Genomic DNA, 72,089 nt, shown 5'->3' with positions numbered 1-72,089 from the left:
CAATGACAGCGTTGCTAGGCAACAGAGTTGAGTTCAAGTGGACCCAGAAGTGCCAAGAGGCCTTTGAAGCGCTGAAAGAGAAGTTGACTACAGCGCCTGTCCTAGTCTTGCCTGATGTGCACAAGCCCTTCTCGGTGTATTGCGATGCTTGTTACACAGGTTTGGGATGTGTGTTGATGCAAGAGGGAAGAGTTGTGGCTTACTCGTCCCGACAGTTAAAGGTTCATGAGAAGAACTACCCAATCCATGATCTAGAGTTGGCAGCAGTGGTTCACGCACTGAAGACATGGAGGCACTATCTGTATGGACAGAAATGCGATGTTTACACAGACCACAAGAGTCTGAAGTACATATTCACTCAGTCAGAGTTGAACATGAGGCAACGAAGATGGTTAGAGTTGATCAAAGATTATGAGTTGGAGATCCATTACCATCCAGGCAAAGCAAATGTAGTGGCAGATGCTTTGAGCAGAAAGAGTCAAGTCAATCTGATGGTCGCTCGTCCGATGCCTTATGAGTTGGCCAAAGAGTTCGACAGGTTGAGTCTCGGATTTCTGAACAATTCGCGAGGAGTCACAGTTGAGTTGGAACCTACCTTAGAGCGCGAAATCAAAGAAGCGCAGAAGAATGATGAGAAAATCAGTGAGATCCGGCGACTGATTCTAGATGGCAGAGGCAAAGATTTTCGAGAAGATGCAGAAGGCATGATATGGTTCAAAGACCGTTTGTGTGTTCCCAATGTCCAGTCCATTCGGGAGTTGATTCTCAAGGAAGCTCATGAGACGGCCTATTCGATTCACCCTGGCAGTGAGAAGATGTATCAGGATCTGAAGAAGAAATTCTGGTGGTACGGAATGAAGAGGGAAATCGCAGAGCATGTGGCTATGTGCGATAGTTGCCGAAGAATTAAGGCAGAGCACTAGAGACCTGCTGGATTGTTGCAACCGTTGCAGATCCCTCAGTGGAAATGGGATGAGATTGGTATGGATTTCATAGTCGGATTGCCTCGCACTCGAGCCGGCTACGATTCCATTTGGGTAGTGGTGGACCGCTTGACCAAGTCAGCCCACTTCATACCTGTCAAGACCAACTACAGCAGTGCAGTATTGGCAGAATTGTATATGTCTCGGATCGTTTGTCTTCATGGTGTGCCAAAGAAGATAGTGTCAGACAGAGGAACGCAGTTCACCTCTCATTTCTGGCAGCAGTTGCATGAAGCCTTGGGCACGCATCTGAATTTCAGTTCAGCTTATCATCCGCAGACAGATGGCCAGACCGAAAGGACCAACCAAATTCTTGAAGACATGTTGAGAGCCTGTGCGTTGCAGGATCAGTCCGGATGGGACAAGCGATTGCCTTATGCAGAGTTTTCCTATAACAACAGTTATCAGGCCAGTTTGAAGATGTCACCATTTCAAGCGCTCTATGGAAGGAGTTGCAGAACTCCGTTGCAATGGGATCAGCCTGGAGAAAAGCAAGTGTTTGGGCCAGACATTTTGCTTGAAGCCGAAGAGAACATCAAGATGGTCCGAGAGAATCTGAAGATAGCGCAATCGAGGCAGCGAAGCTATGCAGACACAAGAAGAGAGCTGAGTTTCGAAGTCGGAGACTTTGTCTATCTGAAAGTGTCACCGATCAGAGGAGTCAAGAGGTTCGGAGTCAAAGGCAAGCTAGCACCCCGCTACATTGGTCCGTATCAGATTCTTGCAAGACGTGGAGAAGTGGCCTATCAGCTCAGTTTGCCCGAGAATTTGTCTGCTGTGCATGATGTCTTTCATGTGTCTCAGTTGAAGAAGTGCTTGCGTGTGCCAGAAGAGCAGTTGCCAGTGGAAGGTCTTGAGGTCCAGGAGGACTTGACCTACGTTGAGAAGCCAGTGCAGATCCTTGAGGTTGCAGACAGAGTCACCCGAAGGAAGACCATCAGAATGTGCAAGGTCAAATGGAATCATCACTCTGAGGAAGAAGCAACCTGGGAGCGTGAAGATGATCTGATGGCTAAATACCCTGAGCTCTTTGCTAGCCAACCCTGAATCTCGAGGGCGAGATTCTTTTAAGGGGGATAGGTTTGTAACGCCCTGAATTTGGGGGTAGAATTTTTTTCTTCTTTTCTCTCACCAAATTCAGGCGTTACCCTTTTCTTTTCTCGTTCCCTCGCTAAACCTTGATCTTTTCCAAAGTTATAGCGGGTTTTGGCTTTAGACCCCGTGTAAAGCAAAACCTTAAAATACTTTATTTTGGGTGATGCACCATGCCGAACCATGCATACTTTTGATTGTTTAAAAATGTGAAAGCATTCATCCAAAGAAAATTAGATTTTAGAAAAAGAAAACCCTTTTCTTTTTCTCTCCCTCTCTCCCTTTCCCATTTCGGCCCAGCCGCCCCCCCCCCCCTTGCGCGCCGGCCCAGCTGGCGGCCCAGCCGCCCCCCCCCCCCCCCTTCTCCCCCCCCCCCCCCCCGCGTGGGCCTCCCGGCCGGCCCAGTCGCGCCTTCCCCCCTCCCCTCCCGCGTGGGCCTCCCGGTCGGCCCAGCCGCGCGCCCCCCTTCCCCCCTTTCGGCCCAGCCAGCCCAACCGCCCCCCCTCCCTTTTCCTTTTCCAAAAATCCCTCCCGCGGGCCCCGCCCGTCATTCTCTCACCCTCTCTCTCCCCAAACCCTAGCGCCGCCGCCCCTGCGCGCCGCCGCCGCCGTTCCCGCCCACGGTGAGGCCCCTCCCCTCCCCTCTCTCCACCTTCCTCGGCCGCCCCCTCCCCGGCCGCCCCCGGCCGCGCCCGGCGAGCCCGCCCCCCGCCTCGCCGCCCCTAGCCGCGTCCGACGAGCCCCGCCCCCGTCCCGCGTCCGGCCGCCCTCGCCCGGCCTCGCTCCGGCGAGCCCGCCCCGCCTAGGCCGTCCCCTCCCCGGCCGGCCCGGCTGCGCCCCGCCCCGGCCGCCCCCGGCTGCACCCGGCGAGCCCGCCCTCGCCCCTCCCCGCGCTCGCGCCCGCGCCCGCGCACGCGCCGGCGAGCCGCCCGGCCGCGCCGTGCCCCGGTGGCCCTCCCCGCGCCGTCTCGCTCTGGCTCGCCCAGCCCCGCCCTAGTCCGGCGAGCCCGCTCCGCCCCGCCCCCGTCGCTCGGCTCGGCCACCCGGCTCGGCCGGCCCTCGCCGCGCCAAGCCCCGGCTCGGCCGCCCCGCCCGGCTCCCTAGCCGCCCCGGCGACTCGCGCCGCCCCGTGCCCGGCCGCCCCCCGGCGAGCCGCGCTCGGCCCTGCCCCGGCCGCCCTCCGGCGAGCCGTCCCGCCTCGTGCTCGACCGCCCCCATGCCCCAGTTCGACCGCCCTCGCCCGCGCCCGGCCTCGCCCGGCCGCGTCCTCGCTCGCTCGTGCTCGTTTGCCCCGGCGTGCTTGCCCGCTCGCCCCGCCGTGCCTTGCTCGCGTCGTGTCGGCCCCTGCGTGGCCTCGAGCTTGGCCCAGCGTGCCTATGGCGCGCAGCTTTGAGCTCGGCCCCGACGTGCGCACGGCTAGTCCGTGGCGTGTGGGTGCGGCCTCGCGCGCGTACCCGCGTAGTGTGCGTGCCTTGGCACGACCCGTCGTGCCCCGTCTACCCCAAGACGCCCCGTCTACCCCCCCCCCCCCCCCCCCCGTGTCCTATGCGCGCTAACCCCATGTTTATATTAATAAGCTAGGAGTCTCAATTTGGAAATTGGTTACGTTAGTTAATTTGTATAACTAATCATCTCGTTCAATGTTAATCTACTAAAAGTGATCGCGATTACATTAGTGCATGTAGCTAATCCTTTTGTTAGAACCAACTGGAACTAGAGCGCGTGACGTCTAGTCATTCGTTTACCCGTAGTGCCCCTCGAGCATAAGCCTTAAACCTTGCGAGACCTTCCCTCGTTTCTTTCTAACCATGGTAAATTCGTTATCGTATGTGGTTTTCTATGCATATTTGCTTTACTTGTTCTCTTGTATGGTGTACTGTTGGTTTCCTAATTTCAATGGATGGATGTATGTATGTTTGCACTCGCTTAGAGAACGATCCGGTTGAAGAGCACGAGGAACTCGCAGGAGAAGCCCCTAAGCAGCAGTCGGTTGGTGGAGGCAAGTGTCCCTTGACCTATCTCTGTCCTATTCATTCTTTAATTCACCTCCCGCATTACACATTTATGCCTAAGGATTGACTAGCTTTTGTTATCCATGTCCTTGTCTACCTATCTGGGTTGGATTATTATTGTTTAGCTTTATGCTATTGCTCAAACTCTAATCAATGAACATGATGAGATTATCTATGATACGCTGTTTTCCCTTCTCTTATTATGATGTTATACTTGTGGTCTTCAAGGGGGCTCGAGCGGTTTCTCGAGTGCCTCTCCGTAAGGACCTATTCTATGGATGACCGCCCGGGAAAACAGTGCAACCATGAGGGTGGAATGGGATGCCCTTAGCTGAATTATTAGAGGATCCGGGGTGTAGTTCGCTTCGCCGTCGTGCCGTCAATGGGGCTCGGTGTATGCGGCTCGCTCTGCCAAGGTTGATTTGTCCCTTGGGGAGGAGTGCGGTACATTTAGGAAACCTAACGGGCGGCTACAGCCCCGGGGAATCTTTGTAAAGGCTACGTAGTGATGCCCTGCTAAGCCACATAGGTAGTGGTCAATGGGGAGTAGCTCTCTCCGGGCAGAAAGGGAATCACGGCTTGTGGGTAAAGTGCACAACCTCTGCAGAGTGTTTGAAAACTGATATATCAGCCGTGCTCGCGGTTATGAGCGGCCAAGGGAGCTCCAGTGATTAGTGGTACTTGATCAGAGACATTATGGTATAGGTGGCTATGAGATCGATGGCTTTGGTTATGACTGGTGCTGGTAAGTGGTACTCTTTCCGTTTGGAAAGAAGTACGTTTGGGTTAATAACGTGGGTTAAATCTAAAACTTGGCTTTCTCTACTAGTAATAATAATCTGACCAACTAAAAGCAACTGCTTGACTTACCCCCACATAAAGCTAGTCCACTACAGCCAAACAGGATACTTGCTGAGTATGTTGATGTGTACTCACCCTTGCTCTACACACCAAACCCCCCCATCCCCAGGTTGTCAGCATTGTAACCACTGCTCAGGCGAAGATGAAGTTGTGGAAGGAGACTTCCAGGAGTTCCAAGACTACGACGAGTTCTAGGCGTGGGTTAGCGGCAACCCCCAGTCGGCTGCCTGTGAAGGCCGCGGTTATCTACGTTTCTTTTCCGCACTTTGATTTATTGTAAGGACTTTATGGACGTCTCAGACGTATGATGTAATCAACTATTATTTCCCTTTTAATACTATTTGAGCACTGTGTGATGATGTCCATGTTATGTAACTGCTGTGTACGTGAATAACTGATCCTGGCACGTACATGGTTCGCATTTGGTTTGCCTTCTAAAACCGGGTGTGACAATCAGGGGAGAGGAGCCAACTCAGACTTACAACAGGCTCAAGACCCCGGTCAACAAGATCTGAAGCTATGGAAGCACAAGATGGACGGATCATGATGTCGTCCGACTCATGCTAAGGTCATTTACTATAATTGACCCCCATCTTGTTAATCTTATTCGTGAGAATCCTAGGTACACCAAGATGACGCCCGAGGAGATTCTTGGAAAATTTGTGAGCGGGTGCATGATGGTGAAGGAGGCTCGATACGTGGACGATGCTCTAAACGGTCCACTACCCATCTACGAGCCTCAACTTGTTGCTCTTAAGGCAACCAGTAGCAGGGAGGCGCTTCCAAGCAAGGTGGCACAAGTGGAGGCTGCTGGCCTCGAAGATGAGATGGCTCTTATCATCAAGCGCTTCAAGACCGCGCTTAAAGGACGCAGGGAGTACTCCAACAAGAACAAAACAAGGGGAAAGCTCTCCTGCTTTAAATGCGGTAATACTGGTCACTTTATTGCAAAAATTCCCGATAATGATAGTGACCAGGAACAAGAAAAGAGCGGGAAGAAGGAGAAAAAGAAGAACTATAGGAAAGACTGCTCCTCTTCCGACTCCGACAATGAAGGACTTGCTGCCTCAGCCTTCAACAAATCCTCACTCTTGCCCAACGAACGCCATACATGTCTTATGGCCAAGGAGAAAAAGGTACGTACTCGGGACACACCCAAGTACACTTCATCTAGTGAAGAAGAATCCTCCGATGATGAAGTAGATTACTCTAGTTTATTTAAAGGTTTAGATAGAGCCAAAGTAGATAAAATTAATGAATTAATTGATGCTCTAAATGAAAAGGATAGGTTGCTAGAGAAGCAAGAACATATTTTGTATGAAGAGCATGACAAATTTATTAGTGTGCAAAAATCCCTTGCTTTAGAAACTAAGAGAAATGAAATGCTTTCTTCTGAGTTATCTGCTTGTCATGAATCTATCTCTAGTTTAAAGAGTTTTAATGATGAATTAAATGCTAAGCTAGAGAAAGCGAATGAAACTAGTTCATGTGTAGAGCATGTTGTTATTTGTAATAGATGCAAGGATTTTGGTGTTGATGTCTGTGATGAACATCTTATTGCTATTACTAAATTGAATGATGAGGTGGCAAGTCTTAATGCCCAACTTAAGACTTGCAAAAGTAATTTTGATAAATTAAAGTTTGCTAGGGATGCCTACACTATTGGTAGACACCCCTCAATTAAGGATGGACTTGGTTTTCAAAAGGAAACCAAGAACTTAACAAGCCAAAAGGCTCCCGTTCTCAACAAGGAGAAAGGGAAGGCCCCTATGGCTAGTAGTCCTCAAAGGAATCATGCTTTTATTTATGATAGGAAAATTGCTAATCATAATAAGAGTTATGTTCATACTGCCTACAATGATGCACATGCTATGTTTGCCTCTAGCTTTACTTTTGTGCATGATAGAAGTAGGCCTAGGAAAAATCATGTTGTGCATCATGTGCCTAGGAAAATGTGTAATATACCTACTAATGTTTTCCATGCTTGCAACACTTCGTTTGTACTTTCATGTAAGAATGAAAAAGTGGTTGCTAGGAACTTGGGATCCAAATGCAAGGGAGACAAGACTTGTATTTGGGTTCCAAAAATTATTGTGACTAACCTTGTAGGACCCAACAAGAGTTGGGTACCTAAAACCTAAGCTTAAATTCCTTGCAGGTTTATGCATCCGGGGGCTCAAGCTGGATTATCGACAACAGATGCACAAACCACATGACGGGGGAGAAGAAGATGTTCACCTCCTACGTCAAGAACAAGGACTCCTAGGATACAATCATCGTTGGAGATGGGAACCAAGGCAAGGTCAAAGGCTTGGGCAAGATAGCCATCTCCAACGAGCACTCCATATCGAATGTATTTCTAGTAGAGTCGCTTGGTTACAACCTTATGTCTGTAAGTCAATTGTGTCACATGTATCTGTCTTTAGAAGGAGTGATGGTTCATTAGCTTTTAAGGGTGTATTAGACGGCAAACTCTACTTAGTTGATTTTTCAAAAGAGGAGGCCGATCTAGATGCATGCTTAATAGCTAAGACTAGTATGGGCTGGCTGTGGCATCGCCGTCTAGCACATGTTGGGATGAAGAGCCTTCATAAACTTCTAAAGGGAGAACTTGTGTTAGGACTAACCAATGTTTGTTTCGAGAAAGATAGGCCTTGTGCAGCATGTCAGGCAGGGAAACAGGTGGGAAGCACTCATCATAGCAAGAATTTGATGACAACATCAAGACCACTGGAGCTTCTTCACATGGACCTCTTTGGACCCATTGCCTACCTTAGCATCGGGGGAAGTAAGTATGGTCTTGTAATTGTTGATGATTTTTCCCGCTTCACTTGGGTGTTCTTTTTGCAGGATAAATCAGAAACCCAAGGGACCCTAAAGCGCTTTCTAAGGAGGGCTCAAAACGAATTTGAGCTGAAGGTGAAAAAGATAAGGAGCGACAACAGGTCCGAGTTCAAGAATCTGCAAGTTGAGGAGTATCTTGAGGAGGAAGGCGTCAAGCACGAGTTCTCCGCTCCCTACACACCACAGCAAAACGGTGTGGTAGAGAGGAAGAACAGGACGCTTATCGACATGGCAAGAACGATGCTAGGAGAGTTCAAGACGCCCGAGCGGTTTTGGTCAGAAGCTGTGAACACAGCTTGCCACGCCATAAACCAGCTCTATCTGCATCGCCTTCTCAAGAAGACCTCCTACGAACTCCTTACCGATAACAAACCCAACGTCTCCTACTTTCGTGTATTTGGGAGCAAATGTTACATTCTGGTAAACAAAGGTAGACATTCTAAATTTGCTCCCAAGGCAGTAGAAGGGTTTTTACTAGGGTATGACTTAAATACAAAGGCATACAGAGTCTTCAACAAATCATCGAGTTTGGTTGAAGTCTCTAGTGACGTTGTATTTGATGAGACTAATGGCTCTCCAAGAGAGCAAGTTCCAACGGCCGCAATGCGCACGATGGCGATTGGAGATGTGCGACCACAGGAACAACAGGAGCAAGATCAGCCATCTTCCTCCACAATGGTGCATCCTCCAACTCAAGACGGTGAACAAGTACCTCAAGAAGAGGGACAGGATCAAGGGGGAGCACAGGAAGAACAAGTGATGGAGGAAGAAGCACCACGTGCCCCTCCAACTCAAGTCCGAGCAACGATCCAACGACATCACCCCGTTGACCAGATTTTGGGTGACATAAGCAAGGGAGTAACTGCTCGCTCAAGATTTGCTAACTTTTGTGAACATTACTCGTTTGTCTCTTCTATTAAGCCTTTCAGGGTAGAAGAGGCCTTGCAGGATCCGGATTGGGTGTTGGCCATGCAGGAAGAGCTCAACAACTTCAAGAGAAATGAAGTTTGGAGCCTGGTGCCACGTCCAAAGCAAAATGTTGTGGGAACCAAGTGGGTGTTCCACAATAAGCAAGACGAGCACGGGGTGGTGACAAGAAACAAGGCTCGACTTGTGGCAAAAGGTTATGCCCAAGTCGCAGGTTTGGATTTTGAGGAGACTTTTGCTCCTGTGGCTAGGCTAGAGTCTATTCGAATTTTATTAGCCTATGTCGCTCACCACTCTTTCAGGTTATTTCAAATGGATGTGAAGAGTGCTTTCCTCAATGGGCCAATAAAGGAGGAGGTATACGTGGAACAACCCCCTGGCTTTGAGGATGATAGGTACCCCGATCATGTGTTCAAGCTCTCTAAGGCGCTATATGGACTTAAGCAAGCCCCAAGAGCATGGTATGAATGCCTTAGAGATTTCTTAATTGCTAATGCCTTCAAGGTTGGGAAAGCCGATCCCACTCTTTTTACAAAGACTTGTGATGGTGATCTTTTTGTGTGCCAAATTTATGTCGATGACATAATATTTGGTTCTACTAATCAAAAGTCTTGTGAGGAGTTTAGCAGGGTGATGACACAAAAGTTTGAGATGTCGATGATGGGCGAGTTGACCTACTTCCTTGGGTTCCGAGTGAAGCAACTCAAGGACGGCACCTTCATCTCCCAAATGAAGTACACACAAGATCTTCTCAAGCAGTTTGGGATGAAGGACGCCAAGCCCACGAAGACACCGATGGGAACCGATGGGCATGTTGACCTCAACAAAGGAGGTAAGTCTGTTGATCAAAAGGCATACCGGTCCATGATAGGTTCATTGCTTTATTTATGTGCTAGTAGACCAGACATTATGCTAAGTGTATGCATGTGTGCTAGATATCAATTCGACCCCAAGGAATGTCACCTTGTGGCCGTTAAGTGAATTCTTAGATATTTAGTTTCTATGCCTTGCTTCGGGATCTGGTATCCAAAGGGGTCTACCTTTGACTTGATTGGATACTCAGACTCTGATTATGCCGGGTGCAAGGTTGATAGGAAGAGCACATCAGGGACATGCCAATTTCTAGGAAGGTCCCTGGTGTCCTGGAGTTCAAAGAAACAAACATTTGTTGCCCTATCCACCACTGAGGCTGAGTATGTTGCTGCAGGACAGTGTTGCGCACAACTACTTTGGATGAGGCAAACCCTCCGGGACTTTGGCTACAATCTGAGCAAAGTACCACTCCTATGTGACAATGAGAGTGTTATCCGCATGGCGGATAATCCTGTTGAATACAACCGCACTAAGCACATAGACATCCGGCATCACTTCCTAAGAGACCACCAGTAAAAGGGAGATATCGAGGTGTACCATATTAGCACCGAGAACCAGCTAGCCGATATCTTTACCAAGCCGTTGGATGAGAAAACTTTTTGCAGGTTGCGTAGTGAGCTAAATGTCTTAGATTCGCGTAACTTGGATTGATCTATAGCATACATGTGTTCCATGCCTTTGATCATGTTACTTTATGCATTTAAATCCATTATTGTTTATTTGTGTTGCTCAAGTTGTACACGTGATCCCCAGACCTCAAAAGTCCATTTGCAAGTGATGCACATATTAAGGGGGAGATGTGCTACAACTTGACCTTTTGAGACTAACCTAGTTGTCTGAGTATACTTGATGTAGTCTAAAAGGTGCATTGAAAGGGAAATGTGGATTTGGACGATGCAAAGACTTCCACTGCACTCTGGTATTAGTGTAATTAATTCCAAGTTCATACTTATGCTCGCATTGCCTTTTTGCTCTTAATTGACATTTTGGTGAGGCAATGGGGTTAGAGGGCCAAAAATGATCCCGTTTTGGTGCTTCATGCCAAAGGGGGAGAAATTAAGGCCAAAGCAAATGGATCAGCTACCACTTGTGAATTTTGAAAACAATAGAGTTAGAATTTTTGATTTGTCCAAAATACTCTTATTGCGAAATTTGGTCTCTTGTGGGGGAGAATTATTGGTTATGGGAAAAGGGGGAGTTTTTGGTACTTAATCAATCCTTATCTTGAAATATCTCTCTATGTGCCGAAACAAGTGTGTTTGACTTAGAGATAGGAAAATGAATTTGATTTGCAAAAACAAACCAAGTGGTGGCAAAGAGCGATCCAAATATGCCAAATTATAGTCAAAAACAATTTGGTCCTCATTTGCATTGATGTTGAACTTATTTTGGTTGCTTTCTAAGGTGTTGGCATAAATCACCAAAAAGAGGGAGATTGAAAGAAAGGGAAATGTGCCCTTGGGCAATTTCCATAATGTTTTGGTGATTAAGTGCCTATCGGAGAGGAAATCTCCGGCCGGGTGGCGGAATGCACCCGCCCTAAATCCTAAGATGAGGAGGGGCCTAAGCGTTTTGCCTGTTAGGTGGAAACGGGAAGAACACAAGAACACACAAGGATTTAGAGTGGTTCGGGCCGCCGGAGCGTAATACCCTACTCCACTGTGTGATGTATTGAGCTTGAGAGCTTGTATGAACTTGTGAGTGTGAGAGTCTAAGTGTGTCTGAGTCTAAGTGAGCTTGCCTTGTAACGCCGTGTGCCCTCCCTTTTATAGCTCAAGGGGGGCACGTACAAGGATACTGAACCCCGTCATGCGGGCCCAGAGACATAACAGATGTAATACTTGGAGCAACTTTGCCAGTGCAATCTCCTTGCACCCTGATATCCGTGGTCTGCGTAGCATTGGCATGTAGCGGAAGCTTCCCTGGCAACGTACGAGTGATGATGAGTACAATGTATGCTGCAGCACGGGCGTACTGCCTGCCACCAGAGTGGATGGGCACGCCGCCTGCAGGATGGCCTGGTCGCCGCCCGTCAGCAGAGTGGACAGGGCTCATTTAATGCTGAGGCGGCACATCGCCTGCCAGCGGAGTGGACAGGGATCATTTAATGCTGAGGCGGCACATCGCTAGCCAGTGGAGTGGACAGGCGGCACGCCTTATCCGCATTAAATGCAGAGGCCACGCGGCTCAGAGGCCTTACGTCTGACTCCACCCGCTGGCTTACGTCACGGGCAGTAGGCCACGTGGCAGCATCGGGTCTCCGCCTGAGCGGGGAGTGGGAGCGCATGTGGTATGGTCCGGACACGTGTCAGCACCGGACCCCCGCCTGGCCTTGATTAAGGCTTGGGTATTCTTTGCCTTGGAATCCTGGGACCATACTATGAGTGGCCCAGACCCCTCCTGAGGGGTCCGGGACCCGTCCCAGGGGTCTGGTTTGTACCTCCAACCTCGCCCGGAGGTCCGGTCTGTGTATCCAGGGGACCGTCACTTTCCCATGGGGGTCTGGACCCACTGTTGACACCTTAGAGTATATTGTCTCCTCTGGCCACATGGCAGCCCCGGAGCCGCCCACATGGTGGGGTCGGGCGTTGATTGCCGCGCGACTAAAGATAGCCACATGGACACCGTGGCTTCATACTGTAGTAAGAGGTACCCCTGATTCAGGGTACCGACAGTGGCCCCCGGGCCCGCCTCAGGGGAGGAAACGAGCCTGCAGGTGGGGCCAAAGCTTGCTTGGCGGTTGGCACGCTGCTTCTATGCGCTTGCTGACGTAATTACTGCCGGCCCGCCTTCGGTCACGCCAACTGTCACGCCTGTCCCCGCGGCTGACTGACCCGTGGCCTCCGCACTTGATGGTTTTGCTGGGCCACGCGCGAGGTGCCTCGATATCGCTGCATTGGTTTTGAAAATTCACCTTCTTTGTCTTCTGCTGCGGCCCCGATGAGACGCGGTACTAGCACGAGCGGCGGTTCGACTTCTCTGCACCCTAGAACCGGTGCCCAGGGAGGATGACTCGTGGGCCCAGGCCCCCGTGTCAGAGACTGGGCTGTTGGTTTCGGCGGAGGTGAAGAGACGTACTACCGCGGGCGACGGCTTGCTCCTTCGCGGCGATTCACCTTCTTTGTACTCGAAGGCTGACACCCAAGGAGTATGACTCGTGGGCCTAGGCCCCCGTGTCAGAGGCTGGCCCGCTGCTTTCGGCGGAGATGAAGAGACGCGGCGGTTCGCCTTCTTCGCACATGGAGACCGACGCCCAAGGAACATGACTCGTGGGCCCGGGCAACGTACGAGTGATGATGAGTACAGTGTATGCCGCAGCACGGGCGTACTGCCTGCCACTGGAGTGGATGGGCACGCTGCCTGCAGGATGGCCTGGTCGCCGCCCGTCAGCAGAGTGGACAGGGCTCATTTAATGCTGAGGCGGCACATCACCTGCCAGCGGAGTGGATAGGGCTCATTTAATGCTGAGGCGGCACATCGCCTACCAGTGGAGTGGACAGGCAGCGCGCCTTATCCGCATTAAATGCAGAGACCGCGCGGCCCAGAGGCCTTACGTCTGGCTCTGCCCGCTGGCTTACGTCACGGGCAGTAGGCCACGCGGTAGCATCGGGTCTCCGCCTGAGCGGGGAGTGGGAGCGCACGCGGTATGTTCCAGACACGTGTTAGCACCGGACCCCCGCCTGGCCTTAATTAAGGCCTGGGTATTCTTTGCCTTAGAATCTTGGGACCATATTGTGAGTGGCCTGGACCCCTCCTGAGGGGTCTGGGACCCGTCCCAGGGGTCTGGTTTGTACGTGTGGAGGTCCTGAACCTCGCTCGGAGGTCCGGTCTGTGTATCCAGGGGTCCGGCACTTTCCCGTGGGGGTCTGGACCCACTGTTGACACCTTGGAGTATATTGTCTCCTCTAGCCACATGGCAGCCCCGGAGCCGCCCACGTGGTGGGGTCGGGCGCTGTTTGCCGCGTGACTAAAGATAGCTGCATGGACACTGTGCCTTCATACTGTAGTAAGAGGTACCCCAGATTCAGGGTACCGACAGTGCCCAACACGTTTAATTAAGTTCTTATGTGCCAAATAAAGTGAGAAGTGCAAAATCAAGGCAAAAGGTATGTTTCTAGACTTGGTAAATTGTTTTATGTACTAACATGGTTATCCAAGTGCTAGAAACAGTGACTAAAGAAGAAGAGAGAAAAAGGGAAGGACTTGGCTCTGTGCAGCCAAGCTTCAGCTTGGTTTGGCACACCGGACTGTCCGGTGGTGCAGCAGACAGTGTCCGATGCGCCAGGCTGGTTCCCGGTGAACTCGCCGTTCTCGGGATTCGACGGCGGCGTACGGCTATAATTCACCGGACTGTACGGTGAGCCAACGGTCGCCAGCGCCAACGATCGATCGCAAAATCTGCGGGCGACGCGTGGCAGCTCCAACGGTCGGTGGGGGGCACCGGGCTGTCCGGTATGCACCGGACAGTGTCCGGTGCGCCAACGGGCCCGGAGCTGCAACGGTCGTTTGTGCCCGATTTGGAAGGAAATCACGCACCGGACAGGCTACAGTAGCTGTCCGGTGCGCCACTCGACAGAAGGCAAGGATGGCCTTCCAAGTTTGTCTCCAACGACTCCTAGCTGCCTTGGGGCTATAAAAGGAACCCTAGGCGCATCGAGGAGTCACCTAAGCATTCACTAAGCATTCTAAGACTCCCACACTCCGTCTTCGCGCATTTGATCGATTGTGTTAGTGATTTGAGCTCCGTTCTAGTTGTGAACTCTTTGTGCTACGTTTTGAGCTCAAGTCTTGGCTTGTGTGCGTGTGTGTGCTACGGATTTGTGTGTGTTGCTCTCCAACCTTACTCTTGTGCATTCTTTGTGATCAATATTGTTAGGGCGAGAGGCTCCAACTTGTGGAGATTCCTCGCAAACGGGAAGAAAACTATAAGGAAGAAAGCTGTGGTATTCAAGTTGATCATTGGATCACTTGAAAGGGGTTGAGTGCAACCCTCGTCCATTGGGACGCCACAACGTGGAAGTAGGCAAGTGTTACTTGGCTGAACCACGGGATAAAAACCGCGTGTCTCTTGTGTTACTTTCTCTGTGATTGTTTTGTTCACAAGAACTCGCCTCAAAGCTACTTAGTCGCACTAACTCCTTCAAAACTAAGTTTTGTGGCTATTTAGTGTTTGATTTTACAGGATCACCTATTCACCCCCCTCTAGGTGCTCTCAGTTTGTCGATTGTCCACACACTTGCTATCGCTGTTGAAACCATTTCCAACTATTTTACAATTTGCTGGATGCAAAGTTAAACAAAGAACACACAAAAGAAGCAAAGGGGCAAACCACTTGATATATCTCCAATTTTTAAAGCATGCATGAATATTTTACATGTCCTAGTCCTACTGTTAGGATCCTACCATACTATGGCAAAAGAGAAGTGAGATACAAAGGTTGGGGCCTAAGCACCGCCCTGCCCCTAGTCTGACACCACTATCACCGATGCATCTCCATCATCGTCGTTGTTGTTAGGGTTGGTGGCCGCCTCCCGAACCTAGTAGGTGCCCATGTGCTTCACGACCTTGAGGATAGCTATGTTGGTGCTCTATGTTATCTCTCTCCTTTGGGCTCTAATACATGGGGTCTAGGGAGAGGTATTGGTCCCATCTCTTAAGGAAGGTGAGGGCATACTTGTTGGCTTACTTACAGGTTGGTGTTGCAAAATGCAACTAGCCTACTAGTGAGGCCAAACTCATCTCTAGGATGGACCGCTTCTTCTTCACCATAGGGCTTGAGCTGCTAGAACCTTGCATGTCCTCCCTTGTCCTCTTCCCCAAGGATTCCCTAGTCATCGCTAGGGCTAGGGCCACTGATGGGGAGAAGGTTGGGGGCGCCACCGCACTAGCCATCACCGTCCCGACCATGCAGGTTGAGGTGTTGTAGCTGGGGCTCCTCCTATTCCTTACGGGGGTCGTTTCACCCCCATCATCGTTATTGTCGCTTCCATCTTCGCCGGGGCCAATGGTGTTATCACTAGGTGAACTTTCGCACCTTACAGTATGTCACCAACCTCATCGTTATCGTCATCATCGCTACTACCATCGTTGGGTTTTCATAGCGTTTGGTGGTGGACCTTACTGGGTTGTTATCGCTACTCTGCCCCTAGGCTACATTATGGCCCACTAGTCGCTCATATTGGGGTACCATTGCTGTCGGTTGTGGCTAGGAACAAACACGGGTCCTGGCACCATGAAACAATCGATGTTGGGTCAATCCCATCACCCCCTTGCCTGCCTCCATCACTGTAGTATGGTTCAGAAGCACCAACCATCCTGCTACTTTTTGCCCTTCCCCTTTGGGTCTATCAAAGTAGGAAGGGGAAGGGTGGCACCATCGTCGACACAAGAACATCTTCACTCCTAAGGATCCTGATTCCCTGAGACTCGTCGCCCTCTCCACGACCGTGATGCCTTTCACGTTGTAGTTAGGCTCATGGAGGTCTCATGGTTGTCATAGAAGTCTTGGATGCCGGTGGGGAGGTGGGCTCACAAAATGTTGCCTTCTCTAGTAGTCACTCATATCAGCTTCGTTAGATACGATGTTTCTAGCTCATTACTCGCATTCCATAGCTTCACATCAAAATCATTGTCACCAATATACATCCAAGTGACAAGGACTTGCTGGTGGAGCAGGAGCAATCACCTCTTCAGGATGTCAGCCAGCACCATCATCATCATGATCTTAGTGGCCATGAGCTCTCCAATTCTCATCAACACCAGGCAAACGTTGGGTCTAGCTCCAGCACCGTCTCCTAGGTCTCAAAATTGGGCATCAGTGGGCCGATAGGGAGGGCGAAGCGCTCTTGGGTGCCAGTCTAGGTGTAGGACCAAGAGTTCTTCCAATTCTCTTAATGCCCCGATAGATCCACTTGAATGTACTGATAGGGGTCGCTAGCTTTCGTAGATGACTCCCCTCCGGTCTGTGGGATAATGAAGAACTAGTGCCATAGTTCCAGACTCGCGTGCACCTTGACAAATGTGTCATAGAGGTGGACAAAGGTCGTGATAGCAGGAAGGTGTTGGGGACAGATGAGTCAGCTACTCAGTTGGATGTTGTAGAGCTCCAGCACCATCACTTGGAAAGGCGAGACTAGGAATCGAAGCCCCAACAATAGGTACACGTCGAAGATGACGTACTTCCTTGGTGCCATCCTTGTCTGCACTGGCCAGGTGCCCGGCAATAAGTTGCCACGCTTATCTAGGCCCATCCATCTGATTAGTGTCTAGTACATCCATAGAGTCGTCTCGTTGGCAACGGTTGACTACTGAATCACAAGCTTCTTCGTTGATTGTGCCATCATCATCACCGATCAAGGCAGTTGGGGGAAGGGGCGAGGTGCTCGGAGGAAGATGGAAAGATTTTGGAAGGCTAAGGGCTCAACTGCATGAAGAGTACGAGTGCTAAAATGATGGTACTCCCTTACGGGCGTTTTGATGCCATATTTACTCTACACTAACAACATGGACCCCAAGGGTGTCATGTGGGTCCTAAGATCACTGTGTGAGCCCTAAGGTCGACACATGTAATGCGAGGGCAACACACAAGCCCCACCATATTGGAGATCATGCACCACTATTGTCCCTGACTATTCAGGGAACGTGAGGATCTACTTCTAACGCTTTGTCTTCCGTGCAATTATGATTTGGTGTACTTGTCCCCACTCACACCCTCCAGGCATGTGTTCTATTGGGTGCCACTATCCATGCCCTTGGGAATAGGTACCTGAGCTGCTACAATCAATCTAGGCCTCTGTGGAGAGGACTGCATAGGGGCCACTGTCCATGCCCCTAGGAATTGGTTGGTAGGGTTCGGTTGCGCCACTTGGCCTTGCTGTTCCCCTACCCTTGGTGGCATCCAATGGTGCCATGTGTCCCCAATTTCCCGTTGGGGGGCATGGACCCCTAGGAGTGCCTCAGAGCCCCTAGGAGTGCTCTGGGCCCTAGGTAGGATTACTTCAAGATCCTGCTCCACCGACTACTCTGGTACCGAGCTCTAGCTGGCTCCCACCTGTTGTGGGGTTCATGGACACTACATGTTCTCTAGACCCTGTGATGACCCCGATCAATGGTGGGCATCTGCCCTCTTAGGCTGGGAGGGCATCTGACGCCCCTAATTGGGAGGGCTCCCACTGTGGCATGTGGTCGATCGCCCATGCCACGACCAGTCAATGAGTTGGTGTAGTCAAAAGACATGGGTGAATAGGCTACACCTAAAATTTTCACCACAAACTTTGAAATAAAGTTAAATTACTAGTTCAACTGGTGCAGGCTGGTTCAACCGCTACCAGGGGCGGTTGAACCACTCTAAACTAGTTCAACTGCGAGAATAGACCTAGGGTGAGAACAACATAGAGAATAATGAGAGATTCTTTTAAACATGCAAAACCATTAGAATCACGTCGAGAGATATAAAGAATTGTGTGATTCCTTTTTTAACCACATGCTTCTATTTTTCTTTACATTATCACTTGTGCTCCCTCATGTTTGGCAATAACTGAGTTCATATTAGGAGCAAACATATTATAGTCTTTACTTGTTTTGTCATTTGATCGCGAAAACCCTCTAGAGGTTGATTGCACTTACAGTGTCGCGCTTGTCCAGTGGAACATGCGCACTTGTAGTAACCTAATGCCCTTTCGACTGATAGGCTCCAACATTCTAAGACATGACACTAGTGTGGCACTGTGGCAGTGTGCACGACATGCGCCACGGTGTGCCACGACCACTGTGGCAATGTAGTTGGCGTGCAGCTCAGCCTGCCACATTCTAGGTCTCTTGTGACATACACCATGGTGTATAGGACCCCCGATAATTAGTGATGTGTGCCATGGCCTCCTAGATCTCCTTGTAGAGGCGTGGAGGACATGCTCCTCCTCCTGCCGCATCCCTAGACTTCCACGACGTCTTCATGCCCGCACACACGCTTGTGTCATTGATACAAGTAGGGCATACACCTACAACACCTCAGACACACCTATATGACTTCAAACTAACGCCAATCAGACTTCCATTAATGCAAGGGTGGGACATGCGTCTGTCTGCCCCCACTTGTCAGCTATAACCCCATGTCCATTGGTGTATAAAAGGTAGAGGGAGCCCCCTGCATAGGGATCCTTTTCATACATTCTTTTCCTAAATTTTACACAACTCCATACATTTTCCACACTCGGATTCTATAGAGACCTTGTATTCAACACTTAGTTGTTTCCTCAGAAAATCCAATCCACTCAAAGAGAAAGTAGGGTATTATGCTCAGGTGGTCTAAACATCTCTAAAATCCTTGTATCCCTCATGGTTCTCTGAGTTTGTTGTGTTCATCCCCTAGTAACCGAACTAGGCCCAATCGGTAGTTGTACGCAATAGGGCAATACACCAAGATCCCTGTCAAATCTATACAGGGTTATACTCCCTATATCTCCGACTATCGCCCAATGAAAGTCGTGTGTGCCATCATGTTGTTTATCCTTTTCAATTCTTCATGAGCCTGCACATTATCCTAGGGAAACAATGGGGTGGTTCTATCCCAAAGGAGTTTCACCATCATGATGTTCAATCTCGGTGTAGTGTACACTTATTGGCCATGGAAATCGTCCATTTGGATATGGTCATGTGCATCTTGGCCACGCTGCCACAACTCTTCATGGTTCCTCAATATTCTTGTTGTCTAGTCTTTGTCGTTGTCTGCATGATTAGAGGATCGACCTTCCTAGTGCCCAGAGCTTGCCCTAAACATGAACTAATCTCCTAAGTAGTAGGAGTCCGAGTTCAAGTCATGGTCGGAATCAAAGTCAAAGCATGGTCCGAGTTTGAGCTGGTGTCGAGGAGAAGTCTAATACAAAGTGCAGATTGGATCTACTGGATCTTGGGTGAGGGACATTGAGGTCGTCGGGGAATCTGGGACAAGCCTAATGTTCTCGAGCGTGTTGGCGATGAATCTGAAGGTACCGAAGATGATGTCTCCCTGTGCAAAGCCCATAGTTGACATCAGATCTACTATGATTAGCACGATTTCCCCTACCTAGGTACCAACTATCGAGGATTATTCGGTACTAAATTTATGGGGTGGATTGCGAGACCAAGAAGTGAAGGTAAATGCAAAAGAGGCTCGAGGATTTAGATAGGTTTCAGCTCTCAATGTAAGATGACATCCTATGTCCTGTGTGTGGCAGTGTCTATTGCTTATGTAATGTGATAAGATGATCTGCTCTTTTAGGGCGCCTAGACCCACTTTTTAATCTTAGGAGAGCGAATACAGGAAGATTATCTAGCTGATCGTTAGATAAGGATATAGATCGGCTCAGCCGAGACTATACCTAATTATAAGAGCTCTTGTCTCTATCTTTGTAAGCAAATTACCATTATCATCCGGGTTCTACCATATTTAGATAATGGTCTATCAATTATCATGGCGCAGGATTCAAATAATTGCTTGTGTTGTTGTAGTATTTAAGAATGTAGTTAGTGACTTGAAATACACAATGGGGATTTAATAGAAGATACATTAAAAATAAGAGTTTCAACTTAAGAATGATAAATATATAACAATCAACATTAAAAAAACAAAATTTGAAAACACGCACGGGAACATATATATATATATATATATATATATATATATATATATATATATATATATATATATATATATATATATATATATATATATATATATATATATATATATATATATATATATATATATATATATATATATATATATATATATATATATAGTACACACTACAAATTCTAGAGTATATATATTTTGTATATTGTATTAGAAAATAAACAAAGGGAAAATGCATTTTATTTAAGTGCCTTTTAAATTAGTTATATGGAGAATATGGATTGATGGACTACTGTTTTACAGTTTTCTTATTACAAGCTCTTTAGATAATGGAAAGAAATATCCAGCTTTATTCTCGGGGGAGAGGAATCGGACCACCTTACTACAAACAACACCTGACAGTAACTTGAACTGAGTTTACAAAACAATTTTTTATTACAAACTCACTCCACTATTTTTTGTTTGTCGTGTTTTAATTTAAAAAATGAACTAGCGGACGACAAATATATCCATGAACATAGGGAAATATATAATGTACTTCTCCTAATTAACTTGCTTGGGATTTGTTGTTCTTATACAATATTCAAAAAATGAAATATAGTGAAGACGAATATCGATCGAAAGGGGGCAGGGAGGATGTACGCACCTTCACAAATCAACCCACTGCACCCAGCAGAGACGGAAATGCAACCGCGCGACACTGGTAGTAGTAATCAAATTCTTAGCTACTGCTATTAATCAATTTGGCTATCTAATAACGATTCGTTTGAACAAATGAAATCTAATGAAGAAGAGGAATATCGATCGGAAGGGGCATGCACCTTGAATTTTTCCGGATCGTTGGGGATAGAGACGATGGAGAGTGAGTGAGTTGGTCCTTCTGGATCGGACAGTAGATTGTTGGCTAATGGAAGCCTTTAGAACAATGAACCATGTATCCCTCTAATATAACAGCGTGTTGCCGTCCTACCTACTTAACAATTAACAAAGCAAAAGCACGCACACACTCGATCACACACCAGGAATTGTACGATACCTTGTTTGCATGCTGCTGCCTAGTTCCATCTTTTTTGTTTAATTTTTCTGCCTGCCATTTGCTTTTCCGACAAACATTCCTCGAGCGAGCGAGAAGCACCGTCTGAAGAGCATACCATTCCTTGCTACCAACAAAGTGATTGTCAATGTATTTTAACTAGCCGTTAGCGCGCGCTAGCGCGCATGTTATTTGAGATTGCAGTAATATATATTACATTGTATAGTTACATATATCCAAAAGGCCGATGAGTATATTTACATTCAAAATATTAAGAATGGTATTTTTAAGAAAAGATATTTCGATCCTTAATATAGATAGTACCAGCCTACACGCAGTAGGTTAAGTTCATGTTGGTTGTGGTACTTTGTGTCATCATCTCATATGTAAAACATGTGTCAGATAAGGGTTATAGGTAAAATTAGGTATAATATGGTGAATATGAAAAAAGAATGTCATCAAAACCTTACCATTTACCAGCAAGAAATTTAGATGACACACAACAGAGAAATCAGATTCCAAAAATACAACAGATTGAAGTCACGAAGACCTTGCCATTTACCAGCAATCAACACACAAGAGACCAGTCCCCTTTTTCTGAAGAAAAGCTTATATTATATATATTCAAGTTCTAAATTTCTTTCTGAAGAAATGTTATGAAGTAATTGACAATAGAACAAAACTTCTTAATGGTACTGATGTAAGAGTCTTTACAGGAAGTTACAGGGAGGGAGCTGACATAAATTGTTGTGTCCAAAGAGCGACAGAAAAGTAGCACCGGAGTCGGGCCACCATTGGCGTATGCTGCCGGAGCCCGACCATCCACGCCCACGCCCACGGCATCCCACCGGGATCAACATGCACATGTCCTGTCATTTTTGTAGGCAAGCGCGACGACGCCGGAGATCGACTATCGACGCCTGCAATTTTATGGTGAGATCTGTCGGTCTAATCTAAGGGCTAGTGTGTTGGGGTGCTGGCGCAAACCCCCTGTTGCGACGACGGTGGTGGCAACGACAGAGGCGACCACTAAGGGTCGCGGATTCATCGGCATGCATTGGTCGGGTAGGAGATGGCGCAAAGATCTGGCAGACGGAAGACGAAGAATATGTTCAGTGATACAGTTGGATTCTTTTTTTTTTCCACCGTTGTTTCTTCACGTCGATATATATTTGGAGGGGAAGAGTCCAAAAGCATATGTTCAGGGAAGTGTCTAGAAGCAGAGGAAGTAACCACAGGATATTATCTGGACGGTGAATCTTATTTTGAGTGACGTGGACCTTCTCATGTCACTTCATGCTGCAGCCGATTAATATATAGGAATTACTTGTGAAGAGCTGTATAATATAGCAGCTAGCCGTGGGATATATTCTAATTTACAAAAGAAACGAAAAGTTACCCCCCTCTATCTATACAATAATCCACCCCTGCCAATATACTGTCTGTCACTGATCCTGTCAAATGATCTCCACAAGAACTCCTTGGGTTCTAAGAGGTTCATCAAGTGCCTCATCAGCCACAGCCCACAGGTTGTTGTTGTCCTGTAGCACGATTCGTTCAAACAAATAATGAAGAGGATCGATCGGAAGGTGCAGAGATAATGTACGCACCTTCTCTGTGGAGAGTGAGTTGCTCCTAGACGATCTCAGAGATTATATTATATATTATAGATTGTTGGCTGGAAGCCTTTGGACCAATGACACCGGGAGCCTATGATACCTTTCTTGCATGCTGCTGCCTGCTAGCAGCTTCATATAATGCACCTTTAATTTCTATGTACCGTTGGAGATGGAGACGATGAAGAGTGAGTTGGCGTAGGTTACATATATGTCTATATTCATTGTCATTTGAACGAATATAGAACAAAAACAATGGGCTAAAAAAACTATATTTTAGAACAGAGGAATTATAGATTGTTGGCTTTGAAGCATCTGGATCAATGAAACATCCCTATAATATAAGACGCAGCTCAAAGTGGGAGATGCACAGCGTGATGCACAGACACTCGATCACGCACCAGGGATCTTACGATACCTTGCTTGCATGCTGCTGCCTGCTAGCTTCATATTCTCCCGGGACGAGCCTGAATGTGTCTTTCGTTTTTCTTCCAAAGCTTGCATGTGAGTCCTATGTTATATATGTGACACCGTACCTAGCTTAGCAAAACAAAAGTATATATTACCACGTCAACGATCATCTATAGTTTTCAATATTAAATTAAGTCTTCCTATATGATGATACACATAAAGAAATCTTCAAATATAACCAGTAAACATAAGGTGTCTGTTATAATATATGTACAAGGGAAAAGACTCAACAAAATATTCTTGTTGCAACAAATGTGTTTGTTTGAAGTATGAGCCAACTAGAGTGTACACTCATGCTGCTACTCACATCCCGCCAAAGAACCATGAAGTTCATGTACCCTGAGGTAGGAGAACAAACTTATACGATTTATAGAAAACCATAGCAAGCAAATCTCCCTAACAGAGTTATTTAAATGATAGCTTAATTAAGTATTAACTTTCGATAGCATGATAACTAAGACAGAAGTTACATCACAAAGAAAATTCACAAGCATACTCCATAACGCAAATGATGCAATGCAATGCACGACTCCAAAGAGAGGGAGTGACACCTGGAACCACATATAAAAAAATGTGTCTGTTTGAAGTATGTGCCAACTAGTGTATACTCATGCTGCTACTCACATCCCGTCAAAGAACTCAAGCTTCCACTCACAGTGAATGGTTTGCCAAAATTTAGGAATTTTTGACCGTGCAACTGCTTTGTCACAAATAGATAATATTAGGTGTCTATGTAATAAATACAGAAATATGACAAGCCACGACAAGAGGCAGGTCACACTACACCTGTGCTTGCACGGTTTCGTGCCAGACTATACACTACCGGAATCCGACTCTTTGTCGAGTGCCAAATAATTTGCCAAGTGTTTTTTCGGCACTCGGAAGTTCTCTGCCGAGTGCCAAACAAAAAACACTCGGTAAAAAAAACACTCGGCAAATGATTTCTTTAATTGCCGAGTGTTTTTTACACTCAGCAAAGAGTTTCTTTTGTGAGTGTTTTTTTTAAACTCAGCAAAGAGTTTCTTTGTCGAGTGTTTTATTTTTGTCACTCAACAAAGAGCTTCTTTGCTGAGTGATTTTTTCAAAACTAGGCAAAGATAATTTAAAATCGCATTTTGAAGCAGTAAATTAATTCAAATAAAAAAGGTTTCAACTATAAATTTGTATAACTCATCGAGATGTACAATTTATATTTTAGTCATTTCTTCATATGATAAAATAAAAGTAAATTTGTTCATAAAAATTGTTGGGGACTTATTCTCAAATGCTATGAATTAAGAACAAGACAACACAAAATGTTTTAATAATTAGGGACCTTCGTCCTTAGAAGCATTATCTCCTTCAGGATATAATGATCTTCACACGAAGGTCATGAAGGACGTACCTTCATCATTTCAACATTTAATAATGAGAGTAGAAGCATATGAGACACGGAAAACAACATGAATAATCATATGACATTATCAATATCACTTTCTTATATTATTAAGAATTAACACAAGCAATAATGAATTACATTTATACATTCGGCTTGACAGAAGGCAAAAATCCAGACATGACGTGCGAATGAATACCAGTCAGCGTGAACTGTACGGTGTTACTATTCATCTATTTATAGACACAGGACGCAACCTGTGTAGAATTACAATCATGCCCCTGACATTTATTATTGACTTAGGGAGAATCTACTGAGGACTAAACAACTTTTTCCCCTTTAAGTCGGTTCCATTCTCCACTGCTGAGCCGAAGCTCTTCTACAAGTAGCTTCAGAACTGGTTCATTCTTCTCCCGAGCCGTGCTTTTCACATCATGTACAACTTCATCCCATGTCCGAAGGTTCCTGTACACATAGTATACTTGGAGAACATGTTAGTTGTGTTTTTGAGGACTTTGGAGGACGAAGGGCCCCAACAGTAGCCCCTCACAGTATTAATTTGTTATAATAACGAATTTAGACTGCGACGTGAACGAAGGCCTTAAGCCAAAGGTCCGAAAAAACACCTTCCCTTCGCTAGAATAGCGACAGTCAATGACAGGCGGGACCCGCCAAGTTGCAAGGCTCTGGGCGTATAAATATGAACCCACAGCAGCGGCATTTGATGCGTTATTTTCTCAAATTTCTAGCTTTTGCTCAATAGCTCTCGCTTGATTTTCGAGTTTTTAGAGCTTCAGTTTAAAGACGTGTTTTGCTCTATGTCTGGGAGAAGAAGATGACTGAGGAAAGGAATATGACTGAGGAAGAGAAGCTTTATGAAGAGAAGAAAGTTGTAGATCCTTTTATTTCCGGGTTTTACGAATCCATGGCAAGGACGAACACAGAAAAATTACAAGAGAAATACTAGCGGATCTGTCTGAAGATTCCGACGACAGTGATGAGTATGATGCAGAAAGTGGAGACGAAGATTCTGAAGATCGACCGTGGCGACCAAGCCATACCATCTTCGGAAAATCAACTATCAAACAAAGTCACGTTGATGCTATGAGAGGAAGATACTTCCGCGACATGACTATTGTGAGGGTTGGAGGAGACAGCTCTGCTCCTGCTCCTGAAGTAAATGAGGTGGTTATCTATCGAAGCTTTATGAAAGCAGGGCTTCGGTTCCCGTTGAGCAGGTTCTTGGTTGAAGTGCTGAAGACGTTTCAAATCTTTCTTCATCAACTTACCCCTGAAGCTATAATCAGGACGGGATTGTTTGTTTGGGCTGTAAGAAGCCAAGGATTGGAACCAAACGCGAAGTGTTTTTGCAGCATGCATGGACTTCTATACGAGACGAAGACCACCCGGAAGGAGCAGTATCACAACAACTTCGGTTGTTACGGATTCGTTGCTCGATCCAATGCAAGCCATCCAGTTCCCACATTCCGAAAGAGATGGCCTGGGGCCTGGATGAAAGAATGGTTTTATGTCAAGAATGATATGATTGAAAGAGAAGACATTAAGGAAATCATCCAACGCCCTATCTGGTCTCGCTTCGGCCTTCGGAGGCCGAAGGTGATAATCGATCGGAATGACGAAGCGTGCCAAAAGGCTTTTAGCAACGTCTGTGCCTTCATTGGCACAAGGGATATAGTTCAAGAGCACATAGCGTACAGAATATGGCCACTTGTAGAATACTGGGATATGCCGAAGGATACTACTGCCGAGTCAACTGAAGGTGGGTTGGTTCGATTGAAATATACCTTCAGGTTCAGAGACCGGTTTGATGAGCCAAATGATGATTGGCTAAAAAGTATTGAGGCTATCAGCGACGAACTAATTGGAGCATATAGCAGGGCCGAAGATGATGCCTTGTCCACAGCCTTCGGGGGCCGAGGGAAGCAAAGATTAAATAGTGTATTTAATGCCATAGGCTTCATATACCCTGATTATCACTACCCGCTTCAAAGGCAAGGGAAGAAAATAAAAAACTATCGCTTCGGCCATTACTGTTGTGCCGAAGGGCAAGAAGATGAAGGTCCTGACCCATCGGCCGCGATACATTGAACCGGCCGTGATGCCTGAATTTGGTGAGGGAACTTCTTCTACTGCCGAAGTAAAACAAGCTGCTCCAAATGTGCAGAGCGCCGAAGAGGCCATTGTAATGCCAAAGGTGCCTACAGTCGGGCCAGCCGAAGCTGAGGACGATAAGGCCGAAGAGCCACAGGTGGAAAAAATAGTGAAAAAATGCCAGAAATTTTAAGTCCTCCAGCAGAGGCAAAATTGCCGAAAATGCAGAAAGCTCCTGCCACAACTCCCAAGAGGAGAAGGATGGACAATGTGCTAGACGTTGTCTTGGAGACCGCAAGGCCTTGAGCTCTAGTCCTATTAAGAAAATTGCTGAAGCTGCTAAAGTCCAAGCCGAGGCCGAAGCTGAGCCTGCAGCGCCTATTGAGACGAAGGCCGTCGCGCCTGAAGATAAAACTGATCAACAGGCTTCAGATGCTGGCATGGCAGAAGGGCAAGACGCGACAGAAAGGGAAAAATCTCCTGCCCCTGAAGTCGCTGTCGAGGATGCTGATTATATTTATCGTCATGCTTCGGGGAAAAAGTTGTCCAAAGAAGAAGTTCTGGAAGCCAGACACTATGCACGAAAATTGAAATATCCGAAGGGAACTTTAGTGTTTAATGGCATTAACAATGACGACTTCCTATACTGTCTCCCGGACAACAAAGAAATATCCGTTTGCTGGGAGATAGCTAAGAGTATGGGATTTTCAAAAGTTGAAGAAGGTCTTTCGGTTCTGTCGAAAGATGAACTTGCTGATAGCCTCGCGTACAATAGCATAAAGGTATAAAAGTTAACTTTGAAGTTGGAAACGAATGTAACACCCGGTTTTAAAGGACAAAGCCGGGTGCATCTCATACATGCGCCAAAGAAGACAACATATATAATAACAGAGTGTATAGAGATAAATGTCATAAAACATCAGAGTATTTATTACATAGCGGAAGACTTATTACAAAATAAAATAATGAATATAAAACGAACTAAGGATCGTCGGCGCAAATGTCAACTGAGAAACGCCACCTAGATCAGATCATACTCCTCGCCTTGTGGCTCCTCCTGAACCACCTGTTCTTCTCCTGTGGGGGGGTGTGAGACAGCAAGAGTGAGCTCACATACGATCATAGCTCAACAAGTCGTGGGGAATAATGTGGCATGAACTCACCAAAGGTGGGAGTTCATGTAGTGTAAGGCTGATCAATGAAATAAAGGCTGAAGCTGAGCATTGCTTTTATAAGTTGGTCAAAATTTTATTAGCGATTACTAAGTGTAAGTGAATACCAAACCATAGTAATAATAAGTAAAAGTAATAGTAAAATAATCCCAAATGCAATGAAATGACAGATTAAGTTTAAGTTCCATAATTTAATCATGTGAGTGTCCGAGCCGCTCATGACCGTGAGCACGGCTAGTATACCAGTTTTACACTCTGCAGAGGTTGCGCATCTTTACCCACAAGTCGTGTTACCCATTTGCCACGGAGTTGATCAGACTCCATACACCTCTACTGAGGAAGCGAGGCAGGGTACCACTACGAGGCCTTTACAAAGTTCCACTAGCTTCAGACTACCCGCTACAGTTTATAGGAAGCTCCAGTGCAGGGTTCTTGTCTGACCGCCATCGCAGCAAAATCAACCCAAGGACCTCCCTACACTGACCACTCCCCTACTGCCCTTGCCCCTTTCGGGTAAGGTAGCCCTCCACTAGCTTTCCTAGTTAATCAGCCAAGGGCGTCCCATTAAACCCTTGTGGTAGCACTGTTTTCCCGGGTGGTTCTCCATGTTCCCATTAACATAATGATCTTATCATGAATAATAATAATAAACAGATAATAAAAAGAATAACAATGAGTGATGAATATCTTTATACCCAAAGCCACATAAAGCAATAGCATGTACTACCCAAAAATTTAGTAGTAAAACCAGTGGTGAAACAAGGTATAAAGATAGTCAAAATCTAGGGCATCCTGTTGGGTCCCAGCAAAATTATCCTATGCAGATCATTATGAATAATAAGAACATGAATGGGTAAAAGAAGTGATCAAGGGCACAACTTGCCTTCAACGAGCTCCTGCTCAGCTATCTCTACTTGTTGAACCTCATATTCCACAGTGGCTTGCTCGTCTATTCGCATCAATACAATACATACATAGCATAGCATAAATTAACATCACATCAAACATGCAAATAAAATATACAGTAACAAACTAGGCATTAAAATAAGATCACAGGAATTGGAATCATTAAATTTTGAGTTATAGATTTTAAGTTATGGATTTTCAAAGGTTTTATGTGTTTAAAATAGGATTAAGTGTGAGATTAATTTTCTTACTGTTGTCATGGTAAAACAGAGGCACTAATGGGTAGACAATATTATTACAAAAATTTAGGAACTGGAATGGACCAATTTGGAGTTCCTATGCATTTTCTATGAATTATACAAGTTTTAACATTTATTTATGCACTAAAAATTGATTTCTGATATTAATTTCTAATTTTCAAAGTTCTCTGGATTGGGCCTCAAATACTAGGAAGCGCAGGGGTTCTGGCGCAAGAAACCAGAGACTCAGTAAATAGCGCCCCCAGGACGGCGGGTTGATTCCTAGATTTTCTAGGGTCTCTTCTGCAAATCGGTAAAGTGAAGGGGTACGGGCGAAACTGAGCCGCCCGATCAGAAACGGAGGGCTCAGATTAGATCTGGGTTCCGCGTGAACCGGTACGCAATGCAGGCCCTCGGATCCAAGATCCATGGCCAGGGAACACACACCCTCTCACCCATCCGATCCCGATCGGATGGCCCTCGCGAATTTGGCCGAATCGTTATCTCACTTCTAATCAGGACCGTTCGCCGTGCATCCAACGGCGCCCGGACACCCCCTTCTCCTCCTACCCCGCGACGGCGGCGCAGCTACCTGAGCGCGGTGGCGCCCTCGCCGGAGTGCACCAAAATCTCATCCTCGACCCTCTAAAGTTCAATTAACTCCCCTCTACATGATGTCAGGTGAAAGGCGAAGCAAGGGGAGGGAGTAGTACCGGCAGGCACGGCGCGAAGTCCCCTGGCCACGGCAGACGGTGTTCCACGGCGGAAGAGGAGATCTTGGCGAGCGATTAATGGCGCCGGAGGCAGCGATTTCCCGCGACAGCCGGTCCGAGAGCACCCACACGCACCGGCGCTAACCCCCGGTCTCTCAACTCCACGGATTATTGGCGTTAAAGGGACGATTGAGGTGGTCGCGATTTCACTCCCTCGCGGTGATGTATGGCGGCGGTGTGTAGATAGGGGAAAACCGCAGGATCGGCGCAGACTCTTTATAGCTCGGGAATCCTGCACCCGAAGACTCGGTCCCCGCAATCGCCGTGGCCGTTGCCACGATTCCCGCACCGCGCACCGGCGAATTTTGCGGTGTCGTTGCGTTCTGGACGACGAAGCTGCCACCGGGGTCCACCGGTCAGCGTCCGAAGTCGGGGCGAGCATTGCGCGAAACCCAGCGGCTGGTATGCGGGCCCAAGCCATCAGCGACAGCGCGCGCTCCGCGTGGTTTGGAAAGCGCCGACTACCCGGCCCCACCAGTCAGTGGATTCGCGAGATGAACGGTGCGCGTGGCTGCGGGGGTAGGGGGAATTGGGCCGCTAGGGGCAGATTCGGCCCAGGCTAGGTTTGTCTTTTTTTTCTTTTTATTTTCTTTTCTCTCTCTCTTTTCAAATTCAAGTTGTATTCAAATTTAATTCAAACTCTTGTGACAAATTATTACAATTTATACTTGCAGCATTTAGAGATACTAATTCCGGAGGTATTTATTTACATATATTATTTACTTATTCCTATCCTTTATCTCTTTCTCTTCTCCACATTTCTAGAATTCCTTTTAGATTTTAAATTCCACTATGGACTTTAATATATTTCTTGTCACATTTTTATTTTATTTTGTCACAATATGCACACAAAAGAAACTCCCAGCATGATGCATGATTTATTTGAGTGTTCTTTATTTGATTATTTATTTGTGAAAGTGAGGTGTTCACATGAAATGATAGACTTAGATGACACACATGTATATAAAGGAATACTCTTATTACAAAGTGGGTATTACAACGAAGTATTTTATTGTCATACTCAATTCTTTCTTCTTCTCTACAGGGCTTGATTCTTAGTAATGCCTTGAGGGCACAAAAGAATGCTGAAGACGAGAGTTGTACCATAGCACTTAAAAATCTTCGTTCAGAGGTGATTGAGTTGAGAAACAAAGTCTTGGAAAAAGATAAAATTTTGATTTCATTGGTAGATAAAGTGAAAGAAGATGAAGCTAACTACCATGCTTAGATCGAAGCCCAAAAAACCGAGATTGAAGATCTTCGAAGGCAATTGGCTGAAGCTAATGAAAAATACGCGCTTGCACAGGCCAACCAAGAAATTAGTGAATACTGGAAAAATAAGCTAGAGAAAAATATTGAAGAACTTCGCGAATCCAAGGAAAAGTGTTTTGAAAAATCCTTGGATTGCGTGAAAAATTAAAAACTAGCTTCTCCAAAGTGGGTGCCTACTCATCTGAAGAAAATTTTATCCGAGACGACCCCGAAGGTGTTATTGAATGGATAAAAGGAGAAGCTGAAGCCTTCGAAGAAATACTGAATAACTGGGGGGACATCTACGCCTTCTCCAGCGCTCGAGGAATTGCAGCTATCCTGGAGAAGGCTGGCTGTGATCATGTTAAGATTATAACTCAGGCCGAAGCTGCCTTCTCTATTGACGCCACGAAGGACCCTTCAGCCGAAGCAACTTTAGCGGGCGGAAAATTCTACTCTGATGTCTAGGTAAACGGTGGCCGAGAGCTGGCCCACGAAATTATAAAAAAGAATGAGAAAGACACCCACGACGCCCGGGAAAAAGCAAAGCGAGCTGAAGAGGCTGCCGAGCATGAAAGGCGCATAGGTATTGTTTTTGATTTTTTAGCTTCAGTACTTGCTTCGAGGCTTCGTATTAACAATTTTCTTACTACAGCTGAACTATCCCCGCCACCGGAGCCGTACGATCCCCTAGCTGATCCAGAGATGAAGGAATCATTGGACATCATAAGCATGGCTGAATCCATTATTGACGAAGTCATTAATAAATTACTGAACGAAGTTGCGGAGAAAGTCCTTAGAGAGGAATAGGTTTTATTGTAAAAACATTTTGAAAAGCTTGATGTATAGAACAAATGAAGGAAGATTAGACCTCTTTTGTAACAAAACTATGTAATGTTTGAAGTATGTAATATTGAATCAAATATGTAGATTGTTGTAATTTATTTCTTTGCGATGCGTGAAACATACTCACATACCTCTTTTTGATCCTTCAGAGAAAAAAACACCTTCCCTTCTTTTCATGCTTCGTAAAGAAACCCCTTCTAGGGAAAATCTGATTATTACCCAAAGCTTGCTTCGTGCCTTGGCACATTTTTATTCAATCGAAGTATTTCCGAAGATTTGCTTCGTATTCAGTCTCTTCTGTTGATGCGATATGATGTATGATGTGATGCTATGCTAAATGATGCGATGTTATGATGCAATATGATGATGCTTTAACACCCACACTTACGCCCAAACTGATACACGAAAGACTCTGCATCGCCTTGTGAACGTCTTTTGAGTCTAAGCTCTGCATCCCCTTGGGAACGTCTTTTGAGCTTCTTCACCTTCTATTTCGGTGGTATAAGTTTTGCATCCCCTTAGGAACGTCTTTTGAACTTCTTCGCCTTATATTTTGGCGGTATTTGTCTCTGCATTCCCTTTGGAACGACTTTTGAGCAGAAAACTTACACTGCGCTCCTTTAGGAACGACTTTTTGTAGCTTCGTCAATTTTGGCTCTGCATTCCCTTAGGAACGAATTTTGAGCAGAAAACTTACTTATGCGCTCCCTTAGGAACGACTTTTGTGGCTTCGTCAATTTTGGCTCTGCATTCCTTTAGGAACAACTTTTTAGCTTCGAATTTTAAGAGTATTCTTTCAGGCTTCGTAAATCCATAAAAAAGATATATTTCATTCTGGTGTAAGCAAAATTATTACAAGAAATTGAGACTGAGTTTTTCATTACTTATTTCTTATACAAAAAGTAAAAATGGCATAAAAATAATAGTGCTTCAGAGGTAGGATATCTCTTAGTAAATGTGCTTCGATTCAGGTACAGTGTTGTTGACTGTATGAGCTTCTTACTCTTCCCTAAAGTCACGTTGCTATTGAGGGTGTTGGCACCCTTCTGGCTACTGGCTTTGAGTATGAGCAGGTGGCAAAGGTGGTGGCAGTGGAAGCTGAGGCCAGTAAGCTTGTGAATGGCTTGCTGAAGCAACAGAAGCTGCAAGTTGGTTGCCCACATATTCTGGTATGTAAGGAGAGTAGCACGAAGCAGTGTGTAGAACCTGCTTCAGCTGGTTCTGCCGAGCTTCTGCTTCAGCAACCTCTTTTTGCTTCTGAATAGTAATTTGGCACGTTCTTGTAGTGTGACCCTTGTCTTCACCACAGAACAAGCAATAGATTTTTCCTGGGCTGATCCCCATATCTTCCTCCGAAGCTCCTGCCACCTCTGCCCCTTGGAGCTAGCGGTCTGAAAGAGCTCTGCTGCTGCCCTGAAGATTGTGAGCTTTGCTGTGGCCTCTGAAGCTGACTTCCTCTATCATCATTCTAACTGGATCTGTGAATAGATCTGACGTGCCTAGGGTGAATCCTTCCTCCGAAGCCCCTAGTCATCTCAGAAAACCTATAAGCTTCCTCCCTTCTTTGGTGGAAATCATTGTCCGCCCGAATGTACTCATCCATTTTCTGAAGCAGCTTCTCCAGAGTCTGGGGGGTTTCCTGGCGAAATATTGAGCCGTAGGCCCTGGTCGAAGGCCCTTGATCATGGCCTCAATGATGATTTCATTAGGCACTGTGGGCGCTTGTGCTCTGAGACGTAAGAACCTTCAGACATACGCCTGAAGGTACTCTTCATGGTCTTGTGTACACTAGAACATGGCCTGAGCAGTGACTGGCTTCGTCTGAAACCCTTGAAAACTGGTGACCAGCATGTCCTTAAGCTTCTGCCATGACATGATTGTCCCTGGCCGGAGAGAAGAGTACCATGTCTGGGCCACACTTCGGACTGCCATGATGAAGGACTTTGCCATGACAGCGGCGTTGCCTCCATATGAGGATATTGTTGCCTCATAGCTCATCAAGAATTGCTTTGGGTCCGAGTGCCCATCGTATATGGGTAACTGGGGTGGCTTGTAGGATTGTGGCCATGGAATAGCCTGCAATTCTGCTGCCAAGGGAGAAGCATCATCAAAAGTAAAGCTATCATGATGAAAATCATCGTACCATTCATCTTAGTTGAATGAGCCCTCTTGGCAAAGCTCCCTGTGTTGGGGCCTTTGGTCATGATCATCTTGGGTAAGATGATGCATTGCTTCGGCAGCTTCGTCTATCTTCTTCTGAAGGTTGGCCAGCCGGGCCATCTTCTCCTTTTTCCTTTGCACCTGCTGATGAATGACTTCTAGGTTCCTGATCTCCTGGTCCAGGTCCTCCTCCTGAAGTGTTGTGCTGGTGGCCTTTCTCTTTTGTCTTCTGGCTTCTCGGAGAGAGAGCATCTCCTGATTTGTGTCCAGTGGCTGCAGTGCAGCCCCTGGTGCTATTGTCTTCTTTGGAGGCATGACGAAGGTTGATGCTTTGCCGAAGATTGTGGAAGTGAGTACACCGGAGGTGGGCGCCAATGTTGGGGACTTGTTCTCAAATGCTATGAATTAAGAACAAGTCAACACAAAATATTAATAATTAGAGACCTTCGTCCTTAGAAACATTATCTCCTTCAGGATATAATGATCTTCAGACGAAGGTCATGAAGGACGTACCTTCATCATTTCAACATTTAATAATGAGAGCAGAAGCATATGAGACACGGAAAACAACATGAATAATCATATGACATTATCAATATCACTTTCTTATATTATTAAGAATTAACACAAGCAATAATGAATTACATTTATACCTTCGGCTTGACAGAAGGCAAAAATCCAGACGTGACGTGCGAATGAATACTAGTCAGCGTGAACAGTACGATGTTACTGTTCATCTATTTATAGACACAGGACGCAGCCTATGTAGAATTACAATCATGCCCCTAACATTTACTATTGACTTAGGGAGAATCTACTAAGGAATAAACAACCTTTTCCCCTTTAAGTCGATTCCATTCTCCACAGCTGAGCCGAAGCTCTTCTACAAGTAGCTTCGGAACTGGTTCATTCTTCTCTTGAGCCGTGCTTTTCACATCATGTACAACTTCATCCCATGTCCGAAGGTTCCTGTACACGTAGTATACTTGGAGAACAAGTTAGTTGTGTTTTTGAGGACCTTTGGAGGACGAAGGCCCCCAACAAAAACTATCTCTCTCATAGTTTATGGAACTACAAGAGAGATGTATAAGATTTGTAAATAATGTTAGAACCAACATGTGGGATGAACAACCAAAATAAACTTTGTAGATCTTTGCTTCGCTCACGCCTCCGCTTGATTGGGCGCCGAGCAGACTCCTCTCGCACTCGCGATGCTCCTAGGTCCCTATCCGGACCTCGAACGGTGTTGTAGATGTTTGGCGACGTGCGACTCTCTCTCAGTGCTCAGCAGTAGCAAAAGGAGGTCCCAGCATTCGATAGCGAAAAGAAAAGGCTAGGCGCCTACTTATGTAGGCAAGTTAGTTAGGATCCCTAATGGATTCCGGAAATCTCGGCGCGATCCGTTGTGATAGGGTGAGTTTCGGTGAAGAGGATGGAGCTGACACTCCAGCCCCATTTGTATGTAGCTTCGGTTGAGGGAGCTGGATCCGATGGAGCTGGCCCACGCGTCATCCACATCGGAAAGGGGAGAGGGAAGGCAGTGAGCCGGCGGAATAGAAACTGGGTCAGGATCATGGGTCTCGGCCCAGGCACGCGCTTGGGGAAAACTGGGCCGATGGGTGTGGGAGTGAGTGGGATTGAGTTCAGGCCAGCAAAGGTTTTAGTCTAGAAGAGGTAAGCTTTATTCCTTTTTTTTCTTTTTTGTTTTTCATTTCTTTTCTATTCTAGTATGAAAATTTAAAATTAAATTATGAATTGGAATCTCAAATTCAAATTAAATGCACAGTTCAAAAGACCCTACATGATGCACATCTTTTTATTATATTTCTGTTTTAGATTATTTTTGTTACTGGTAAAGAAATATGAAAAATTCACACACTCACATAACCGGAGAGATCCTTTTATTTCTATAGAATTTTGGTGTTACAGAAACTCAGACAGTAGTGGTACTCCTGATCTTTTTTTGAAATGAACGGCACAAGATAGTGGGCATTTCTGTTAAAAAGAAGAGTTTGAACAGGGTTCCAAGGGCGCTCCCACAAAAAAAGGGGCAAGAAAAACTTGGCTAGATTACAGATTTACAGCTTGTTGAGTACCAAATTGAGGGCCGGACGGTCCGGACGGTCCACACTGGTGGTGCGGACGGTCCGCGCGCGCACAGAGCAGATTAGGGTTCTAAGTTTTGTGCTGCGGTTGTTAGCTAAATTCACGGAATTAGCTCGGGAGATTAGTTTGTAAAGGGTCCAACCCCTCCTCTATAAATACAGAGGATTACGACCGATTAAGCATCATCAATCGAATCAATAACCAGTTCATCTCGCATTTATTTCTTTTACAATTAGGAGTAGTTCTAGTCTAGTTCTAGTTTAGCCTTCCAATCCCCAAATTCCCCGCTTCTCTTCGACTCTACGTCGATTAGGGGAGTCTAGGTCGGCCTGCTGAGCCTAGACAACACCTAGGATCTCTCCTTCCCGATGGGGTCTCTCCCAGGAGTGAGATCCAGGCGCCGCCGGCGACCTTCGCCACCCCTACGCACGCGCGGACTGTCCGGCCCTGGTGCGTGGACTGTCCAGCCGTCAGGCAGGAAAACCTAAGCCCTGCGCCAGGTCGCGAACCGTCCGGCCCCTAGCCGCGGACTGTCCGCCCCAGTGCAGAGAGAGCACCATCGCGGTTCTTGTTTAGTGATTGGCGCCCGAAAAAGGCACCAACACACTTTTTGGCGACTCCGCTGGGGAAGATTTCATATATACCTATTGAGATTGGCCCTCAATGTCCGGTTCAAAGGATAGCTCTGAAGCTTCCACCAGCAATATCATCAAGCCGACATGGGAAATGTTGTCGGCTGAAGAACAACTCCTATTTGAGAACCGCCAGGAGCAGCTGATCCAGGAAGCAAAGGCGAAATTCCTAGCCGACTTCAAGGTGGACAGGAACAACAAAGTCGTTCAGCAACGGGCGACAGATCTTGCTTCGCTCCGACCTACTACGAATACCCCAATGTAAGTAGCACCAATGAGCTCCAATCTCTTAAAGCTTACATAGATGAACAGCGAGGACATATGCAACGTATCGTAGGGGATATACAAAACGATCATAAAAGGCTAGTGCGTGCGCTTGATAAGTCTACTGTTGCAAATCTTCCTTCGCACGAGGTTGAACTGAGGGAGTACACACGTGATTCATAGGTTACAGGTTGTCACGACCAGTCACAACCCCTTTATGGGATGCCGATAGACATGTACCCGAGGCAACAACAGCCTCACACGCACATCGGTGATAAATTTGCCGATCTGCGCATGTCCGGACCGTCCAGGCCAGCGGCGACCGGTCCCATTTTTTAGAAGCGAATTACCGAGGCCTGCACCCAAGCCGCCACATACCGTGCAAAACCTAGATAACCTATTCAGACCATCCGTGTTTGGTGCCAGACGGTCCGAATATAACGACGAACGGTCCGGCCACATGGTCGGACAGTCCACGCACGTAACCGGACGGTCCCGCATATTTAACCGGACAGTCCGGCACAGAGTTTTTTTTGAGGAGGATGGATATTCAACTCCGCGTCTGTCTCAGCTAAACTCCCCATCTCACCATACGACACACCAGAACCATAATATAACCTACCAAACCCGTGAGAGTGAGTACTTTCCGGCCTCCAGAAGGCCAGAAAGGAATGGCCAGTCCTATGAGCCTCATAGGGCATGTATTAACGTGCCGCAAAACCCAAACCAATGGGGAGGAAAACAACATACCAACATCCAAACAACCTCACCCATATTGGACCAAAGAGTCGATGGTCTCCCACCGGCTGCCATCGATATAGTAAGAGAGAAAAATAGCTGGGGCGTTCCGAGATAAGCTCGGAGTTAGTATAGTCCCCGGGGGGCAGTCATATCGGAGACCTTATGGTAGCCAATTTGACCATCTCCCATACCCACGGGGGACCAGAATACCTGAATTCGCAAAGTTTTCGAGTGGCCAAGGAAATAGCACACGTGAGCACATAGACCAGTTTTTAGCACAATTAGGAGAATTGGCCGACACCTAAGCATTCCGTGTGCGTCTATTTTCATTATCTTTAATAGGGACTGCATTCACAAGGTATGCCACGCTCCCTCCTAATTCCATTTTGTCATGGGGAGACTTAGAACAAAAATTCCACGACCATTTCTTCTCTGGCGATTACGAGCTAGATTTAGTAGACTTAGTGGCCCTATGACAAGAAAAGGATGAATCAGTTAATGATTACATCCGGAGATTCCGGTATACGAGAAACCGATGTTTTCAAATTCATTTAACAGATAAACAACTAGCGGGGATAGCCTTTGATGGATTGCGCTATTATTTAAAAGAGAAATTAGAAGACATCCAATTCTTTACGCTAGCACAATTACATCAGAGAGCTTTGGCTTGTGAAAGCCAAAGCAAAGAACTAGTCAAAACAGTTCATCATAATGTCCAGATAGTAGAGCACAATCAAAGTAGTTCGGACAATGAACCAGATGAAGTTTACACTGCCGAAATGGTTTGGCCTGAGCAGGCCAAATCTTCGGCTTGCTCCTCCTTGGAGTCAGTTCAAAAGAAACGGCAGGAGGAGGTTAAGTTTACATTTAATGTCGATAAATGTGATAAGATATTCAATGAATTACTAAAAAATAGTAACATTAAGATCGATTATACCATTCCACTCACCGACGAATTAAAGCGTCTCGCATATTGCAAGTGGCACAACTCATTTTCCCATGCCACTAGTGATTGTAATGTGTTCTGGCGACAAATCCAATCGGCCATTAACGAGAGACGATTGAAATTTCAGGAGGACACGGAGCCCTTCCCAATGAATATGATCGACTTCAAGGGCAAAAGGGTCCTAATTCGGCCCAACACAGCCGATAAAGGCAAAGACAAAGAAGTCATCATCGGCAACGCACGGGAGGCCAATGGAAACAGTAAAATCTCTTGCAGGAAAGTGGTGGCCAAGAAGACTCCTGATGGAGGGGAGACACTGAAAGTGACCATCACAACCTCCGGCACTGGAGGCAAGCACAGACAAGGGGACATGCGCGAGAACCCGTACTGCGCATCACGGACGGTCCGGTGCCCTGGCACGGACGGTCCGTAACATCGCCAGATGGTCCAGAGCGTTCCAACGGACAGTCTAACAACACTCAGGAGCCACAATGACCGCGTACCTTCAAACCGCGACGACCAGAGTTAGGTATGTGGAAAACTAATACATTTAAGGCAGCCGGACGACTGGTCAAATCTGGTCTGACCTTTGATCAATTATTGTCTAAATATGTGAAAAAAGGTCGACCCAAGTGATCGGCCACCAAAGCGACCTCGCTTACCCACCCAAGAGCGACAGCAGATTAGGCCGATTGGACCACCTCACCAATCGGAAACGACGGAGGTCATAATTTTCAATTAAGACCTAACGCACCTGCGTGGACACCCCCACCTCCACATACACCCATGTCATGTCATTATACATACATACCACTGCTACCATATATCCCGAATCAGATGTTGGGCGCGCCACCATATCCATTCGGGATACCACAATACCCCGCCTGGGGGGCACCTCAATCATCTGTTTTTGACAGGTTGACGCCTCTAGTACAAGACCGATTGAGAGCCCCTCAATCTGGTCCACGATCGCAGGCCCATCAAGATTGCCGAACAATTCGGCCCCAAAGGGTGACTAATCCGGCAGGGGGCATATAGCTACAGCCTCCAACAATACGATAAAGGAAGACAATTGTCGTCGTACAAAAAAATAGGAACGACAATTGTCGTCGTACAAAAAAATAACGACAATTGTCGTCGTACAAAAAAAATAACGAAGGGTCGATGATTTTTGGTGAATCGGCTAACACAAACAAAAAAGAAGATACGACTGTCAACAAAACAGCCAATCCAAAATACTCCATGCCCCGATGGTGCCCATCGGGATTGACACAATCGCAAAAGCGAAAATTACAGCGCCTCAGAGCAAAGGAGAATCGGGAAAAGGAGGCGGAAAAAATATTCAATGACACACATCCGCAGTACCCACCACCGCAAAAGAGATGGAGACCAAAGCTATTGAGGAAAAGCAAACGGCCATAAAGACAGAAAATAAAACAACAACTATGCAACTCTTTGCAGGTATGGCAGACAGTCCGGCTATAAAGGCCAGACCATCCGAACAGAGCGCGGATCGTCCAACCCCTGAGGTTGGACCGTTCGCACTACACCAGGACACCTCCAATGACGTACCGACACCCATGGAGGAAGACGACCTGCAAGAAGAAGACATGGTCGACTACGGAGCGACGCAAGAACACTCAGAAAATTAGGAAAGCAAGGTGACGAAATGGTCAGGACCAGTATGACGCTCGGCGGTGTTGGGACTAATAGTTCGATCAAAGCTAAAGGGGTCACGTCCGTTGAGTTAACCATCGGGACCAAGACTATTGCGTATCATCCTAGTAAGTGGCAAGATGCCTAAGAAAACCGATGTGATCACATCGAGTTAGTTGCTTTTGGTTCGCTCAGCTCCACCAAAAGGCAGAGAACATATATATGTTGAGTACTAAATTGAGGACCGGACGGTCCAGCCCTGGGGCCAGACGGTCCGCACTGGTGGTGCGGACGGTCCGCGCGTGCAGAGCAGATTAGGGTTATAAGTTTTGTGCTGCGGCTGTTAGCTAAATTTACGGAATTAGCTTGGTAAATTAGTTTGTAAAGGGTCCAGCCCCCCTCCTCTATAAATATAGAGGATTACGGCCGATTAAGCATCATCAATCGAATCAATAACCAGTTCATATCTCGCATTTATTTCTTGTACAATTAGAAGTAGTTCTAGTCTAGTTCTAGTTTAGTCTTCCAATCCCTAAATTTTCCGCTTATCTTCGACTCTACGTCGATTAGAGGAGTCTAGGTCGATCTGCTGAGCCTAGACAACACCTAGAATCTCCGCCGTAGCCGGCAGGATCGCCTGAAGCTGCAAGGCGCCGGCGGTGTCATGGGTGGCCTCCTCTTTGATTTTCGACAGGAGCGCCGGCACGCTTCTCTCCTTCTATTGAAAAATACGAGAGTTTTGTTCCTTCCAAATTTCCCAGACTATGAACCACCATTCTTTAACCGCTACTGCTCATTCGGTGCCCTTTCACCTTGTGCACGGTGCACCTGCTGGGCGGCGAAGATTCGATCACTGCCTTCTCTCTCGAGGACAACAACCTGTGGCTGATGAGGCACTTGTTGAACCTCGGAACCCAAGGAGTTCGAGCTCTCTATGTCTTGTGGAAATCATTTGACAGGATATATCAATGTCCGTAACTCAGGATTATCAAGTACGGGGAGAGAGTGTGGACACTGAATGAAGAGTGCAAACCGAAACAGGCTTGGCAAGTCATCAGCGCTAATCCCATTTCACAAGTAAAGCACCTTATGGACAATCATTTATTTGTTGGACTATGCTTCTAGCTCAAGGATCGGACTGTGTTCCAGCTGGGAAACGAAGCTGCAGTAATACTAGAGTTTGATTTCAAGAAATATCAGGGTAGATGATCATTATAGGAGACTTAATTTGATATTGAAACTAGATGGTCTTTGAAGATTTCTTTGAGGCTGGTTAATTATCTTTGAAGATTTCTTTATGCATATCATCATAGGGGACTTAATTTAATATTCAAACTAGATGACTCGTGGAATCTTTGGGAGAAAAGCAAAAGGCAGGCAGAGAACAAAAGAGGATAAAGGAAATTCAGATCTGAGGCTCCCATAATAATATATATATGGAGCTAGGCAACTGCAGCAAGCAAGGTGTCTTATATTAGATGGATGCATGGTTCATCGTTCCAAATTAAAGCAGGCTTCCATTAGCCAACCATCTATCACATATGATCTCCGATCGAGCAAGGACCAACTCACTCTCCATCGTCTCCATTTCTAAATTGAAGGTGCGTACATCATCCCTGCCCCTTCCTCTTCATTATATTTTATTTGTCTGAACGAATCGTGACTAGCCAATTTGATTACTAGATTTAGTATATATATTATATACGTTTGAAATTAGATAGCGTCCTCCACGCGGGTTTTGACTATTTCATTATTGTTAGCTGACAACAACAAATCTCAGCTCTGGGTTTTGTAATAAACTCAGTTTGTGTCATTGTAATGTACATGTTGTTTGCAGTAAGGTGATCCGATTCGTCTCTCCCGACCCCAGAATGGAGTTGGATATCTCTTCCCATTTTATCTAAAGATTTTGCAATAAAGTTCTTCAATCCATATTCTCGAATGGGCTAGAATCATAAAAGATTTAATGCACATAACTAATTTAGAAAGCACTTAAATAAACTGCATGTTTCTCTTTGTTTATTTTCTAATACAATATACAAAATAGATACTCTAGGATTTGTAGTGTGCGTATATAGGTGCATGTCTTTTTAAAATTTACTTATTTTTATTTGTCGTGTTGATTGTTATATTATTATTAAGTTGAAACTCTTATTCTTGTACCTTTTATTAAATCCCCTCTGTATATTTTATAAAAAGCATTTTAAGTCACTGAATGCATTCTTAAATACTATAATAACACAAGCAATTATTTGGATCATGCGCCATGTTTCTTAAGATATGTGATAGGTCACTATGTTAGATTTTCGATGGGTAGCAGTGCTAGCCTCAAGAGGTTATTAATATTTGATTGATTCAATTCTTTACTGTAAAAGGAATCTCAAGGACAAAAAATATATAGCCACTCGTGGCCTCTCCCGCTTATGAACCAGATTGAATTTTCCTATAAAAAGTTATATATGCAGTAATGATTATATTACCAATATAGATATGTCAAACATTTTAGCTAAAATGTATAAATATATTTAAACTAAAAATTATACATGTTATAATTGATATGTTGCGTAAAAATCTGTTTCCTGCTACATGCATATAAATTTAGGATGATAAGAATGTGCATTGAAAGGAAATAGATTGACGTGTATGAAAACAAAAAATCTGATTTAAATACTTTATTTCCTCCATAAATATAGGATCTATCCAACAGCTAAGCAGCTTGGCTCGTTAGAACCAGTTTATGATATATACTAATACTAAGTATGCTACAAAGTGAAGTTATTTATGCACTACGGTACAGTGTGTAAAAAACTTAGCATGTGTGTCGTCGTTTCGACCCGGGGGGTCCCTGGACCGACGAGTAAATTGTCGCTGCGTGTCCCAGCCCAGATGGGTCGGCGCGACACGGAACACAAGGGGGAACAAATAAGGGGGAACCGCGGCCTCGTGTTGTCCCGCGCCCAGGGCGGATGCGCTTGCAGTAGGGGGTTACAAGCGTTCGCGAGGGAGAGAGCCTTGTTCGTCGGCCCGTCCTCCTGCGCGGCCACCTTCTCGTACGAGGGCCCTGAACCTTCCTTTTATAGATGTAAGGAGAGGGTCCAGGTGTACAACAGGAAGCGTAGCAATGTGCTAACGTGTCTAGCAGGGAGGAGCCAGAGTCCTATGTACATGCCGACGTGGCTGTTGGAGAGGTGTTGCTGCCCTGTTCATGTGATGTCGTGGCCGTCGGAGGAGCGCTTGAGCCATGTGGAAGCACAGCTGTCGGAGCTGTCGGATCCTTGCTGACGTCTCCTTGCTTCCGTAAGGGGCTGAGAACTGCCGTCGTCATGGAGCACGCAGGGTGCCATCATTACTTGTTTACCGGGGCGAGCCAGATGGGACGCCGGTCTTGTTCCCCGTAGCCTGAGCTAGCTAGGGGTAGGGTAATGATGCCCCCCCCTTAGCGTGGTCGGTCCGAGCCCAAGGTCGGGCGAGGCGGTGATTCCTCCGAGGTCGAGGCTGAGTCCGAGCCCTGGGGTCGGGCGAGGCGGAGACCGTCGTTCGAGGTCGAGGCTGAGTCCGAGCCCTGGGGTCGGGCGAGGCGGAGACCGTCGTCCGAGGTCGAGGTGGAGTCCGAACCCTGGGGTCGGGCGAGGCGGAGACCGTCTTCCGAGGTCGAGGTGGAGTCCGAGCCCTGAGGTCGGGCGAGGCGGAGACCGTCTTCTGAGGTCGAGGTGGAGTCCGAGCCCTGGGGTCGGGCGAGGCGGAGACCGTCTTCCAAGGTTGAGGTGGAGTCCGAGCCCTAGGGTCGGGCGAGGCGGAGACCTTCTTCCGGCGTCGAGGTTGAGTCCGAGCCCTGGGGTCGGGCGAGGCGGAGACCGTCGTCCGAGGTCGAGGTTGAGTCCGAGCCCTAGGGTCGGGCGAGGCGGAGCTTCCTATGGCGCCTGAGGCCGGACTTGGCGGCTGTCAGCCTCACCCTGACGGGTGGCACAACAGTCGGAGTAGCGCAGGCGGCGCTGTTTTCCTGTCAGGTCAGCCAGTGGAGGGGCGAAGTGAATGCGGTCACTTCGGCTCTGTCGACTGAAGAGCGCGCGTCAGGATAAGGTGTCAGGCGATCCTTGCATTGAATGCTCCTGCGATCCGGTCGGCTGGCGAGGCGATCTTGGCCAAGGTTGCTTCTCCGTGAAGCCTGCCCGAGCTGGGCCTCGGGCGAGTCGGAGGTGCGCCCGTTGCTTGAGGAGGCCCTCGGGCGAGGCGTGAATCTGCCTGGGTCTGCTGTTCCTGCCCGAGGCTGGGCTCGGGCGAGGCGAGATCGTGTCCCTTGAGCGGACAGAGCTTTGACCTGAATTGCACCCATCAGGCCTTTGCAGCTTTGTGCTGATGGGGGTTACCAGCTGAGATTAGGAGTCTTGGGGGTACCCCTAATTATGGTCCCCGACAATGTGGTTCGAATCAACATCCCCATGTCCATGCGTCCAACATAAATCAAGGGATTTGATTAGAGCAGTTGATTAGGGGATTTAATGAGGTGGATTGATTAGGGAATATAATTTTTATGGTAGTAATGGACACCATAAATCAAGAGATTGAATGCGAGAGAATTTATGAAATCGTGGCAACTGCCTTATTTCCAGGAGCGGTTATCTTTTTGTGAATTTTTGTTTCGTTGCGTAAACGTATGTGTCATGAATATCTTATACATATGACGTAAATGGTAGGAACTCAATATACACACTAGGTTAGGTAATAAGATACTGCATAAAATCAATAAATGTTTGCATAAAATGTGAATAGAAAGACCATAAACAGACAATATATAAAAAGGGAGCCATGAACTGAAATATATGTCGTAAACACCTATTGATGCTGGCATAAAATATGTATACAAAGTAGCATAAAAATATGCACTACCGAAATCGACGGCTTTGCCGAGTGCCTGAAGCACTCGGCAAAGCCTTAAAAACACTCGACAAAGACTTTGCCGAGTGTCGCACTTGGCAAAGAGGGCTCGGCGCACAGTGCATCGGCAAAGCCTTCTTTGCCGAGTACTTTTTCTCGGGCACTCAGCAAAGAAAAGCAGCCGTTACGACGCCGGGTGACGGAGACGACGTCTTTGCCGAGTATCCCAGGTGACACTCGGTAAACAAAATCGTTACCGAGTGCAGGACTTTGCCGAGTGCCCGACAAAAAGCACTCGGCAAACCGTCCGGCACTGGGCAAAGACCCGAATTCCGGTAGTGATGGCCATCACTCGTGGAACCGCCACCTCGCCTTGGGGATCCACCACCGCTCGCGTCTAGGGGAGGCCACCATCATCGTTCGCGCCTAGGGAAGTCTACCACATCCGCTCCCACCTCGGATGGCGACACTGTCATGCGCATGCCCCCTGGATCCGTCGCCGCGCTATCGTAGCCGCTCCAACTTAGTCGTCGTACGCGCCTAAGGAGGGCGCCACCATGCGCGTGCCCTTGGGATCTGACACACCGCCTCATCCGCTCCCACCTCGCCGTCATGCGCACCTCAAGGGGCCTCTACCGAGCGCGTGTCCCGGGTATCCAACGCGCCACCGCAGCCGCTCCCACCTTACCGTCGTGCGCACCTCAGGGGACCGCTACTGCGCACGTGCCCTTGGGATCCGCCGCATGCGCCTCAGGGGGCGTTGCCACGTGTGTGCCCCTAGGATTCGTCGCCAGGTGCGCCTCAAGTAGCCACTGCAGCGCGCGTGCCCCCAAGATCCACCGCCGCACGCTGCCTCCTAGGTTCTGCCACCGCACGCATGTCTTAGGAGGGGTCAACACCGTCGCCTCTAAAAATGAACCCTAGCGCCCTGGTGCTCCTTTTATAGACTCCCGAGATCTGGTGCAGCAGAACCGCATGGCAACGTTGGACCAGGGCCTTCCTCTCGATATTTGGGATGCACGCCATAATTGTGGTTCTGGTTTTTTGCACAAATGGTGTAAACCCTAGCGGTCTGTGGTTCCTTTTATAAACACCTGGACCTGGTGCGGCTGAACCGAACGACGCCATTGGGCTAGAGCTTCCTCTAGTTATTGGAAGCCTAGGGCTCGTAATATACAATATATATATATATATATACTAGGTATGTACCCGTGCATTGCTACAGGAGCTAAAATTAGTATAAGACATAAATACGGAACAACCATATATTCGTAGAAGCAGCTCTTTATGGTGGACTACCATGATTTGTTCATGTCGTACATGCGCAGGATCCGAAGCAGGCGCACACCACCATGTATAGCTCGTGCACCATCTTCCTATGCAACGACGACACGTTGTGGCTGCGAGCCATCGAGCTGACGCGACTGATGTCTCTGACGCAACCGCAGTGGTGTCAGATGTTTACCTCGTCCACTGAATACCATTTATAAATGAATATTGAATATAATTGCAGCTATAATCTTTCAGACATTTCAGTATCCAAATTTGAATATAATGTACAATGCAAGCAAAGATGTAAAGCATGGATAATCTTCAGCTCAATCAACAAACAAATGTTTAACATAAATTTGAAAGTTGGGCTTGTAAATTTTCAATATGAGAGAACTATGTGTATCCACATGTATCCATAAGAACGAAAGCTTGTAAGCTTACAACATTTATAAAGGCAACCAGAACCTCCAATCTCTTGTAGCTAAAAGAAAGGAGGCAACTCATAAGTGAGTGTGAATTAGTGCACAGACGAACAGAAGTAGAGCCTGAAAGGCGATAGGGAATGAGGAGACTAACCCATAGGTGAAGGTTATCATGCTTGGTTCGGGATGCAGGTAGCGAACAATGAGAAAGTTAACAAGACACATCCAAAGGTGAGATGGAAAGCATCTAAGACTAAACGTGCAAAACAAGGGCACTGGTGATGACTCCACTGAATTCATCTTCCATTCAGCAGCAAAAATGAAGCGGATAGACCGAGTAGTATATAGTTTATAGGATGCATAATAGTAGCAGCATGCAGAAGTGCTTGCGGTGAATATATTGTGCTTTTGATTTTGTTTCAACGTGACCTACGATATGATTCCAATTATCATTGAACTTCTCTATGCACTCCAACAACAGCAAAGTTTCCAGATCTGTCCATCTGCCTCTAACAGTGCCTGATCCATCTTTCATCCCATCCACCCTCTAAAATTCTAAGCTTGAATGTGCTTAGTAACAATTTTTGCATTGTGGAAGCAATCTGAACGAAGATCAAAGCATGTCTGCTCCATCAGTTAAAATAAGGTAGCTTGTTAGTCTGATTTATATGCTTCTTGATAAAGATGGCTATTTTAAAATAAAACATTCCAGTAAACTGAACAAAATACTTTGAAATGTAAGAAGCATTTGAAAAATACACATCCATTTTCCTAACTCATGACCGATAATATTAAAAGCCCCCTAAGAAAATTAGGTGCATACATGCAACAAAAATGGGGGTCAGTTGAACCCTTCAAACATGTTTAAAAAAGGAAACATAAGCAACTTAACTTTACTCTCCGTTAAAAATTACAAAATTATAATTTTCAAAAGAGGGGATAGTAACAAGAGCTGTTAGTTGGATGTGTTGCAGCTATGAAAAATTACTTAGTCCAGAATGGCAGTCAAGTCCTTGGCAGAGGGGCTGGAGTTCCCAACAAGGGCAGTAAGCAGGTACGCAACCAACAACAAACTTCATGTGCAAACGACCATTCCAGTTAGTTCCCAACTTTTAGCTACATTGGACCCAACTCAACTATCAAATGGACCTGTTTGTTTCACCTTTACCCCCTGCTTCCCTCCCATGCTAAAAACAACAAAGACATTGAAGTTTGGAGCCCCTTCAAAAAACCAGATGACCAAGAGAAGCCAACCTAGAAGCTTTGATTAAGAGGACTTGTGTGGATGTCGTAGACCACCTAATATTTCTCACACTACATTACTTATGTCTTCCTCTAGGCCTATGTTTTTAGCTCTGTCTTAAATGTTACGAACCTATGTATTAAAGTTTGTATTTGAGACAACATGTATTTGCTTGTTTGGATCCTGCTTCAATTAAGTCATTTTTGTTGAAATATGTCTTTCTTATGTGCCAACCAAAAATCCAGGAATATGTTACTCCACCCCCCTAACAGCAAGAGCTAGTTGTAAAACACAAGGCCAAGCCAACAGGGACCGTAGGAGTTGAAGTAGGATGAACAACCAAGCAATGGATGGAATTTAATATGTAGGATGGATGGATATGCCTACCTTGTGGAAGACGGGGTGGCATAGAAAAGACAATGCATCTAAAAAAGTCAAAATGTCTTATAATTTGGAGTGCGGGGAATATTTCCTAAAAACTTTCTACAGTAAGGACGCTTGATCTACATTAAGCTCTGCCTATAGGCACACACCACAATTATACAACACGTAGACCAGCTGTTGTTCCTGATCGTTACCACAAATGAGAACCCAAATAAGAACATTCTTCTCGTACCACACAGACATTTAGCTAAGGAAACATGTGGCTCTGTAGAGTGATTTGAGCTTACTACACTTCTAACGTCCAAGCCTGTACTGGTCGGGATCGTAGGTAACACTGTTCCTTGTTTGCAAGAACAAAAATGGTCCAAGCATAGCTTTAACCGCAAAACCAAGGCCCTGAAGCATCTAATAATTGCACCACTAAATTCCTCTGAAGACTCTAAAGGTGAAAGCATAGCCCCAGAAGTCAACTATTTTAGCATTGCTACCATCTTGAGGAGGAAAAGGAAAAGAAGAGCAAGAGTTACAGACATAAATCACATTGTGTGCCTAATTCATTTCATACCGTCCTCAACTGGCCCTGAATCAACTATTGGAACAAGTGCTATTTCATTTCATACTGTTATCAACTAACCCAAAATAAACTACTGAAACAAGTACTAATTAGTTCACTGTAGAGTCAGATTTTCAGTAAAGTAGCTAACCGGTAGCCTGTAATTAAGGGATTCGATGATATGAGTACGACAGAGCAGAATTAAGCAGGTGACCTGATTCACCGAGGTGAGGCGTCACTTGGTGAGAAGGACCTCAAGGCAGGTCGAACCAACTTCAGCGAGGGCGTCACTTATATCAATGCTCTTACATCACCTCTTGCCCAGAAACACATCCTCCTCAGTGCCTTGTTACGCCTAATGCAGCAGCAGTTCCCGATCCCAATCCCTTCACTCCCAGAACCTTCACGGCCTCTCCTCATTGGGCTCATACACGTTTTTATAAAAATCCCCTCACTCCCAGAACCAAGTCCGAAATATATTTCACTATATATCAAATCAGGATGTAGGGAAAAAATCGGATTGAGCAAGATTATATAAAAGATCTGACTTTCTTGCCTAGTTCCTAATAAATCCCCGCATCAATCAAGGATAAAAAGAGCCATACTATTTGTAGAATCCTTACTGCGGTAACAACGGATCATCAGCGGTAGTCACGAAATAACGGATTGGACATACCATATAATTTAACCAGAAATTTGCCTACCTTTCCTATTTTAGAAAAAAATTAGCAACAACAACTCGTTTCCTACCGTGAGATCCAAAGAAGTGCATGCAGCCTCACCTTTTATTCCAAGAATATTTATAGCTCTCATGCCTATCTTCTAAATTTTTTGGTTAATCTGTTTACAAAGCAAATAGATAGAACATGAAAAGTGTATAATCTGAACTGAAATTCCTTATATTTTGCAAAAAAATACAATTGAACTCCAAAGCTAAAAATAAAGGAAATATAAGTAGAGTATACTTGTAATATGATAGGAATCAGTATTAGCAAAAATGTGTGGCATTCGTAAATGTCTGTAGTATTTCCCTCACACTTGTTTAGTATGTTTGGCATCTGCAAGTTGAAAGGTCAGAACTCAAAACAGAAAGCAACACAAATTTAGATACCATTTCTCCAAGTAACATCTCGCTACCTCATTTTCCTACAAGAGAATATCTGCATGTGCTTCTCAGGTTCCATAAGCTCTGCATAAAGTTGATCTGCAAGAATTTAAACAACATAAATGCATTTTCTTTCATTTAAATGGCAATAGCCCAAGATTGATTATTCATGAAAAAAGTTGAGAGCACAATGTTGTCACTCCAATTCAGACACAAACAGAAGGAAATAATGGAATTCTCTTTTGAATTCACTAAAAATCATCGAGAATCCAGACTTTTTATAGACAAATATATGTTATATATTACAGTGAAGCAAATAAAAGTCAGACACTACTTGTGTTCAATTAAAGGGTGAGGCCATAAAACAGCACGCAACAATCAACGTGCTCAAATTTCATACAGTACTTTTGTTTTATAGAGAAACAATCTCGTGAACTGATGGTTGTTTCAGACGTGTGGCCTATGGTCGCCATCATCATTGATGTGGAGGTTGATTCCGTGACTGCGTAGCGCATTGAGGACGGCTAAGAGAGACCTTGGTCTGGTTATTGAACCCTTTCTTTGCGACCTCATTCGTTCTCCGAATTGGCGTATATGGCCACGTGAGGTCGCCCACCTTGAGGCGCATGGCGAGCACCTCGCCTCACCTTTCCTCTACGGGCACCAGAAGCTACACGACTCCGTTACCCCTTGTGCACACTACAAAAGAGGATATGAGAAAGCAATGTAGAAGCACACTGAAGGACACAAACACAACATACCAAAAAAATCCCACCTGGCTGTTGGCCCCAACAACGACAACCTTCCCTCCACCGTAGTTGCCAGATGGGTCGCTTAAGTAGAGTTGGAAGTCGTGGTGCTTGTCCCACCTTGTGAATAAGAAGGAGATCCCAAAGGGGCGGAGGCCTCCGGACGTCAGTGGAGCGCGAGATCTGGAAGAGCTTGGAGGTCACCTTCTCGCCGACGAGGACCACGCTGTCGGCCACCAGGATCCCGAGGGCTAACCTGGTGTTGCTGATCGCCTCCATCGCAGTATCCTAGAAGCAGCTTTGGGGAGGGAGGCGGGCGAAACGGCGGAGCAGATCAGCACTACACGCTTAGGCCACCATGAAGCCGACGTTGGTCGGCGTCTCCTCCTAGCGTAGCGGCATGACGTGGTCGACGACGGCCTCGACGCCTTGTGAATAAGGAGATCCCAAAGGGGCGGAGGCCTCCGGTCATCGATGGAGCGCGAGGTTTGGAGGAGTTTGGAGGTCATCTCACCGACGAGGACGACGTTGGCCACCAGGATCCCGATGGTAGAGGAGGAGAGCGGAGGTGATGGGTTTTGCCAGATCTTGTGAGAGAATTTGTTAGGGCTGAGCGCATCGCGAGCGGCGGCAGGCGATTTGCGGCAGGGGTGGAGCGTTGATGGCAGCGCAGATGATAGGGATCGTGGAGCAGAGGGGCAGAGGAGATCCTCGGCCACCTTCCATTGATGGCGGAGGAGACGGGATCTGCGCGTATTGGGGATCGCAGAGCAGAGGGGGCAGAACCGTGCACCACACAGTGTTGTGAATGTCGGATGCCTACAGTACTATCTTAAGAAGTAGTGTATATATATATATGTTTTCACACATATCATATTCCTAGTGTTCCATTTGTATGGCACCTCTTTTATATCTTGAATATACAATTAGATGCAATGTTAGTGGGTTATTTTGATTATCTTTAATAGTAGCAATTGTGAGTAATTTAGATTTTAACTTAGTGGTATATTTTTAATCATCTATCATAATAATAGGGTGGATAGTTTAGATACAAAATGAGAAATTTGTTTTATATGTATTTTTTTATAATGGGAAAGGATGATAATTTTTTTTGTAAAACAGGATATATCTGATGGCTATAAGCTGCTATGATGATTGGAATCTATTAGATTAAACCTGACTGTTGAGCCCACTTTTGGGCAGCGGATAGTCCGGCCCTGTAGACCAGACGGTCCGCGGTGGTGGCGCGGACGGTCCGCGTGTACGCAGAATCAGTTAGGCTTCCGAGTTTCTTGTGGGATTTGTTAGCTAAATCTGCTGGATTAACTCGAAAAACGACTTGTTACGGGTGTAGATCTCCCCTTTATATAGATGAAGGGCTATGACAGATTGAACCCCCCACGATCGATCAAATCAAATCTACTTATCGTATTTTTCCTTATACATTAGGAGTAGTTCTAGTTTAGCCTCCCTACCTCAAATCTTCACCTCTCTTCGGCTCTACGTCGACTAGAGGCGTCTTAGGTGGCATACCGATGCCAAGACACACCCTAGGATCTCTCCTCCCTGACGGAGTCTCTCCCGGGAGGCGAGATCTAGGCCTGCTACGAATAAGAAGACCCTTTGCGCCATCGCGGACCGACCGTCCGGATGTTCGCAGATGAGGAGCCACTCCTGCGCCAGGTCGCGGACAGTCCGGGACCATTCGCGCCTGCACAGAGAGTACCGTCAGGTGGTTCTTTCTCGTGTGTGGCGCCTAGATCGGTGCCAACACCGACATTTGCGATTGTTGTGAGAATATTTATTTATCTTTTGTTTCCTAAAATGTCTAGCAAGACTGAGAGAATTGGCATGGAGTATCTTGTTAGTAATACTGTAATAGTAAGATATTAAGATAAGATGTGTGTTTGGTTCCGAATCTTACAACAATGACATCATATATATGCCGTCAGGTGGTTCTTTCTCGTGTGTGGCGCCTAGATCGGTGCCAACACCGACATTTCCGATTGTTGTGAGAATATTTAAAATTTATCTTTTGTTTCCTAACATGTCTAGTGAGACTGTGAGAATTGGCATGCAGTATCTTAGTAATACTGTAATAGTAAGATATTAAGACAAGATGTGTTTGGTTCCGAATCTTACAACAATGACATCATATGCTGTTAACTAAGTCTTTATTTTTTTTGGGAACATTCATTCAGGTGTCAACGGGACTGGTGGACTAATATATAATCCACATCAGTAATTTGATAATGGCAGAGTCATTAGTGCAGGAGTGGAATGTGTGGGAAACTCAGATAATGGTACTTGTGAGCTTCATGCTACAGGTCTTTTTGTTGGCCACTGGAAGCCTCCGTCGTCGCCACATCAGTGGACTGCTAAGGGCTTTGATATGGTTGAGCTACGTGGGGGCAGACCTAGTCGCTGTTTATGCCCTGGGCCTCTTCAGTCAGTACGAGGACAAATACAGGTGCGGGAGGGAGTCGTTTGGGGACACATTGCCGTATCTTTGGGTGCCCTTTCTCCTTGTGCACCTAGGCGGCCAAGATTCGATCACTGCCTTCTCTCTCGAGGACAACAACCTGTGGCTAAGGCACTTGCTGAATCTCGGAACCCAAGGAGTTCTAGCAGCGTATGTCCTGTGGAAATCATTTGGCAGGATCAGTGTCAGTATATTGGTTCCTGCGATGCTGGTGTTCGTTTCTGGGATCATCAAGTATGGAGAGAGGGTGTGGGCACTGAAGAGTGCTAGCCGAAACGGCCTTCCCGTACCATCATCACCTTATCTCATTTCAGTAGTAAACGAAATGGAGAACAACATTGTTGTTGGTAGCAAGGAACTGTATGCTCTTCTGATGGTGCTTCTCGCTCGAGGATTGTTTGTGGGACGGACCGTGGTCCAGCAGGGAGGCGTGGGCAAAGTAATACTAGCTAGAGTATGGTTTCAAGAAATGTCAGGGTATAGAAGAGAAGCTGGAGATGGTAGGGATGGAGCTTGGCATGATGTTCGATCTCCTCTACACCAAGGCCAACGTGCTTCAGAGAAGGACCGGCGTACTATTCCGGTGTGCTTCCCAGGCCTTGATGGTCGTTGCCCTGGTTCTCTTCATGATACGACGGGATGAGGGCGCCAACAACAAGGTTAATGTCGTGATTACCTACACATTGTTCAGTGGTGCCATCTTTATGGAAACCTGCTGTGTTGCTGCGGCGATGGCGTCGCCTTGGACAAGGGCACACTTGAAGAAGAGCAGGTGTCTTCATGGCATCTGCAACTTCGCTAAGTCCTTCTTTGAGGCTGTTCAGTGCAACAACAAGAGGTACCGGACCCTGAGCTCTGCTGCTACCATAAGGCAGTTTAACTTGATGGATTACTGCATCTCTATGAAGTCCAAACCCAGAGTTTTCTCAGAGGCCCTCAGTACCATTGGTCTGGATAAGCAATGGAGGAACTCATGGTACGTGCACCACATCGATGATGCAGGCATCTACTGGTCGATTATCAGCCGTGTTTTCGAATATTTGGCCCCATCGGACCACAGTTTTGAAACATTGAACCCTCATCATCCAGCAGTGTTCAGCCATCTACATGTTAGGAGATTGAAATATATACTGAGCCGACCCTTCGAGGACGCCCTCTACACCCTGCACCTATACACTGACCTGCATCTAAGCAGACGCCTCGACACCTACTGCACTGCCGGCGTATCACCTCCACCCGAGATCATGCGACTTATGAAAGAATGCGAGACACTATCGAATTACATGATGTACCTGATGGTGGTGCATCCTTCCATGTTGCCAGTCATCACTTATTATGCAGCAGATCTTGAACCTTTACTTATGAAGTGGGTTACTAGAAACCATGGAGATGGAGGGGCGGCACCGGCAACCAAGCTAGCAATGCTAGAACATTACACAAGGTCAGAGATCGAGCACCAATCTGTTCCGGACTCTGGTTCGCCATTCGAACTAGAGCATAATGCAGAGTTTCATCTACAGCAGTCACTTACCCAGATCAAGGAGATGTGGGTGAGGCTTCTCATGTATGCTGCTAGCAAATGCGGCGGAGAGCTGCACGCACGGCAGCTTGGCGAAGGAGGCGAGCTCATCACCTTTGTGTGGCTACTCATGCTGCATCATGGTGTTGGGGACATGGCAATGAAGGTCGGCCTTTTAAGACCCAATGAAGACGCGCAGGGGTGGCCGCTCCTTTCATATATACCAAGTCTCTTTGACGCTCAACATGGGTCGGTGGCCAGAAGCCCGCAATATGCCTTCAACTTACGCTATGAGGAGGAAGATGAGAGCAGTGAGGGAGGCAGTGGTATGGCTAGCCTTCCTATCGGTCCGGATTCTATGGAGCTCTACCGGCACTTCTCTTATAATATATAATATAGAAGTGGCTTCTATATGTAACAATTTAGTTCTGTGCATCCAAAAAAATTTGCTGGCTCCATGTCCCTCGATCGATCAACGAGACACATATGTGCGCATGTTGGAATTTACTTAAGGTCTCGTTTATTTCGTTAGAATTGAATTTCATTTTAATAATTATAATTTAGATAAAACTAATTAAGTCTATATATTTATGTATGTATTATATTTGTATATTATCTTAAATTATATGAGAGAGATAGTTATATATTAAATTTATGTTATAGCGAAGCAAGTAGAAGAGTGTGTTATAAGTTATGCATCGGAAAAATATAATGTAAATCTATAAAATCAATTTTCATCTCTCGCCCCATGAATTTGAGATAGTTTTATATGATAAATTTAGAAAGAGGTGGAATGTCACATTCTAAAAAAATAACCTATTCCATTAGTAAAATTTCAATTCCTCGAAACGAAAGAAAACAAACGAGGCCTAAGAGTTTTATGGTTACCTTACTCAGGATTCTTTTCTAGTTTTGATGTTGTAACAAGTATTGTTATTTGCCGTCAAACTTTCTTAATTCTATTCGGTTTAATTCCTTATTCATGGTCCAATTAGTTTTTAAGCAGCTTTATATTTGTTGAGCTCGGACAGTCCATGTCCCCCCACGGGTCCAGCATATGAGGCTGGACCGTCCGCCAACAGATTAATTCAGGCTGTGTTCGTGCGATGCTGGCGTTCGTTTATGGGATTATCAAGTACGGAGAGAGGCCAGGGTGTTGGCATCGAAGAGTGCGAGCCAAAACGGCCTCAGCAGCTAATCACATTTCACTAGCAAGGAATCGTATGCTCTACAGATGGTGCTTCTCGCTCGAACTGGATTGTTTGTGGGACGGACCGTGCTCCAACTGGATTACATGGCTAGAGATATACTAGAGTATCTTTTCGAGCAGTATCAAACACTACTAGAATTCGGTTCTTTGGCGAATGTCAACGGTAGCAATAAAGCTAGAGATGGTAATGGATCGTGATCCAAATATTTCTTCATAAAATGGTAAGACCCTAAATAATTATTAGTTAAAAATTAATAAAAATATGGTCCGATTTTAATCTGATTCGATCCTTAAATATTATAGTGTAAAATTTAGAGACTATTGCCAACCATAAATGGAGCTAGGCATGATATTCGATCTCCTCTACACCAAGGCCAACGTGCTCTAGAAAAGGACTAGTGTCCTATTCGGTGTGCTGCCCAGGCTTTGATGGTCGTTGCCTTGGTTCTCTTTAATGATGCGGAATTCTGCTACAAATTCTGGAAAATTACACAATGACAGATCTCGAAAAAGATCAGGGCTCTGGGCCTCTGGCTACCCATTTGAACCAGAGCAAAATAGCACATTGCATCTGCAGCAATCACTCACAAGGATCAAGGAGATGTGGGTGAGGCTTCTCATGTATGCTGCTGGCAAATACGGCGGAGAGCCACATGCAGAGATGGTAGAGAGAGAAGCCGAGGGCCGCCGCGGTTGCAAGAACAGAGGTAGGAGAGAGAGTGCCGCCGCCGTGGTCATCTAGATGCTCTCGCGATTGGTCGCGGCACGGAGTCTTGTGGCGTTCGCGGACTTCGCCGAGGGCAGTGTGGGTATGGGCGGTGTCGTCGAGCATGGGCGGTCATTGATGCACTGCCAATTTGTCACCGTGGTGCTGCTGTGGGGCATGGTCAACTTCACCGGCGACTCAATCGCTGGTAAGAAGTTTCCCCAGCTGTTCGCCTCTAGTCCTCGCCATCCTCCTAGCTCAATGTAGCACTCCCCCTCGTAATCGAGATTAGGGCCTCAGGGCTATAGATAACTAGTGCGTTACGCGCGCCTGCGCGCGTGTTGTCTTTTTTTGACAAGCTTATTTTATTTCAAATAGCAAGTATCTAAGAATACTTGCTGAAATTTCAACAACTTTTTTTTTATTCCAATAACAGTAGTAATACAAACTTAGATTACAATACATAGCAAGTTGCATTAAAGTAGCATACTTCAGTGTCCAACAATATAGGGTAAGTAAAGTTTGCATAGACAAGCATAGTTATTGGAAGGCTTCAACAGTTGATTTATATGTACACAACGCGCGTGTTGTCTTTTTTTGACAAGCTTATTTTATTTCAAATAGCAAGTATCTAAGAATACTTGCTGAAATTTCAACAACTTTTTTTGATTCCAATAGCAGTAGTAATACAAACTTAGATTACAATACATAGCAAGTTGCATTAAAGTAGCATACTTCAGTGTCCAACAATATAGGGTATGTAAAGTTTGCATAGACAAGCATAGTTATAGGAAGGCTTCAACAGTTGATTTATATGTACACAAAAGTCTATTGATCAAAAGTGATGAAGCCTTTCTTACATAAACACACACTTCTACGAAGGCTTCAACATCAGGTTTCAAAATATCGTAGCATATTACTAACGAAAATATCACTTGTGTAGATGATTTGCAATACAAAACCAATTTAGTATACTGTTTTTAAGCCACAGTAAACAATACAAAATTACAGTAGACAAAAAAGAACAATGAGGCCAATGCTCTACATGCTGAGAGATATACCTAGCACAATTGTGATAGTCTGCACGTACATGTGTATACATGTATGGGGCTCGTGTTCACACATATGCACATATATATATATATACAATTTCATTATGGAATGCAACGAGACTCATATAACAAGAAGAGAGGGAAAAAGGGGAAAACATGACCTGCACATTGTAAATTCAACACCAGGGAGGTATAGAACGCGTAATCCATAGGCATAGGCTAAAGAAAATGCATCAAGGTTTTATATTTTACAACCAAAAAAGAAATCGTGAAATCCTAAAAAAAACAAAGTCTGCAGGAGAGGGAGGGAAGCCGAGTGAAAAATAGATGCATCAGGAAACCGCCTCCTAGAACACGCAGGTTCCCAGCTAAATAAAAAAGAAATGAAAAGTAGAAAAAAAAAACTGCAGCGCCTAGAAGGCTCTTGGCCTCTCGCTTTGAGTATTGGGATGTGGACGGGATGGCAGAGGGCGTTGTTCACGTCCGTCCAGCGGGACGACAAAGCGCAGACCCCAACACGACGCGACGAGCCCAGCCGACTTCTCCTCCGCCGTCAAGAGCGCGGCCACCGGCAGCAGCATCAGCAACCGGCCCGTCCACGCCGATCCTTCGCTGCCGCACCAGGCCGCCGCAGCAGCCGGCGGACCCGGCCCCCGTGACGCCACCCGCCGCGCTGGTGGCCGCCAGGAACCACCGGGTGCCGTTGCTGTCGGCGCCGGCCTCACCCAGATCCCCCTCCAGATTCACGCTACTCAAGGCGTCGCTCTCCCGTCCAAGGTGCTGTGCACATTTTTCACGTTTCTTTCTTCCTTTCTTTCCCCCTTCCTTTTTGCTTGGTGCAGCAACCGAACTACACTGATGATGGGAATGGGAATGGGAAAAATTGGATCAATTCCTTCTCATCTCCTCTGATTTGGTTAATTGACTCTTGCTGTTCTTCAGCGGTGCAAGCAAAGGCAGACGACGGAAGACACCGGATCTGGCGGAAGCAAACAACTTGGGGAAAAAAAAGGAAAGCACAGGAACCTGACGACGAACCCTAAACCCTAAATGACAACATGATGATGCGGAGTGGGGTGGGGGAAGAGCCTAGCAAGAAAAAAATGGATGCGGGGGCCGGGGGAAGAGCCGCTGCCGCCATGTCTATTCCAACCCCAACACGATGAACCCTACCAATGGGAAACGGAGTGGGGTGGAGGGCGGGGGAGGGAGCGCGCTTACTTGGACCTTTTGGAGCGGTGGAGAGAACTGGTGTCTAAAAGCAGCGGTCGCCGGAGCACGTGGGCGAGTGGGGGAGGGTGGGGTTTTGGGGGACGAGGAGGGAGTGCGAGATGTGAATGGAGACGCATGAACTGGTACGAGGAGAAAAGAAACGTCTCCTAGAAGCATCTACACACGGCGCAGGGTGAAAATGCCACCAATGATCAACAATCGAACGACCAAGAAATTTTTGTCGATGTGGACGCAGGTGGGAGCAGAAATCCTTTCTGCTTTAATAATAAGGAAATATCTCGTCCATGGCGCCCTTGCGCGGGCCGTGGGCACACTGCGGTCTGATGGCCGAGAGGTGGAAGAAAGCTGAAGGTCGTTCATTTGGGTTTGGGCGGTGTAGATTAGGACACGTGTATCCTTTCGCGTTTTTAAATCTGAGCCACAGATCGACAAACGATCGGATCAGGTTTAGATCGTGGCACGGGCGGTCTTTTGATCGTAGATCCGAAATCGAACGGTCCACAGTGTGTACCAGTTCGCATCGGTATAGGTTCTAATCCCGATTGTCCGGTGGCGATCCAACGGCCCAAATTTGTGCATACCCCTTCGCCCCGGTACAATTGTAAAAGTGCCCCTGTACTTATTCATAAATAACCCTCCGTCCACCGAAGGCATAAGATTATTACGGTTAGGTCCAGATTTTTATGGAATAGACCCTGAAGACTTAAGAAATAATATCCGCAGTACATACGGTTCTGAAAATAATAAAAGAAAATATGGAAATTGATTTTCAAGTATAAAGTGATTCCTAAATCTTATAAAATTCATAAGTTACATGTTTTAACTCCGATTTGATCCATTTAAATTGCGTTAGACTCGTATTAATGTTGCCTACACTCTAGTAACCTTATTTTATCATGTAACATATTTTCCAAAATATATATTTGTTTAACCTATAATTAGTAGATTAGTTTTGATAAACAAAGATAATCTGTCAACAGTTATAGTTTGACTGGAATATAACCTCTAAGCAAGTTATAACTCAAGATTAAAGTTCAATTAGTTATTTCTTCACATGATTAATACTAATTAACATAGAATGTATTTGTACTATTTAATCACGTGAGACTTTGGAAAACCATATCCTTTTAACTGTAACTCCGAATTTAGTGATTCTCGAACCTGCGATCTCGTAGCATCACGTAGATCATTATTATGCAGTTTGTGCTTATGTTTGGTATGATGTTAATTTTGCCTATACCATGTTTGTTTGTATTGCTACGAATAGCAGTGAGGTCCCGAGAATCTGAAGATCATGCTGGTACCTGGAATCTTGAGTCTTAGGCAAGTTGTGCCATTGATCACTCCTTTTTACCTAATAATGTTCGCTATTGATCACGATGACATGCTCAGGTTAATTTGATGGGACCCAATAGGTTTCCCCAGCATTGTTTTCCCCCACCTTGCAAACAGATGAATTATTGGGTAGATTTGCTATTGCTCTACCTGGTTTTCGGAAGCTAATGTTTTATTATGATCATGTTCCAATTATATCATTATTTAATTATTGTTCTTGATAAGATCATATTGTTAATTGGAACATGGAGCGACCACCCGGGAAAACAGTGCTACCACAAGGGTGGTATGGGACGCCCTTGGCTGACTAATTAGGAAAGCTAGTGGAGGACTACCTTACCAAAAAGGGGCAAGGGCAGTAGGGGAGTGGTGTAACGCCCTGAATTTGGGGGTAGAATTTTTTCTTCTTTTCTCTCACCAAATTCAGGCGTTACTCTTTTCTTTTCTCGTTCTCTCGCTAAGCCTTGATCTTTTCCAAAGTTGCAGCGGAGTTCGGCTTGGAATTCCCGTGTAAAGAAAAACCCTAAATTACTTTATGTTGTTTGATGCACCATGCCGAACCATGCATTCTTTCGATTGCTTAAAAATGTAAGTGCATTCATCTAGGAAGATCGGATTTCAAAAAGGAGAAGAAAACCTTTTCTTTCTTTTTCTTTTTCTTTCTCTCTCCTCCTCTTTCTCTCTTCCGCGCCGTGGGCCGCCCTGGCCGGCCCAGCCGCCCCCCGCGTGCCCCTTTGGGCCCAGTTGGCCCATGCCGCCCCCCCTACCTTTATTTTTCCCAAAACCCCTCTCTCTCCCTCCCTTCTCTCATTTTCTCCCTAGCCGCCGCCCCTGCCCTAGCCGCCGCCCCCTGCCCTGTCGCCGGTTTGGCCGCCCCCGCCGCTCGGCCGCCCCGCCGCTCGGCCGCCCCGTCCCCGTCCCCGGTGAGGTCCCCCTCCCCCTCTCCTCCCTTCCCTCTCCCCTCCTCTCTCCCCCCCCGGCCCAACCGCCGCCCAGCTCGGCCGCCCCATGGCCGGCTCGGCCGCCGCCGCCCCTGCGCGCCCTGCCCCGCCCCTGGCCGGCTCGGCCGCCCCTGCGCGCCCTGCCCCGCCCCCTGGCCGGCTCGGCCGCCGCCGCCTTTGGCCGGCTCGGCCGCCCCCTGCCCCGCGCCCCCGCCGGTTCGGCCGCCCCAGCTCGGCCGCCCCCTGCGCGCCCAGCTCGGCCGCCCCTGCGCGCTCAGCCGCCCCAGCTCGGCCGCCCCCGCCCCTGCCCCAGGCCGGTTCAACCGCCCCCTGGCCGGTTCAACCGCCCCCCTTTTTTTATTTTTTTTATTTTTTTATTTTATTTTCTTTCATTACTGTTATTTATTTTATTCTAGGCAGGTTAATCATTGTTCATGTTATTGAAATAGGAAATTTAATTTAGAATTCCGTTACGCTAGTTGATTCATATAATCAATTGTTTATCCAGTTCAATGTTGATCAACTTAAAAATGACTAGGTTTCCATTAATGCATGTAGCTAATTCTTTTGTTAGAACCAATTAAAAACTAGAGCACGTGACGTCTAGTTATTCACCAACCCGTAGCGCGTCTTGGGCATATGCTTTAACTCTCGCGAGACCTTTTCTCATTTCTTTCTAACCATAGTAACTCATTATTATATGTGGTATTCTATGCATGTTTAATCTACTTGTTCTCTTGTATGGTGTATTGTTGGTTTCCTAATTTCAATGGATGGATGTATGTATGTTTGCACCCGCTTAGAGAACGATTCGGTCGAAGAGCCCGAGGAACTCGCAGGAGAAGCCCCTGAGCAGCAGTCGGTTGGTGGAGGCAAGTGTCCTTTGACCTATCTCTGTCCTATTCATTATTTAATTCACCCCCCCGCATTACACATTTATACCTAAGGATTGACTAGCTTTTGTTATCCATGTCCTTGATTACCTATCTGGGTTGGATTATTATTGCCTAGCTTTATGCCATTGCTTAACTCTAATTAATGAACATGATGAGATTATCTATGATACGCTGTTTTCCCTTCTCTTATTATGATGTTGTACTTGTGGTCTTCAAGGGGGCTCGAGCGGTTTCTCGAGTGCCTCTCCGTAAGGACCTGTTCTATGGATGACCGCCCGGGAAAACAGTGCAACCATGAGGGTGGAATGGGGTGCCCTTAGCTGAATAATTAGAGGATCCGTGGTGTAGTTCGCTTCGCCGTCGTGCCGTCAATGGGGCTCGGTGTATGCGGCTCGCTCTGCTAAGGTTGATTTGTCCCTTGGGGAGGAGTGCGGTACATTTAGGAAACCTAACGGGCGGCTACAGCCCCGGGGAATCTTTGTAAAGGCTACGTAGTGAGACCCTGCCTATTCACCTTGGTAGTGTTTAAGGGTTTGATCGGCCCGAGGCAAGAGGGAATCACAGCTTGTGGGTAAAGTGCACAACCTCTGCAGAGTGTTATGAAACTGATATATCAGCCGTGCTCGCGGTTATGAGCGGCCAAGGGAGCTCCAGTGATTAGTGGTACTTGATCAGAGACATTATGGTACAGGTGGTTATGAGATCGATGGTTCTGGTTATGACTATGGTGCTGGTAAGTGGTATTCTTTCCGTTTGGAAAGGGTACATCGGGCTAATAACTTGGGTTAATGCTAAAACTTGGCTTTCTCTACTAGTAATAATAATCTGACCAACTAAAAGCAACTGCTTGACTTATCCCCACATAAAGCTAGTCCACTACAGCCAAACAGGATACTTGCTGAGTATGTTGATGTGTACTCACCCTTGCTCTACACACCAAACCCCCCCCAGGTTGTCAGCATTGCAACCACTGCTCAGGCGAAGATGAAGCTGTGGAAGGAGACTTCCAGGAGTTCCAAGACTACGACGAGTTCTAGGCGTGGGTTAGCGGCAACCCCCAGTCGGCTGCCTGTGAAGGCCGCGTTTATCTACGTTTCTTTTCCACACTTTGATTTATTGTAAGAACTATATGGACGTCTCAGACGTATGATGTAATCGACTATTATTTCCCTTTTAGTACTATTTTGAGCACTGTGTGATGATGTCCATGTTATGTAACTGCTGTGTACGTGAATAACTGATCCTGGCACGTACATGGTTCGCATTCGGTTTGCCTTCTAAAACCGGGTGTGACATAAGTGGTATCAGAGCCGTGCTGACTGTAGGACCGCTAACCTAGAGTAGAATGGTCGTTCTAAGGACTATAGACCTCTGTCCCTTCCTTGACTTTGATATCCCTTCAAAAGTTGGTCATACCGACCAAACCTATGTTCTACTATATACTATACCTTGCTGAAAATCATGTTTTATCCTAATCCTTCATTTATTTATGGTTCATTACTTGCTGGTCATATTGATTCTGTTCTCACCCTTTTGCTTGCGATGTCTTTTGTAGATGGCTCGTCTTAGACACACTGCACGAAAGTCCGTCATCCCTTTCTTACCCTCCCGCCTTGCTGAGCGTCCGCTTCGCCATCCTGTGGCCGGACAGTCCAGCCACTTGGAGAGACTGCACCACCGCCTGCATGAGGAGCAGGAACGTCGACGACAGGAGCAGGAGCAGTAGGGCTCTTCCTTCTCGCTCCAACAGGAGATAGAGTCTGTGAGGAGCTGCTCCCCTGTGCTTCCTCTGGAGGCGCCCCCTGCACCACCACAGGGCGCCCCAGCCCCTGGAGTAGCTGCTGGAGGAGACCCAGACGACGGAGATGGCGACGACAGCTCGAGCCACGACACCGACTTCTCTGCTAACCATGAGCTGGAAGGATGGTTTGCCCGATCCATCACTCGCGACGCTGCTCGCGGGTGTCACTTCCACGATGCGCTCGATACCCTGCTACGTCGGGCACTTAACCGGCATACTTGGTCCATCGAGTATCGCTGTGTGGTCTACCAGCACTGTCGCGGGGTCTACCCGGACCACTGGGAGGCAACCTGCTTGGTGCGCCGTCCGGAGAACAGTCTCCAGGGTGCAGAGGCCTGCTCAGAGCACTATTCTATCTCTGAGCGGGACTCAGCTGAGGCAGCCATGCAAGATGCTGCACGGCGTGCGCTTTCGCACTACTGCTCGGTTTTCGGTGGGGTAGCTGACGGTCTTGACCTGAAGTATTACCCCCGCCGTTCATCTGGCAGCACAGGAGGCGTGATTGTCTCACCTATCGGTGAGGGCAATCCTAGGTTGAGCAGCACAGTCAACCTAGCCGCCGTGCTAAACACGGAGCTGGACCATGCATTGGACGAGCTGAGTAGGGCTCGTGCTGAGATCGCCCAGCTGCGGGTTGAGCGCGCGGAACGTCGTCACCTGGAGGATGGTTCCCTCGCTCCCGTTGGGACTCAACACCTGTACCGTTCACCTCGGCGTGGATCCCAGTCTTATGGCAATCCCGACTGCAAGACCAAGATAACTCTAGAACCATAGATCGTTAGAGTTGGATCTTGTAATTAATACAAAATATATATACATAGAAGCTTCAGCCTTAGCGTTAGTCTCGGTCTTAGTTAGTCTTAGTTAGACAGGGTAGTTTGCTATATCCTGTGCATTTATGTTTGTCATGATGAACTATGTTTGGTTTGGATCTTTGTAATGATTGTCACCAGAGTGTGGGTATCCCCTGCATTTTGGTTTACCTATTATGATAATGGAGTTAGTTATATAGTTGGGAAACCCTTTATTCTACTTTCCTCTTTATCTGAGAAGCTGTGTGGTCTGTGTTGGAGATCAGTGAAGATGCTCATCTGTTCAGTGCTGTTGAAGGATTCTATACTCTTTTCTTATGCTGCAAGATTTGCCAGATCAGTTCTGATGTGTGGTTGCATTCTGCAGATGTCAGAGAACAGGCGCAGAGGAGGAAGGCGTGCTCAGCAGGAGCGAGCCGCTCAACAGGAGGAGGTGCCCCAACAGCAGCACCTGCCGCCCCCGCCCCCGATGTCGATCGAGCAGATGTTTCTGATGCAGACTCAGGCAGTTCAAGCCATCGGTCAGACTTTGGCCGCCATTCAGCAGCAGCAGCAACAACAGCAGCAGGCCCCACCTCAGCCTCAGATGCCTCAGATGCCTAGAGACAAGCGTGCTGAATTTATGAGAGGTCATCCACCAACGTTCGCTCATTCTTCTGACCCCATGGATGCTGAAGACTGGCTGCGCACTGTGGAGCGCGAGTTGCATACCGCTCAGTGCGATGACAGGGAGAAAGTCTTGTATGGTCCCCGTCTGTTGAGAGGAGCAGCCCAGTCATGGTGGGAGTCTTACCTCGCCACCCATGCCCACCCTGACGCCATCACCTGAGAAGAGTTCAGAGGAAGTTTTCGTCAGTACCATGTTCCTGCAGGTCTGATGACAGTGAAGAAGGAGGAGTTCCTGGCTCTCAAGCAAGGGCCGTTGTCTGTCAGTGAGTATCGAGATAGGTTTCTGCAATTGTCTCGCTATGCTCCTGAAGATGTTAACACCGACGCCAAGCGACAGTACCGTTTCCTGAGAGGCTTGGTTGACCCTCTGCCAACTGATGAATCACACCTTTCCGACATTCCAGCACCTGATTGACAGAGCAATCATGACAGAGAGGAAGCGTAAGGAGATGGAGGATCGTAAGCGCAAGATCAGTGGACCCCAGCCTGGAAGCAGCAACCGTCCTCGTTTCTCAGGCAATCAACCTCAGCAGTTCAGGCAGAACCAGCGTCCACCTCAGCAGCATCAGCAGTTCCAAAGGCAGTATCCTCAGCATCAGTACCAGAACCGTCAGAGCAATCAGTCAGGAGGTCAGTTTCAGAAGCAGAATCAGCAAGCACCTCGTCTTCCTGCCCCAGCAAACCAGCAGAACAGTCAGGCAGCACCAGCTCAGGTTGGAAACAGGGCATGTTTCCACTGTGGAGAGCAAGGCCACTGGGTGATGCAATGTCCGAAGAAGGCAGCCCAGCAGCAGTCAGGCCCCAATGCCCCAGCGAAGCAGAATGTGCCTCAGCCTGGAGCAGGCAATCGCTCTCAGCCGCGTTACAATCATGGGAGACTGAACCACTTGGAGGCGGAAGCAGTTCAGGAGACCCCCGGCATGATAGTAGGTATGTTCCCAGTCGACTCCCATATTGCAGAAGTGTTATTTGATACTGGAGCAACGCATTCTTTCATAACTGCATCATGGGTAGAAGCACATGATCTTCCAATTACTACCATGTCAACCCCCATTCAAATTGACTCAGCCGGTGGTAGAATTCGAGCCGATAGCATTTGTTTGAATATAAGTGTGGAAATAAGGGGGATAGCGTTTCCCGCTAACCTTATAGTAATGGGTACTCAGGGAATAGATGTCATCCTAGGGATGAATTGGCTAGATAAGTATCAGGCAGTTATCAGCTGTGATAAGCGGACAATCAAGTTGGTGTCTCCACTAGGAGAGGAAGTGGTGACCGAGTTAGTCCCGCCTGAGCCAAAGAAAGGAAGTTGTTATCAGCTTGCTGTCGATAGCAGTGAAGCAGACCCAATTGAGAGTATCAAGGTTGTGTCTTAGTTCCCAGATGTGTTTCCAAAGGACTTACCGGGTATGCCACCAGAGCGGAAAGTTGAGTTTGCCATAGAGCTTCTTCCTGGAACCGCCCCTATCTTTAAGAGAGCTTACAGAATATCTGGACCAGAGTTGGTTGAACTTAAGAAGCAAATTGATGAGCTGTTAGAGAAAGGTTACATTCGGCCAAGCACCTCGCCTTGGGCAGCTCCTGTCTTGTTCGTGGAAAAGAAAGATGGCACCAAAAGGATGTGTATCGATTATCGAGCTTTGAATGAAGTCACGATCAAGAACAAGTATCCCTTGCCCAGAATTGAAGATCTGTTCGACCAGTTGAGAGGAGCCAGTGTGTTCTCCAAGATTGATCTGAGGTCAGGTTATCATCAGCTCAGGATCCGACCTTCGGACATTCCGAAGACGGCATTTATTACCAAGTATGGTTTGTATGAGTTCACAGTGATGTCTTTTGGTTTGACCAATGCGCCAGCGTTCTTTATGAACTTGATGAACAGTGTATTCATGGATTACCTTGATAAGTTTGTGGTGGTATTCATTGATGACATTCTGGTTTATTCTCAAAGCGAAGAAGAGCATGCATATCATTTGAAGATGGTATTGCAGAGATTGCGAGAGCACCAGTTGTATGCAAAGTTGAGCAAGTGTGAGTTCTGGATCAGTGAAGTCCTGTTCTTGGGTCATATAATCAACAAAGAAGGATTGGCTGTGGATCCGAAGAAAGTGGCAGACATTCTGAACTGGAAAGCACCAACAGATGCTCGAGGAATCAAGAGTTTCATTGGAATGGCCGGATATTATCGGCGATTCATTGAAGGGTTTTCGAAGATTGCAAAACCGATGACAGCGTTGCTAGGCAACAAAGTTGAGTTCAAGTGGACCCAGAAATGCCAAGAGGCCTTTGAAGCGCTGAAAGAGAAGTTGACTACAACGCCTGTCCTAGTCTTGCCTGATGTGCACAAGCCCTTCTCGGTGTATTGTGATGCTTGCTACACAGGTTTGGGATGTGTGTTGATGCAAGAGGGAAGAGTTGTGGCTTACTCGTCCCGACAGCTGAAGGTTCATGAGAAGAACTACCCAATCCATGATCTAGAGTTGGCAGCAGTGGTTCACGCACTGAAGACATGGAGGCACTATCTGTATGGACAGAAATGTGATGTTTACACAGATCACAAGAGTCTGAAGTACATATTCACTCAGTCAGAGTTGAACATGAGGCAACGAAGATGGTTAGAGTTGATCAAAGATTATGAGTTGGAGATTCATTACCATCCAGGCAAAGCAAACATAGTGGCGGATGCTTTAAGCAGAAAGAGTCAAGTCAATCTGATGGTCGCTCGTCCGATGCCTTATGAGTTGGCCAAGGAGTTTGACAGGTTGAGTCTCGGATTTCTGAACAATTCGCGAGGAGTCACAGTCGAGTTGGAACCTACCTTGGAGCGCGAAATCAAAGAAGCGCAGAAGAATGATGAAAAGATCAGTGAGATTCGGCGACTGATTCTAGATGGCAGAGGCAAAGATTTTCGAGAAGATGCAGAAGGCGTGATATGGTTCAAAGACCGCTTGTGTGTTCCCAATGTCCAGTCCATTCGGGAGTTGATCCTTAAGGAAGCTCATGAGACAACTTATTCGATTCACCCTGGCAGTGAGAAGATGTATCAGGATCTGAAGAAGAAATTCTGGTGGTACGGAATGAAGAGAGAAATCGCAGAGCATGTGGCTATGTGCGATAGTTGTCGAAGAGTTAAGGCAGAGCACCAGAGACCTGCTGGATTGTTGCAACCGTTGCAGATCCCTCAGTGGAAATGGGACGAAATCGGTATGGATTTCATAGTCGGATTGCCTCGCACTCGAGCCGACTACGATTCCATTTGGGTAGTAGTGGACCGCTTGACCAAGTCAGCCCACTTCATACCTGTCAAGACCAATTACAGCAGTGCAGTATTGGCAGAATTGTATATGTCTCGGATCGTTTGTCTTCATGGTGTGCCAAAGAAGATAGTATCAGACAGAGGAACGCAGTTCACCTCTCATTTCTGGCAGCAGTTGCATGAAGCTTTGGGCACGCATCTGAATTTCAGTTCAGCTTATCACCCGCAGACAGATGGCCAGACCGAAAGGACCAACCAAGTTCTTGAAGACATGTTGAGAGCCTGTGCGTTGCAAGATCAGTCCGGATGGGACAAGCGATTGCCCTATGCAGAGTTTTCCTATAACAACAGTTACCAGGCCAGTTTGAAGATGTCACCATTTCAGGCGCTCTATGGAAGGAGTTGCAGAACTCCGTTGCAATGGGATCAGCCTGGAGAGAAGCAAGTGTTTGGGCCAGACATTTTGCTTGAAGCCGAAGAGAACATCAAGATGGTCCGAGAGAATCTGAAGATAGCGCAATCGAGACAGCGAAGCTATGCAGACACAAGAAGAAGAGAGCTGAGTTTCGAAGTCGGAGACTTTGTCTACCTGAAAGTGTCACCGATCAGAGGAGTCAGAAGGTTCGGAGTGAAAGGCAAGCTAGCACCCCGCTACATTGGTCCGTATCAGATTCTTGCAAGACGTGGAGAAGTGGCCTATCAGCTCAGTTTGCCAGAGAATTTGTCTGCTGTGCATAATGTCTTTCATGTGTCTCAGTTGAAGAAGTGCTTGCGTGTGCCAGAAGAGCAGTTGCCAGTGGAAGGTCTTGAAGTCCAAGAGGACTTGACCTACGTTGAGAAGCCAGTGCAAATCCTTGAGGTTGCAGACAGAGTCACCCGAAGGAAGACCATCAGGATGTGCAAAGTCAGATGGAATCACCACTCTGAGGAAGAAGCAACCTGGGAGCGTGAAGATGATCTGATGGCTAAGTACCCTGAGCTCTTTGCTGGCCAACCCTGAATCTCGAGGGCGAGATTCTTTTAAGGGGGATAGGTTTGTAACGCCCTGAATTTGGGGGTAGAATTTTTTCTTCTTTTCTCTCACCAAATTCAGGCGTTACTCTTTTCTTTTCTCGTTCTCTCGCTAAGCCTTGATCTTTTCCAAAGTTGCAGCGGAGTTCGGCTTGGAATTCCCGTGTAAAGAAAAACCCTAAATTACTTTATGTTGTTTGATGCACCATGCTGAACCATGCATTCTTTCGATTGCTTAAAAATGTAAGTGCATTCATCTAGGAAGATCGGATTTCAAAAAGGAGAAGAAAACCTTTTCTTTCTTTTTCTTTTTCTTTCTCTCTCCTCCTCTTTCTCTCTTCCGCGCCGTGGGCCGCCCTGGCCGGCCCAGCCGCCCCCCGCGCGCCCCTTTGGGCCCAGTTGGCCCATGCCGCCCCCCTCCCTTTATTTTTCCCAAAACCCCTCTCTCTCCCTCCCTTCTCTCATTTTCTCCCTAGCCGCCGCCCCTGCCCTAGCCGCCGCCCCCTGCCCCGTCGCCGGTTCGGCCGCCCCGCCGCTCGGCCGCCCCGTCCCCGTCCCCGGTGAGGTCCCCCTCCCCCTCTCCTCCCTTCCCTCTCCCCTCCTCTCTCCCCCCCGGCCCAACCGCCGCCCAGCTCGGCCGCCCCATGGCCGGCTCGGCCGCCGCCGCCCCTGCGCGCCCTGCCCCGCCCCTGGCCGGCTCGGTCGCCCCTGCGCGCCCTGCCCCGCCCCCTGGCCGGCTCGGCAGCCGTCGCCCTTGGCCGGCTCGGCCGCCCCCTGCCCCGCCCCCCCGCCGGTTCGGCCGCCCCCTGCGCGCCCAGCTCGGCTGCCCCTGCGCGCCCAGCTCGGCCGCCCACTGCGCGCTCAGCCGCCCCAGCTCGGCCGCCCCCGCCCCTGCCCCAGGCCGGTTCAACCGCCCCCTGGCCGGTTCAACCGCCCCCCCCCCCCTTTTTTATTTTTTTATTTTTTTATTTTATTCTCTTTCATTACTGTTATTTATTTTATTCTAGGCAGGTTAATCATTGTTCATGTTATTGAAATAGGAAATTTAATTTAGAATTCTGTTACGCTAGTTGATTCATATAATCAATTGTTTATCCAGTTCAATGTTGATCAACTTAAAAATGACTAGGTTTCCATTAATGCATGTAGCTAATTCTTTTGTTAGAACCAATTAAAAACTAGAGCACGTGACGTCTAGTTATTCACCAACCCGTAGCGCGTCTTGGGCATAAGCTTTAACTCTCGCGAGACCTTTTCTCATTTCTTTCTAACCATAGTAACTCATTATTATATGTGGTATTCTATGCATGTTTAATCTACTTGTTCTCTTGTATGGTGTATTGTTGGTTTCCTAATTTCAATGGATGGATGTATGTATGTTTACACCCGCTTAGAGAACGATTCGGTCGAGGAGCCCGAGGAACTCGCAGGAGAAGCCCCTGAGCAGCAGTCGGTTGGTGGAGGCAAGTGTCCTTTGACCTATCTCTGTCCTATTCATTATTTAATTCACCCCCCCGCATTACACATTTATACCTAAGGATTGACTAGCTTTTGTTATCCATGTCCTTGATTACCTATCTGGGTTGGATTATTATTGCCTAGCTTTATGCCATTGCTTAACTCTAATTAATGAACATGATGAGATTATCTATGATACGCTGTTTTCCCTTCTCTTATTATGATGTTGTACTTGTGGTCTTCAAGGGGGCTCGAGCGGTTTCTCGAGTGCCTCTCCGTAAGGACCTGTTCTATGGATGACCGCCCGGGAAAACAGTGCAACCATGAGGGTGGAATGGGGTGCCCTTACCTGAATAATTAGAGGATCCGGGGTGTAGTTCGCTTCGCCGTCGTGCCGTCAATGGGGCTCGGTGTATGCGGCTCGCTCTGCCAAGGTTGATTTGTCCCTTGGGGAGGAGTGCGGTACATTTAGGAAACCTAACGGGCGGCTACAGCCCCGGGGAATCTTTGTAAAGGCTACGTAGTGAGACCCTGCCTATTCACCTTGGTAGTGTTTAAGGGTTTGATCGGCCCGAGGCAAGAGGGAATCACGGCTTGTGGGTAAA

General features: G+C 46.8%; 1 long non-coding RNA gene and 1 pseudogene across 1 annotated transcript; one reads left to right on the top strand and one right to left on the bottom strand.

Moving 5' to 3' along the window:
- The first annotated feature begins 41,985 nt into the window (after positions 1-41,985).
- LOC103641308 (uncharacterized) lies at positions 41,986-55,611 on the top strand (annotated as a pseudogene).
- Positions 50,116-52,066, bottom strand: LOC111590316 (uncharacterized). The gene is made up of 2 exons (XR_002749431.2): positions 51,130-52,066; positions 50,116-51,053 (listed from the first exon to the last, which is right to left on the bottom strand). It is a non-coding gene; the product is annotated as an uncharacterized lncRNA (long non-coding RNA).
- Positions 55,612-72,089: the final 16,478 nt, after the last annotated feature.

The sequence above is a fragment of the Zea mays genome, chromosome 10, assembly GCF_902167145.1.
Source record: "Zea mays cultivar B73 chromosome 10, Zm-B73-REFERENCE-NAM-5.0, whole genome shotgun sequence".
Taxonomy (NCBI): Eukaryota; Viridiplantae; Streptophyta; class Magnoliopsida; order Poales; family Poaceae; genus Zea; species Zea mays.
Note: the sequence above shows the minus strand (reverse complement) of the source record. Positions and strands in the feature narration are given on the sequence as shown.